Source organism: Nomascus leucogenys, chromosome 6 (genome assembly GCF_006542625.1).
Source record: "Nomascus leucogenys isolate Asia chromosome 6, Asia_NLE_v1, whole genome shotgun sequence".
Taxonomy (NCBI): domain Eukaryota; kingdom Metazoa; phylum Chordata; class Mammalia; order Primates; family Hylobatidae; genus Nomascus; species Nomascus leucogenys.
Window position 1 is genome coordinate 53,542,336 of NC_044386.1, and position 60,948 is coordinate 53,603,283.

The 60,948-nt window shown below is 41.0% G+C and overlaps 1 long non-coding RNA gene across 1 annotated transcript; it reads left to right on the forward strand.

Annotated features, from left to right (window-relative positions):
* The first annotated feature begins 2,940 nt into the window (after positions 1 to 2,940).
* On the forward strand, positions 2,941 to 45,702 carry LOC105739910. Its single transcript, XR_001115892.2, has 5 exons — positions 2,941 to 3,048; positions 4,212 to 4,339; positions 21,532 to 21,577; positions 44,200 to 44,304; positions 45,651 to 45,702. It is a non-coding gene; the product is annotated as an uncharacterized LOC105739910 (long non-coding RNA).
* The last annotated feature ends 15,246 nt before the right edge of the window (positions 45,703 to 60,948 follow it).

Below are 60,948 nucleotides of genomic sequence, written 5' to 3' on the forward strand. Positions count from 1 at the left end.
TTAGAAGAGCCAAGTAGCAGCTGATGTCCACTTGGGCCAGGATTCGATAATTCAATGAAGATTTCTATCAGACAATCCCTGAAGTCCCTTTGAATCATGAGGTTCTATAATTTAATTAAACTTGAAACTTTCCTCCAACAAAACATACTATTTTTCTTCCTTTTCTTGACCTTCATTTAGAAAGCATTTTATTTCCAGAGCAAACAAGTTTTCATCTATAGCTACACATACATAGAGAACTGGAGAACCTAGGCAACTACTCTCATAATTTTAGAGAAAAAATAGAGAAAACATTTGAGGCAAGGGATATCCCTTTCACCACTTGTTTTCAGACTGCAGTTTGTTAGTATGAACTAGGCCTACATGAGTTTTTTCCCTCCATAGCATGTTAGACTCATTTGTAATCTGTATAATGTATGTTAGAGATGGCAGCTTATTTTTATTACTACTTTTTTTTTTTTTTTTTAAAGACATGGTCTCACTCTGTTGCCCAGGCTACAGTGCAGTGGCACAAACAGCTCACTGCAGCCTCAAACTCCTGGGCTCAAGCAATCCTCCCACCTCAGCCTCCTGAGTAGTTAGGACTGCAGGCCCTCGCCACCACACCCAGCTAAGCAGCTTGTTTTTAAAATGAAATTACAATTACATAATTGTATATGAAATTACACAATATTCACAAATAGACCAATTTTCTATACTGCATAACGCAGTCAACCTGGTAAATACTGACTTACTATACCAACTTCTCATATTGTTAAATCTGTGCATTTTACTTCCTGTTTGTTGCTAGGAATGGCTTTGTGAGGTCTAAGCCTGTTTGATGCTAAGCTCTTGCCTTCCTAATTCTGAGAAGATAGAACTCAGTCCAGCTAGACAAATAGGAATTCTCCTGCTTTTAACCCGGGAGACAAAATATTAACTTTTTTTTGAAAATAGAAGAATACAAAGAAGTTGATGATATGAAGAAGAGTGAATTTTGCAGTCATAAGCAGTCCATATTTTTATTTGCTTTTTTAAAGGACTAAGGGTCAAAGTTGTTTCTAGAAATCTGCAAATTTTCTTTTTTCTTTTCTTTTTTTTGAGATAGAGTTTTGCTCTGTCGCCCAGGCTGGAGTGCAGTGGTGCAATCTCAGCTCACTGCAAGCTTCACCTCCCGTGTTCACGCCATTCTCCTGCCTCAGCCTCCCGAGTAGCTGGGACTATAGGCACCCGCCACCACGCCTGGCTAATTTTTTGTATTTTTTAGTAGAGACAGGGTTTCACTGTGTTAGCCAGGATGGTCTTGATCTCCTGACCTCGTGATCCACCTGCCTTGGCCTCCCAAAGTGCTGGGATTATAGGCCTTAGCCACCGCGCCCGGCCAAATTTTCTATATTTTTGTGATTATTTTCAGTGTGCAAGTGTTTCCTGTAATTGTATAGAGTCTGTTATTAACTCCATCAACTCAGATACATTCTCCATGTGTTCCTCAATCCTTATGCCCTGACTCCTGCCCCATATACACACACTGCCCCCCCCACACATACAGGTGTGTCCTCCCGTGTGCACACATATTCACATATACAAAAATATGCAGCAATAGGAGTGTACTCTGTTAAGTCAGAAAATTTGCTCTCTCTGTTCTCAGGTGAGGTAACGGAATGCCTTTGGTTCTTTTTATATCTTCCTAGGTTCTTTGTATCATATCAGTTACCAGAGTCCTCTAAGACTAAGTTCAAAACCTTTAGCTCTATGCCCAAAGAGTAGTTTACAGCCATGGAAGAATCTATCCTTGTCTTATTTAGAAAGGATTTCTCTCAGATGAAAATGGAGGGCTCTTTCTTTCTTTAACTTTATTGTTTAATACACTCACTCATGCATGCAAGCATTGATTCATCCAGTAAATGTTATTTCTGCATACCTACTTTATGCCAGCCTATGAGAGTAAACCCCATTCTGTGTCCTTACTTAGCTCACAAAGAAGCAAGGGATACATTCATCAAAACACAAACTTCATGACAACATGACAAATTAGGTAGTGGACAAGTGTGCTCGGTGTCAGGGGTGGGCGTGCTGAGGAGGGAGTGACGAGCTCTGCCTGACTCCCAGAAGAGATGGTATTTGAGCCAGGCCTTCAGGAATGCTGTGCACTTCTAGAACTTGGCAGAGGGTGAGGGGCTGCAGCCTAGGAGAGGGAACAAAGCAGGAAAGCACAGAGCATGTGTGGGGAGCGACAGGTGGCATGAAGTGACAGGAGTTGAACTCAAGGTTGCAAAAGCCAAGAGTGGGCAGGTTGTGAGGAGCATAAGGGCTGGGTCTGTCCTGAGAATTTGCCTACTTCTTTCTTGACCTTCAGAATATTTTTAAATTCTAATGATAAATATGGAGATTAGAAAGTCTTCTGCAATGTTGGATTAGAAAATATGAGAAACAATCAGGATACATTTTGGTGGTGGTGGCCACAATAATGACGACCTCCTCCTCTTCCTCTTCCTCCTCCTCTTCCTCTTCCTCCTCCTCTTCCTCCTCCTCCTCTTCCTCCTCCTCTTCCTCCTCTTCCTCCTTCTCTTTCCTCCTCTTCTTCTTCCCCTACTCCTTCTTCTTCTCCTCAATTATCTTCCTCCTCCTTGTCCTCCTTCTCCTGTTATAAAATAGTAGGAATGCATGATTTTGTTATAATTTTGCAAACAATAGTGCATAGAATTCTTGGACATGGGGAAATTTGGGTGCCACTCTGTACTAGTTTTCCATTCAGAAACAAGATGCGGTTATCTCATACACATAAAATGTTAATGAGCTGAGGCTCTGTGCCCACTGTGAACTACCCATGGCCTGGATCTGCTGTGGAGAACTCTGGAGATTGCTGGGTAGAATGTCAGAATTCAAGTGAACTCAAAGCCCTATTGTGACCAAATGACTCTTGGTATGAATAGAGATGTTCACACTCAGGCCTGTGACCACAGACAAAGTAGCCAGCCCACCATCCCTAGATGATTTTCCAGTCTTTGCACACCAGTGTGGCCATAGGCTTGTTTTCTCCTGGACTGAGCCTGAAGATCCTACGAGCAAGTAGGAAAACCTAATGTGAAAATATGTGCCTTGCATAGGTTGTGATATTCAAAAAGTTACCACAATGGAAAATGACTAATTAACGTTGCTGATTCTGGAGAGCCAGTACTTCGATCCTATGAGCCAAGACCATGTTAGTTTGCCAGGCAGGTTAGGCTAATCAGAGTTGGTCAGGATATTTTGTGCATGCAGACACAGCCTGGATCCCCACAACAAACAGTTTCTTGGCCTGATTTTTGATAAGCACTCCTTGTACATAGGGTTACTTCTGAACCTCCATTGCTGACCTAAGGAGCCCACTACTCTAGCCTCTAAAGGACCAGTGCAGCAGGCATCCAGCCTTGCAAGCTCACAGCCATAAACATTTTTCTGAGCTCACATAAGCCCATCCCAGAAACACCTTCATGCATTTCATAAAAGGACATAAAGAATCAATGAGTTGAATTTTGGCAAACCTAAGCTTCTTATACGTTAACTATTTTCTCTAAACTCTGTCTCAGCTTTCTTCATTCATCTATGACAATTCTTCATCTATCATCAGATTTCTCATTATTGATCCCCACTCCACCCCTACCACTCAAACAAGTTGGTTACTTTCTCTGTATTTGCTCAGTCAACTTCTTTTTTCTTACCTAAATTTGTCTCCATTTAGCTCTTGTGGCTCTGGCTTATTTTTTATATTCTCCATAACTCTTTCCCCAGTAACGTCTAGAAAACACAAATATCTTCCCTTTTTTAATTTGCATTTTAGTAAATATTTATTGAATGTATATTTTGTGTCATTGTTGTGTGCTGTGAAGAATATAAGGGCAAGTTAGGATATTTATCCTCAAAGAGCTTATGTTTTAAAGAAAAAACTAGTTAGGTAGACAAGCATACCCTGAGGAAAAGGTGACTAACAGCGACTAGAGGGACGAGACCACAAAAGAAATTGCATTTGAACAGAGCTTTAGTGAATGTGAGTTATCTTTGATTTCTGATTGTGTTTATCACTTGCTGTATCTTGTACTATGGCATGTAATCACACCTAATGTGACCATCCTTTAAAACATACAATTTATTTCATGCCCAATTTTGTCAACTGTCGGTGGGATTGGTCTCCCTGGAAGAGAGTAAACTCCTTTAGTGCAAGCTCTGTCATCTTTTTTTCTTGTATTCCTCAGGCATACGTCCTGTGCTCCATTAGTCCTAGCTGGATCGTGGACATATTACCATCATTACAAATATCAACAGTTTGTGATTACTTCAAACAATCTGAAGTTGAAGGACCCCAGATATCCTTTAAAACAGGGTATGTTGTACAGAATTATAATAGTCAATGTGAATGCATTTCAAAATACTGCTGTCCTTCTTAAAGCTACTGTACCACTTGAGTCTGGCTAATGCCTCCAAAGGATCCTTTATAGAGGCCTCATTAGAAACATTGAGATCTTGGAACCTAAATTTAGAACTAAAGTAATCTGATGTTGATGGCCACATATCAACCTCTTCTAGAGCACAGTTAACTCTGCCATATGGTCTAGCGTCATCAAAGGGGAGGAGCCTTCACACCAAGCCGATAGGGCCCACATGGGAAATGTTGGCCTTTCATTTCTTTTTCCCCATGAACTTGGTATTTATATAATACTTGTACTGTTACCTGGTGGAGGTTCATGGCCTCAGGAAACTTTGGCTCTTGAGTGATGATTTTCCCCAGGAGTTTTTACAGCCAATCTTATTCCTTGTTGGAATTGCTGGGAAGTAGGGATCACCATTTGTGAGCAACCCAAAACATGAGGCAGTGACTTCACATTTGGGGTGTCAGAGTTGCCCATTAGTTTCCTGCTGGAAGCAGCATTCTTCTCAGGTGATTCCGTTCCTGTGTCACCTCCCTCAAACTTTAGAAGTCAGCAAAGCCAGAATATTGGTTTATCAGACATCAACATATGCTTATTCCTCCTGCCTCTCCCCCTTACCCAAGAAGACAGAATCGAGGGCTAGCCACTTGAATGTCTCTGTGTGGCATTGCTTTCAAGATTTCAGCTATCAATGTCATGCAGCAATACCTTTTGGATCAGGAAAGCCTCGCTGTCTAAGGACCTGATTTTCTGGACTGCTAGCTTGTGTTCAAGGACGTTAGTTTCCCAAGCATGGCACTTAGCAGTTTTAGGAAACGCTGATACAACTGTAGCAATTTTCCCCAATTTGTTCCTGACAAAGAAGTCTCTTCAAAATTGAGTTGGCTTCTTTTCTTTTATTCGAAAATGCTGGTAAACACAATTAGCTTCATTAACCTCAGTTTCTGTTTCATAACCGAAAATTAGCCTACAATCACTGGTTTGCTGGAAAGCACAGATGTAATTAGTCTTTAACTGACTGATATGAAAAATCTGTCTCTTCTTTAATTTCTCTGACATCTCAGTGAATATGAAAACATGTCTGAACTCTCCCACATTGGCACTGGGGACACGAGTAAAAATAAATCAGGGATTTAAATCAAGGATCTCAAGCTGAGACATGAAAACCGATATTCTTGTACGTAGAAATTGGAGACAAGGGGGCATTTGTTGGGGAGGTGATAAGCAGAAGGTAGAAACTATGAAGTCTATTCTCAGCACCATTTCTAACATGTCCAAAGGAGGTTACTGGGACACTGACATCTACAGGCAAAGTTAAATGATTGTCTGTAAAAATGGACTGGGAAAAAAGTACTTGCTCTGTTGGCACAGGTGAAAAATCACTATCTCAGCCCTTGAAATCAATTTTGTTGACCAGCTTTAACAACAATGCCTTTTTTGTGAGCAAGATAAGAAAGTCACATTTCCTGAGCAATCTTGACACTTGCGTTGTTCTCAGGCTAGCACTTAAAGATGGGACTTTTAGTTCTTGTGACCAGAAAAGCTGAGATCATGAGTTTAATCAAGAAAGTCTATGGTCATCATTCCTCCAGTGGCTGGTACCCTGAGAGAACGTGTCCAGTGCAGGAAAGATGAGGATGTTCAGTTTCTTTAGCTCAGCTGATAATCTGCTAAGACAAAGGGAAGGTAACGTGAAGTAGTTCAACTAGGTGTTTGGGTCTGAGTTTAACAGAATGTGGCCTGGGGAGCCAGGCTGTGACTGGCATCCATTTGGTGAAGTTCATAAATCTGGGTTAGTCATGAGTAGTCTTAGTCCATTCAGGCTGCTATAATAGAATATCATAGACTGGGGAGCTTATAAACAACATACATTCATTTCTCACAGTATTGGAGGCTGGGAAGTCTAAGATCAAGGCAGATTTGGTGTCTAGGGAGGGCCTACTTCTTAGTTCCTAGACGGCAGTCTCCTTGCTCAGTCCTTGCTCAAATGTGGTGGAAGGGGTGAGGGAGCTCTCTGGGATCCCTTTTATAAGAGCACTAACCCCAGTCATGAGGGCCCTGCCTTCTTGCTCCAACCACCTTTACAAAGGCCCCACCTCCTACTACTGTCACCTTGGGCTTAGGATTTCAACCCGTGAATTTTGGGGAGATGCAAGCATTCAACTTATAGCACTGAGGTGGCTAATTAAGCATATACACTGAAGTGTGCCCTTTCATACCATTTGCTCTTAGAATGGCATAATAGAGATGAATATCTCAAGTATTAGAGTCCTTAACACAGACATAATTCCTTTCTTTGCCACTTCACTGCCTCCCACACTGCTTTGTTCTAACTCTCACTAAAAGATTTTAATTTCCAAGTTGTTTATCTATAGACTTGGATGGTGCCCCCCGGCATGCACCCCCTCAAGGCCTCTGAACTGCCTCCCTGCCAGTGTGGACTCTGGTTCGAGGGCTGTGAAATTGAGTCAAGTTGTTCTGTCTCGGTGCCCAAACTGCAAATGAGAAATCTTATAATTCAAATTGAAGTTCTCCTCTGTCACTCCCTGCGCCTCTTATCAAGCCTCATAATAGTGAAATAAAATAGTCACTAAATCAGAAAATAATCCACGGCAGTAAAGTAGCTTTTATTAGGCACCAAAGGCATTGGGTACAAATAAAATAATGAGAGAAGAAATTAATATTATTTCCTCTGAGCTTGTTGGAGAGAGTGGTGTGTGACACTTGACTGACTGTCACATCTTTCTTATTCTCTTCAGCATTGTTTATATCAGAGGCTCTGTCTATGCAATAGCTAGGTTGGGAATAGCCATGCAGTGGGGCAAGATAACTGGATCTAATTATTCAGAGTCCCCTGATAGAAGTGTCTGATTTCTATTTTAAGAGAATTCTGTTTTAAGAATTCCCAGGAATATGCCATTTAGAAACCACTGTATTCCAAAGAATGACACTGAGCCTCTTGGAGAAACATGTTTGTGCTTAGTTGTCCCCACTGTACTCCACTTTCTCTGGCCTTACAGCCATATGCTTTCTCCATTTTATTTTCTGATCATTTCAAACAAGCATTGCCTATCCTACACAGAGAAGAAAGAGTTTGGGGGTGGTTATTCTGACAAGACATTCAGGGATAGAGAAGCTCTTTTCCCCTGGCATTCATTTCTTGTGTGTTTCTTTTGAGTAATTAAACACAGAAAGGTCACCTAGCATCCTGGCAATAACAGGAAATGGAAGGGGGGAACATAAAGTAAAAGCAAGCAATCAATATGAGGAAGTCAACACTGTGTTTTTGTTTTTCTTCCAGTTTCTTTTAAAAGGGATTAGCTATTTATCGATTATTCATATGCCACCTACTTCCCCAAAGATTTTTGAGGCAGTCCAACTTGATAGCACCTCAGTAACACCTGCAAGTTCCTAGATTTAATTTCTTGGCAGAACAACAACAAGCTGATACAAAAATCTGATTTGAGTGCTTCTAAATTTCAGTGAAATAAAAAATTTGTCTCAGCTAAAAAACCTGTATTCACTCGTTCCAGTTCTCTGTTCCACCATCCAATCATGTTATTTTCATTTCAAGAAAGTATTTCCTTTCTTGCCGTGCTCAGATGCATGTGTTAAAGCAGCAGCAATTATAAGATTTGACTCTTTCAATTTCTTGCACCTTATTGGCCCAGCCCAGTGAGGAGTGCAATCTGTATCTCCACAGCCCTGGCATTTAGGGGGCCCAGTGTCAGAACGAACCCTCTTTCAATAGAGCAGCTTATCTAGAGAATGACCACTCTCTGGATCAGTTCTTCTCCTTGATATCATGATAGGAGTCATTTTGAAATTCTGAACTCTTTTCATTAAACTGGGTTGTTGCCATTCTGTGAAAATACCTTCAGCTTTCTCACTCCATGGTATTATTAATGCTATTCCTTTGGCCTGGACCTCTATTTAAACTCCCTGATACAATCCTCCTCATTCTTCATGGCTTTGCTGAAAGATGCTTGTCTCATCAAGCCTTGGGTATCGGTTATCAATTGTCACAATAAAGCTGCATAACAAATAACCGAGTTTTAATAACATACAGCAATGAACATTTTTTTTTTTTGCCTACAAGGTAACTGCATGGTTCTTATGGTCTCAGTTGTTTTCACGTGTGGATCTGAAGACAACTGTGTGATGGCAGGAAGGTCTCCTGATCTTGGCTTGGCTCTCTCACATGCAAGGGGTTGGTTGGCTGTGAGGTGGCCTAGGATGGCCTTAGCTGGGACCACTATGCTTTCTTTTACATGATCTCTCATCCTCTAGCAGGTTAAGTTAGGATTGGTCTCATGGTGGAGACAGGTTTGTGAAAGAAGGGGGAAATGGCAAGGCCATTTCCTTGAGGCTTAGGCTGACAGCTGGCACACCACCACTTCTGCTGCATTCTGTGGCCCAAAGCAAGTCACAAGGCCAACTCAAGGCTTAGGGAACTTGACTCTATCCCCCTATGGGAGAAACTGTAAAGTTACGTCACAAAGGGTGTGGAGAAAAGAATAAAAACTTGGAAAAATTTTTGCAATCATTCTACCACAACTTTCATGATTACCTGTCTGGAGTAGTTTCCCATTGTGCTTTATTTTTACTTTTTTGAAAGAAATTTAAAAATAGGATATCATTTGGGCACTTGTTTTATCTCCATCTATGACTCCTTTAAAATCAGAGGCTGTGATTCATTTATTGTTTGGTCCTCAAGTTGCTTAATGCAGTAAAACAGGCATATGTCAGATTCGAAACATTCTAAAAATAAGGCAAAATGAAAACATAAGCACATAGAATTTTAAATCTGGAGTAACTTCAAAAGTTTATCTAGCGCATTACCCTGTGTTGCAGTAAGTAAGCCACCCAAAATGAAAGGACAACAAAAAAAAATTACCTCAAAATGCAAAGAAGGTCCTTCCCTAATCAATGCTGATTGCAAAGCAAACACTATTCATGCACCCTAACACTCAAACTTTAATTTTTAAATTTCGTAGCAGACAGAGAAAAGCCACTTTCCTCCCTTCATCTTAGCCTTCACTGTCTGCCTTCCTCTTCTCACTGTGATTCAGCTACACACTTCATCGGTGACAATGACATCTGCTCAGCGTTCAAAGATTGGAACAGTGCCTGAGCACCAAGAATAGTGCTTTGCTCAGTAACTGCTTGTTGAGAACAGAGATACAGGAGGGAATTCCTTCCACCTTAGTGACTCGTGATCCTGTCTAATAAAGGATTTTCCTGGAGGGCCACCACGTGATCCTGCAGAGTATTTTGGCTTCTCTGATGTCTTTTCTCATCTCCCTTCCATCCATGGCTCCCCAAGGAGTCAGTGCACCTCAGAACTTCAGAGCAGGCTGAGGCCCCATCTGCTCAGCAGCTTCCATCCAGCCTTTTGGCCAGAGCTATATTTTAAGACAACAAAGCCAGTCCAGTCTAAGGAGCGAATTCTGCTCTGAAACAGGAAGGGAAGATTGGGTTCTGTATTGATTTATTCATGTTGAGAGCTCTCCACTTGACTGAATGAAATTCAATTAATATTTTAGGTTTTTAATGAAACTTGTTCTCACAGTGGCTTTTCTTGTCACCATTTATTTGAGTCCTGCATTTCTAGAACCTTTGTAATCAGTATATGCCCACATGGTTCTCCAGATTTGGTTTAATTCCCCTGTCAAATCACCGAGAAAGAAGAAGCTGATTTTTTTTTTCACTTGGAAAACAGTTTTTAAGGAAAGACATATTTAGCCTATAATCCTGTGCCTTTTATTGTTAGTTATAGTCTAGTATGTTCTTAACCTCAGATTATAATACAATGTGTCTTTCAGATTCATCCTGATTCATTTTCTTTGAACCATTCATTTATCATGCTACGACGATGGCTTTGTGACTTTAGGACAATCTGATCTCTAGTTCCTTGTAGTCATTTAACCTCAATTTCCAGTGTTTCCCTATCAACAGAGGTAGTCTAACTGATAGCCCTGCCAGCCTTCTTGCTTCTCAGGATGGTCAACTCTTCTTTATGACTGTCAAGATTCTGTCTTTCCTGAATTTGAGCCTTCCTTGAAAGTCTTTTTTATCAGAAGGGCATAGCTTTCTATTTTGCCTTTACAAAAAGGAAAAAAAAATCTCTGTCTACAAAATCATTTATTTTCTACTCCGTAGTCAGAGTCTATTTGAAAATTCATGAAGTACTCTCTGAAGAGTGGCTAGAAATGGGTACAAGACCTACAGATTTATAGCCTGCTTCAGCAAGACAGATTGGGTTTCACATAATCCTTTTGAATAAAAGAGATCAAACCCCAACTCTACTTCAGGCAAAACGGAGAGGGACAGTTGAATGCAGGGACCTGATCATCATCAGGTATCTGCCCCTCCCAGATAAATGTAAATACATAGAATAGGCTGAACTCAGTACAGATGAAGCAGGAAGAAGCTTTGTTCTTCTTCATCACTCTCTTGCAAACCCACTCCATTGACAGTTATCCCCTCTGGTCAAATCTTCTGCAGGATCCAGAGCTTTCGCAATTCCTTTCAGGTAATAAAATGTCCAGCTCAACCTAATAACAAAACTCTAAACTTTCATCCAAATTAAAATGTTTCCCCATCTCCAGCTGAAACGTGTAGAAAGGCAGGGAGGGCATGCAGTTCTTTTTGTCTTCCTCTTCCCCCTCCTCCCCCTTGATAGGACTGAGCCCAAGGCATAAAGAGTGTAACAGGAAAAAGTGCACCATGCCCTTGTTACCTGGGGTTTGTATTTTCTGAGTGTGGCCAATGCGAACGTACTGGTTCTTTTGCTTGTAGGACATGTCTGTGGTTTCCTCAGGTACTTTTCCCATCAGGCCTCTGACTGCAACTCCCCGAAGTGCTGTCTCCCACTGGACATTGACAGCACCCCATCAACACAAGGCTTTCAGGAGTCCAGGCCGCACAGTCCACTCCTGAGCAGAGACAGGAAGTGGGGTAAGGAGTTGATGGAGCCAGGGGCACATGGCATGTGGTCTAACCCTTTCCTCGCTTTCAGACCATGCTCCTGGAACCCAACCTCCTGCCCAGTGTCCCCGAACCTGCTTCTAAGGCTTGAGCAAGCCTCTCCCTTTGTCCCTCCTCCCAAAGGCAGATTGCTTCTGGTGTTCATTCTCCTGATCCAGCGGGTGGCTGTTTGTGGGCATGGAATGGAGCTTGGACATGCAGTGGTGGTAGCTACAAGTGTGCCTACAAGGCTATCATAATGAGGGATGGAATCGGGTCAGGGAGGAGAGGAGAAGAACTACATGACCCTTCTTCATGGCCAAGAGACCAAAAATGAAGAGCTTGGGCTCTCTGCACATCACTTTCTAGTATAGGATTCAGTGATGACTGAAGATTCTAAATGCAAACCTAGACTTCAAGATACTGATGAAGGCATGTTTGTCAAGATAAGGGGATGGAACCCATTTTACTTATGTTAATTAGCTTGATGTATAAATTTTTTTTTATTTTTTATTTTTATAGAGATGAGATCTCACCATATTGCCCAGGCTGGTCTTGAACTCCTGGGCTCAGGCAATCTTCCTGCCTTGGCCTCCCAAAGTGCTGGGATTACAGGCATGAGCCACTGTGTCAGGCCCAATTTTTAATGTTTAGAGTTATGTACTGTGGGCCTCAAGGCCTCAAAATTGTTAGGGGCAGGTAGCATACAGAGCCTGTCTGTTGGGTTATGCCGCCCTACAGTATTTATCTGTGTAGTTCCTGCAAGATGACCTAGTCTGGCTCCTTTCTCTAGAGTCCTTATCTGGCCCACAAGAAATATTCATTTGCCCACCTTTGGTGGAGACACATCCATCTCCTATGCAGGCCTCTTCTCTCTTTCTTCTGCCCCCTTAGGCTGATGGAGCCACAGTTTCTTGCATTCAGATTTTTTTTAGGTGTAGATTAGGTGCTATCCTCTTCATCTCTCAAATTCCAGAGGACATATATCAAACTTTCTGAGTGGGTCCTTTCAAGTCCTTCTCACTTGGCTGGAAAAGAGGGGGATGCACCTCTGTCCTCAGAGGGGAGGTTATGAAGGAATATATGGCACATAAACTGTCTCTCAAAATATCTGCACTAGCACTTTTATAGCTTCATTGAAGCATAATTAATGTACAAAACAACTGCACATACTTAAGATGTATAATTTGATGGATTTATCATATACAAACACGCATGACTAAAACTACAATCACGATAATGACATATCCATGACCCCAAAGGTCTTCTCATGCCACTCTGTGCTCCATGCCTCCCTGACCCCTGTCCTCAGGCAACCACTGATCTGCTTCCTCACTTTATGTTTCCTAGATTTTTGTGTAAATGGAATCAGTCTGGTTTGGTTTTCTGTTTTTGGGGGGTGGGAGGGTTGGCTTGTCTTCTTTCATTTAAAATAATTATTTTGAGATTCATCCAGGTTATTGTGTGTTTGGAAAGTTTGTCCCTTTCTACTGCTGAGTAGTATTCCATTGTATGGGTGTACCATACTTACATTTAGGTTGCTTCCAGGTTGGGGTTATTACATCAAAAGCTGCTATCAGAATTCACATACAAGTCTTTGTGTGAACATATGCTTTCATTTCTTCTGGATAAATACCTACAGATGGAATGGTTGGGTTGTATGATGCCTATATAGTTAACATCTTAAGAAATTGCTGAACTGTTTTCCAAAGTGGTCGCGCTGTTTCACATCCCTTCCAGTGTTTAGGAGTCCCAGATGCTGCACATCCTCACCAGCACTTTAACTTGAGCTGCTCTAGTGGGTGTGTAGTCATGGCTCATTGAGGCACTACAACTTTTGGAACCCTCAATGCATTATTCGCCTTCTTCCCTATACAACTTATATTTAGCAAAGCGTTTTTTAAATCTCCTGAGCTTAGGAGCTCAATAAAATGGGGTTGGAGGAGGGTCTCTGACATCTGTTTTATTAAAATTGAGCCTTGGGGTCTCCAGTGAAACTTAGAGAAATAGGGCAAGTAAGCCCTCACATCCTACTGACCTTGCTGAGAATGTACAATGTAATACACTGGGGTGGGCATATGGACTCATTTACCCATACTAGCTGATAAGGTTTGGCTCTGTGTCCCCACCCAAACCTCATCTCGAATTGTAATCCCCATAATTCCCATGTGTCAAGGGAGGGACGTGATGGGAGCTAATTGGATTATGGGGGTGGTTTCCCTCATGCTGTTCTTGTGATAGTGAGTTCTCACGAGATCTGATGGTTTTATGTGTTTGACAGTTCCTCCTTTACATGTTCTCTTTCTCTTGCTTGCTGCCATGTAAGACATGCCTGCTTCCCCTTCTGCCATGATTGTAAGCCTCCTGGGGCCTCCCCAGCCATATGGAACTCTAAGTCAATTAAACCTCTTTCCTTTTTAAATTACCCAGTCTCAGGTAGTTCCTTATAGCAGTGTGAAAATGAACTAATACACCAGCTTTCTCTGCCAACCTGGAACCCTGATTATCACCAGCAACTATTCTCATTTTCCCAGATTCTCCAACAAGAAGAGGCTTTATTCCCTTAGCTCTAATCTGAAAACATTCAAGGCAGGACTGTGATTGCCCTTGTTTAGGTCACATTCCCATCCTTGATGTCTTAGCTTGGTTCTCCCCGAAAGCAGATTACGATATAAGGGTTTGAATGCAGGTCGTTAATTTGGGAGCATTGTCCCAGGAAGCACTGTGAAGCAGTGGAGCAGTGAGGCAGGAAGAGGATCAGTACAGAATTTGGTAACGACATTGGCATCCACAGCTCAACCATGCTGAGGACCCTCTGAGTTTGTGAGAAGCACATCTCAGAATTGCCCCCAGTGGAGGGTGTGGACACTGGGCTATTAAGCCATCATCTTCCGTTCTCGCTGGTTGGACGTTCCTTCCAGGGACACTACCTCTCAAGCATTCTGCTGCCTGAGCACTCTGGCTGGACTTGTTCTCCAGCCAGACTCTTGCTTAGGCAGGGCTACAGTGGGCAGTCAGCATGAAGGGCAACTGTCTGCAGGAGTCTTTGGGGTAGACTGAGCAGTTGCAGGTGGGCTACCATTAGCGCTGCTACATCTGGATATCCCAGTAATGTGACTTCCAACCTAAGCTAGGACCGGGAGGGGGAAAGAGACCAGGGAAATGCATTTCACAGAAGAATGTGTAGGAGTTGTTCTGGGTACGTTCATTGGCATGTGCCAGGAGTTTTACAGGAACAACTTATGGTGGTAAATTGCTGACTAAAATCTTTGCAAGTTTGTTTCAAAATGTTTTAAAATGAAATCTTAAAAAGTAGCCTTAATGTAACTTTTTACTCCATAATTATTTATTCCTGGTACTCTCCCAGAGATCTCACCGCATAATAGAGACTCTTCCATTTTTTCATTGTTTGCCTTTATCCTTTGGGGAAAACTTTCACCATTCAGATAGTGAAAAAACTTATTGAGCAACTGCTGTGTGACTGGCTCTTGTATCAGGTACTAAGAATGCTAAGACGAATGCCCTCAGGCTGTGGAGGTAAATTCTGTGTGTCTTCCCACCAGTAGGATCAGAAGACCGAGGTTCCGGAATAAGAATGTCAGATGAGGCTTTCCCTCTTTCTTCTTACTTCCTCTGATTCCAGAGTGTTTTGAGCACAGCATGTTCATCTCTTTACAGAGTAAGAACAGCTTCTTGTGTTTAGGGTGCAATTTTAAAGAGAAATGTCGCTACTTTTTCCCTGCCAATTTTGAACACTAGACTATGGTTTCTCCAAATTTGATGCTTTATCACATTCCAGGTAGTATAATCTTTATATTATCAACATGTGCACTCCCTTGCTTTTTCTAGCGGTGCCTTTTCTTTCTTCCTGGAATTTATATTTCTGTCCCCCATCTGCCAGCCTTTCCCATAAACTCTCAGGCACAGAATTTATTTCAATTTTCTGTAATCTCACTTTCTAACACCAGTAAATAATCCACCTATCTCTGTGAGGCCCTGCTGACCTTTTGCTTCTTATCAACTTGATATATTTTTACTTTTTGTCTTTCGTTTTTACATATTTTCACTTTGGTTCTCTGATCTGGCCTCCTTTCCCCCAGTTTTGCATCCTGGCTATCTGGTAGTGGCTTCTCAGCCCCTACCTTGTCCTTCTTTTCCTTTGCAGGGATCCCCAGCTGCAAGCTCTTTCACTACCCGCTGACGTGTCCTCTGTGCTCCTGCTTTTCTCATCAGGGCTGCTGTCTGCTTAGCGGCTTGGGTTGCAGCTTCTCTTGGACCCTTGTTCGTTGGCCTGCTGTGCCCTTCTCCTCTTGCTTCCCTGGCCTGTACTCACTGAATTCCTTCTTTTATCTGACTCTTCCAAATGGGGAATTTGCAGAAATTGGAAAGCATCTTTATCCAGCCAGCACCACCATTAGTGCCCATCACCCACTTATTGCAGTGGAACAGTGGAAGTTCACAAGAGAGTTGATTTTGTTGGGTGATACTGTGAGAAATGCTCATGATGCCTTAAGGCCTCTCTTCTGGCACAGCGTCCCCCTCTGCTCCACTGGACCCTCCCTCCTCTAGTGGCTGCTGTGAACCTATTGTGCTGTGCTAATAGATTTGTTTAATATTTTATTTTGACAGTTCCAAATTACAGAGAAGTTGCAAGAAGAGTACAAAAACCTCCCATATGCTCTTCTTCCTTAGTCTTCCCTGGCCTCCATGACCCTGACATTTTTGAAGATTGTAGTCTAGTCATTTTGCTGAATGTTCTTCAATTTAAGTTTTCCAAAGTTTCCTCATGATTAGACATCAATGATATATTTTATGGAGGGAATACCATGAACGCTGTGTTCTTTGCAATGCATTCTTTCAAGTGGCACACAATGTCTGTCAGGTTACTGATGGTGTTAACATTGATCACTTGTTTGAAATGGTGCCTGCCAGATTTCTTCACTGTGAAATTATTCTTTGTTATTAATAAATATAACATGGGTTGTACTTTGACACAATATAAAATTCCATTCCTCATTTAGCTTTTACCCATGATTCTTTGTTTTTTTTTCTCTATTTCCCAGCCAAGGTTTTCTATTGTTTTTTAAGTTCTGGGGTATGTGTGCAGGATGTGCGGGTTTGTTACAAGGGTAAACGTTTGCCATGGCGGCTTCTTGCACCTATCAACCCATCACCTAAGTATTAAGCCCAGCATGCATTAGCTATTTTTCCTGATGTTCTCCCTTTCCCCGCCCCTTCCCAACAGGCCCCAGTGTGTGTTGTTCCCCTCCCTATGTCCATGTGTTCTCATTGTTCAGGCCCCACTTATGAGTGAGAACATGAAGTGTTTGGTTTCCTTTCCTGCATTAGTTTGCTGAGGATAATGGCTTCCAGCTCCATCCATGTCCCTAAAAAGGGCATGATATTGTTTCTTTTTATGGCTGCTTAATATTCCATGGTGTGTATGCACCACATTTTCTTTATCCAGTCTATCATTGATGGGCATTTGGGTTGATTCTATGTCTTTGCTATTGTGAAGAGTGCTGCAATGAACATACATGCTCATGAATCTTTATAATAGAATAATTTATATTCCTTTGGGTATATGCCTAGTAATGTGATTGCTGGGTCAAATGGTATTTCTGCTCCTAGGTCTTTGAGGAATCACCAGACTGTCTTCCACAATGGTTGAACTAATTTACGTTCCCACCAATAGCGTAAAGGCATTTCTGTCTCTCCACAGCCTCGCCAGCATTTGTGATTTTTTGACTTTTTAATAATCACCATTCTGACTGGTGTGAGATGGTATCTCACTGTGGTTTTGATTTGCATTTCTCTAATGATCAGTGATGTTGAGTTTTTTCATATGTTTGTTGGCTGTACAAATGTCTCCCTTGGAGAAGTGTCTGCTGATGTCCTTTGCCCACTTTTTAATGGGGTTGTTTGTTTTCTTCTTGTAAATTTTTTAAGTGCTTTGTAAACTCTAAATATTAGACCTTTGTCAGATGGATATGTTGCAAAAATTTTCTCCCATTCTGTAGGTTGTCTGTTTGTTCTGATGATAGTTTCTTTTGCTCTGCAGAAGCTGTTTAGTTTAATTAGACCCCATTTGTCAATTTTTGCTTCTGTTGCCATTGTTTTTGATGCTGTTTTCATGGAATCTTTGCCTGTGCCTATGTCCTGAACAGTATTGCCTAGATTTTCTTCTAAGGTTTTTATAGTTCTGAGTTTTACGTTTAAGTCTTTAATCCATCTTGAGTTAATGTTTCTGTAAGGTATAAGGAATTGGTCCAGTTTCAATTTTCTGCATATTGTTAGACAGTTTTCTCAGCACCATTTGCTAAATAGGGAATGTTTTCCCCATTGCTTGTTTTTGTCAGGTTTGTCAAAGAGCAGATGGTTATAGATGTGAGGGCTTATTTCTGAGTTGTCCTGTTCCATTTGTCTATATGTCTGTTTCTGTACCAATACCATGCTGTTTTGGTTACTGTAGCCTTGTGGTGTAGTTTGAAGTCATTAACCACGTGTTTTTGCATCCATCAATATGTTTCTTGTCCAAATTAATGATTATTGTGATGGTTGCTAAATGATTGTTTTCCAATACTGTCATTCCTTCTACATTTATTAGCTGGCTTCCCGTCATAAGGAAGAATTTTCCCTTTTCACTGATGAATTTATTCTTTACTTTATTTATATCAGTCTAGACTCTTGGCTTTCTAGTTAATTCAATGGGTTATAAGCAATTCTTATTATTTATTTTGATGCTCAAGTTGCCCAAGTTCGGCCAATAAAAGACCCTATGTATGTGAACTCTGGGCATTTCCTCATCATTCTTTGACCATTTCCTTACTTTCTGTCCCAAAAAGGTGTTCCAGACTCACTTTCAGACACACCCTGTTCTTCCCCTGACACCAGAGGATCAGTTGTGTGTGTGTGTATGCATGTGTGTGTGTGTGTCTATGTAGATAATATTCATTCTATACTTTTCAACTACATTGAAAATCATGAATTTTCACTGCTACTTCCAATTCCAATCCAATACCATGGGGTCTATTTTAGCTTTTCTCCTTTTCATGTTTGTACTTCTCTTCCTTGACAGTGAGAAAGCTGTAACCCAGTGCTCCCAATACCCCAGTCTCCCGGTATGTAATCAATCTCTTGACCCCACCTGGCTGCCCCCCTCCTTGCTTACAAACCCAACCCCTACTTGAGCCTGCTTACTTCAGATCACCCACATAATTGGGTCTGCCTTAATGGCTTTTTGGTACAGGAAGGAAGGAAACCAATTTACATTTTTAAAGAAGAGAAGAGGAAGAGAAAGCAAAAAAGTAATGCTTAGGAGATTTTTTCCAAACCACATTTGTTATTTCCATCTCTTTTTGAGTTTACACAATTACTTCTGTATCATAAAGTTATTCTAGATAATTAAAACGTATATCTTTGACTATTCTGCTCTGATATTTTAATTTTTTGTACAGAATATGGACTGTTTATACAAGTAGTCACTATTCAATTATCTTTGGATGTGAATAGAAATATCAGATACACATTTTAGTGCTTTGAAGAAAATAAATTCTGTTTTGATCAAAATGGGTTAGGTTAGACTTTACAAACATCCCTGAAATCTCAGTGTCTTAACCCAGTGGAGCTTATTTTTTGTTCATGCTATATTATTGCCCAAAGCAGGTGATTAGATGGGGTTCTCAAAGGCCTGGGCTTATGGAGGCTTCATTCTAGATGTGTTCCCACGATGACCATAGTTGTAGAAAGAGACTGTCACTAATTGTATGCCAGCTTTTAAAGTTTCTACTAGAAAGTAAAAGACATTATTTGTGCTGATATTTCATTGGCCAAGGCAAGTCACATGACCACACTTCCCAGGAAGTGGAAAAGTATATTCCTACCATGTGTCTTGAGGAGGAAGCTCTGAAGTAGTTGGAGAAGAGTACTGACTCTCAGAGTGCTTTGGCAAGGGACACCAAGGCTCTGAATTTGGCTCTCACTTTTAGTACTAGTCTTATCTTGTAACATTTCTATTTCTTTCCCTGCAAGACAGGAAAAGCTAGCTCATGAGATTATAAAGAAAAAATAGTACAAGTGTTTCATATAATGCAAAATACTATAGGAAGATGAGAGCATCATGACTCATTTCTAATAGTCATGTCACCAAATGGCAGATAAACTTCCTGGGAGCTGTGTTCATTTCCCCAGTGGATTCCATATTCCAAGTGGTGATAAAGATAACCTTTTCCAGTTATAATAGTAATAGATGCTCAATGTTGATAATTTTCCCAATACAAAAGTATATATATAAATAAGAAAATACAAAGATCCATTATCCTAAAATAGAACAATATTTACCTTTTGATATACATACTTGGCAGTCGTTTTCTAATTTAAGTAGCTGAAATTATATGTAATATTTTTCTAAATTTTTACTTAACCTTCAACTTTTAATGTTTTCTCATATAATTGCAAATTCTTTTTAATATTATTTTTAAAGGCCACATAATATTTTATAACCAATTAATCATTTACCTATCATTGGCCACTTAAGTTGTTTCCATATACATGATATTCATGATTGTTTTACTCTGCTTACAATGAGAGAAGAATGCCTTGCGTCTACACTGTACCAGTCCTGGACCTCAGATTCATTTCTTTCCTTCCTCCGCTCTTCTCCACATTATAGTACTCAGGGTCAGTTGGCTTCTGGCTGAATTCACCTAGTGGAAGACACTAACAGGAAAATTGCAGAATGGGGAAAGGAGGAAGTCCAAAAGTCCGTTTCTCCCCTCCCACTCTGCCGTGGATGGCTTCTTTGGCAGTAGCTATGCCTCCCTCTTGGTTACATCCCTCACCAGACAGGCCCTTCATGGTTCCAGAACCCCACCTCCCAATAAAATCCAAACCTTTGGTTCCGGTAACACCCCCTGCTACTTTGTCCCTTTAGCCTAGGCATGATAGTGGCTTCCTGCTGTTGCTAATCTCTGGGTTTCTCATCATCTTCTGGTTGGTGCTCAGCTCCTTTATCACTTGGGTTATCACCTCCCTGCATTAAATTCTGTCTGTTGGAAATGCTTGAAGAAGTTGATGTTTTCCTGGCTAGACTCTCATTTATTCTCACATTGGGCCACTGTAGCTTCTATCAGCATTTCCTTTCTCCTCAAGCCAACATGAGCTTGCCTTTATCAGAGAAACTTAGTTCAAGAAACAGAACCCCATTAAAACTTTTCAAACAGAAATGTAAAAAAGATGCAGTCATTAAAAAGATAAAAGAGCAGCACGCATTACCAATAGGCAAGAAGTACGACTAGGAAGCATGAGAGTTAGACTAGAAAGTTCCTCCCCTTCATCTTTTCTCTCTGCAGAAGAGAGTAAATATGACAGAAAGCAGTACCCTCAGCCCCAGTCCTACATAACTTCTCAAACCCTGTGGCCAAGATGAGCTACCTAGATCTCCATTTTCCTGTTATCAAGCTCTGTTTGTTTCAGGTGTCTAAGCTCCACGTAATCAGCTGTAAACAGGAGTGGGGTGTGGATGAGGTCCAGACTCTGCAGCTTGCTGAGCTGGAGAGGGTGGGGCAGCTTCTCTGAGAAAGAGCACGTGGTGGGTGGGGGCACCTTGATGAGCAGGTCCCCTACAAGCCTATTATTTAGGGATCCTAAAAATATATGGACTCCTCGTTTCTAAAAATTTGACACACTAGTGTGAAAGAAATGTCTTAATACAGGACACATAAAACTGTGGGATACATTCTAAAACAACAACAACAGCTTTTTAGTTCATGGCTGAGCAGATAGTAGACTTAGCAAAACCACTGGGGCCTGAAATGAAGAAAAGTTTCCTCTATGAACGGAGGGAAGTGGGGACACGGGATCAAGGGATGAATATCAAGTATTGGCACTGGGGAAGTTTTATTATACAGTTGTTCCTTGGTATTCCATGAAGGATTCATTCCTTGTGGATACCAAAATGCCCCATGCTCAAGTCCCTTATATAAAATGGCACAGTATTTGTGTAACCTATGCACATCCTCCCATACACTTTAAATCATCTCTAGATTACCTATAATACCTAATACAATGTAAATGCTATGAAAATAGTTCTTGTACTATTTTTAAATTTGCGTTATTTTAAATTTTGTATCGTTAATTTTAATTGTTTTTTAAAATATTTGTAATCTGTGGATTGCAGAATCTGCAGGCAGATGCTGAACCCATGAATACAGAGGGACAACTATGTAAGCTCGTTAGTGAGTATAAGTGGATTCATTTTATTATGATGATTTAAACTAAGTTAAATATAAATATATGTATATATATATGTGCACATATAGTATATTTCATGAAATAACTTTAATATATTTAAACTGGAAATGCTTCTAAATCTGTCTATAATTGGTCAAAGCTTAGTTTTGAAAGAATACACGTTTTTCAAAATGTGTTCCCTGCTCCCTATTTCTGTTATTGCTGCTACAGAGAACCATATGCAGCTGTAAATCTCCAGGCCTTCTCCCCTCTAACATGAAAATTCGTTGCAGAATGATTGCTATGAAATGCCTCTTTTTCTTTACTACCATGGTAGGAGATTACTATAAATTATCTTTTTGATGAAAAGAAAGTAATGTATGAGACTCTTCCTTATTACTCAAAGGTGTTTAAGCCCATGGTCCTTTCTTGTGGCTTAACATCAGCATGTACATTGCCACAGCAGGGGTGGATGATACATATCCACTTACCTTCTCACTGGCGTTTGTGGTTTAATGTTCAATTCCTACTCCAGGGGAACTTACTAGTAGAAGATACATCCATGGGTCCCAAGGCTTCCCGAGTCGTTCCCTGTCGGTCCCTACTCTGCTCCCTTTGTCTGTACTGTCAGTGTCTATCCTCTTGCCCCAGCCTATGAGGTCCTCCAGTTTCCCAAACAGTTTCCTTTTAGCATTTTCAGGTGATAGTTGCCTCTTCATCATATCAATAATTGGAATATCAGCAGACCCTCTACTCTTAAACTAATTTACCAGGACAGTGGGTTCATCATTTTCAGCGTTGAATTTTTTGGCTTTCACATCACTCTGATCTGCACTTCTGTGTATATGAACCATAGTTGGAAGTCAGATCTGGCTCTGAGGTCAGTCATGGTCACTGTTGCTCCAATTTGGGTGGCCAAGTGTCTCTCAAAACATGGCATCTTTCTAGTGTTCCTGGGAACAACCGTTCCCTAAGGGTTGATCTTTGGCCACATGTTTTCATGTGGCATTTGCAATGGTGTTCTGGAGGGGCTCATAATAGCTAATGAGAGCCCATTGTCAAATATTCAGGAATTTTGTGACCCAGTTTTTAAATCACAGTTTAAAATCAGTCATTGTGGGAGTAGGCACACCATGGAAATTAACAAATACTATAAATCAGGGCTTCCCCTGCCCAATCTGGAATCAGTTTACCAGCACACCACTGCATTTGGATAACTAAAATAAAAATAATACAAATAAAGAGATATTTTTAAAAACCTAGGTAATCTGGCAATTTTTATTATTGAGAACACTTTTTAAATGTTTTTATTTTAAGATTGAGCCGAAAAACCACTCAAACAGGTAAGTGAAGATTGCCTAGAGGAAATGAAAAAATGCTACATATAAAATAAAAAGGTTGATAAACTAGCCTTTGTCAAAACTAAAAACTTCTCATTAAAAAGTACTGTTAAGAAAATAAACAGGTAAGCCACAGACTGGAGAGCATAGTAGTACTTTATCTAGAATGTGTAAAGATATCTATAAATAACCAAAGAATAAAAAGATAACAGCTCAATAATGAAATGGAAAAAATATTTGCATAGAGATTTCTCAAAACAAAATATGCAAATGGCCAATAATCACATGGAAATAGGATCAACATCATCATAAGGGAAATAAAATTAAGCCTGTCATTGTGTTAGTCCATTTTGTGTTGCTGTAAAAGAATATCTGAGGCTAGCCAGGTAATTTATAAAGAAAAGGGGTTTATTTTGGCTCACAGTTCTGCAGACTGTACAAGAAGCATGGTGCCGGCCTCTCCTTCTAGTGAGGTCTCAGGAAGCTTACAATCATGGTGGATGGTGAAGGTGGTGCAGGCGTATCACATGGTGAGAGAGAGAGCAAGAAAGAGAGGGAGGAGGAGATGCCAAACTCTTTTAACCAGCCAGCTCTCACGTTAGCTAATAGAGTTAGAACTCATTCTTTACTGCAAGTAGGGCACCAAGCCATTCATGAGGGATCTGCCCCCGTGACCAAGACACCTCCACTAAGCCTCACCTGCAACACCAGGGATCATATTTCAACATGAAATTTGGAGGGGACCAACATCCAAACTACATCAACAACAAAATGTCATTTCACATCTACTAGAATGGCTAACAACAAAGAAGGCATCAAGGATGTGGAACAACCAGAGCTCTCATATTGTGCTGGTAGAAATGAAAAACGTTGTGAGTACTTTGGAAAACTGTTTGGTAGTTCCTTTTAATGTCAAACATACATCTACTCTTTGATCTTGCAATTCTACTCCTACCCAAGGCAAATGAAAACATACCTACAAAAAGACTTGCGTAAAAATATTTATAGCAGCTTTTAATCACAATAGTTCCAAACTGGAAACTCCCCAAATGTCCATCAACAGTAGGATGAATATACACATTGTGTTACATGTATATAATGGACTACGACTCAGCAATAAAAATGAACAAATCACTGAGGCATACACCAACATGAATGAATATTAAAAACCTGTTAGGCAAAGGAATCAGACACCAAAGACTACATACAGCATGCTCCTGTTTATATGAAGTTCAGCAACAGACCAAACTAATCTTTGAAATGAGAACAGTGGTGACTTTGCAGGGGATGGATTTGGTTAGGAGTAACTGGAAAGGAACATAAGGCCACTTTCTGGGATGATGGAGATATTCTATGTCTTGATTAGGGTAATGGTTTCACGGGTGAATACATTTTTCTAAGCTCATTATCTATATGTAAATTTAATTCAGTAATAATAAATTTTAAAAATAGAAATAAGTGCCGCCCCCCCGCAAAAAAATAGCAACTTAAAGAAGCAAAATGAAGTATTTAATCAAGTCTCAGGACAATGAGGAAGTAACATTTTATGTGGTTTAATGATAATATCATACAGAGTGTTAGACTGTAAGACAAAAAGAACAGATAGCAGAAAGCAACAACCTTGTACTATTATACATTTAGCATGATATTATGTTCAAGCTCTCCACCAATCATTTTATTTTATATTAATGATTCCCCAGGAGAAGTAGTTTCACTTCTGGCTTTTTAAAAGTAGTTTGGCCTGTTTACTCATATTAGTAGAAACAATAAATTCGATAAATCATCACAGCCTCCCACGCTTCTTGGCTGGCATAAAGCTGCTGACTGACGGTGTAGCCGCCAGGCTCTGTAGGACCTGCACCTCCAGGCTTGCTAATTGCTACACAGCCAGGCAGATTTGAAGAGAAGATTATAGGAGAGGAGGCAGGGAGATGAGGATGTGTGCCAGGAATTACGGAAGACAGTAGGGGCAGCCGAATCAGCATTTCTGAAACTAGGTGTGGTTTGTCTACCCTGGTGTGCACATGGGCACCACTGTACTCACAGAACATGGTTTCTGTGTTTCTCATGAATATGAGCAGTGTCCGTGGCCATTTGACACAGTTTTCCCAAGTCCCAGACTCCTGGGTTAGCTTTGGCTTAACTATTAAAGTAGGATAGCTTCAGCTCATTCCTCATTTTGATGACCACACTTTAACTGTTTTTGGGGGATATTTCTGAGAATTCCTAGATGGTCCCCATGTGTCCAGGTGTCACCTGACAGCATTCTCCCAACCTGGCTCCCTTTCTCGGTCCTCTGTGGCCTCTGGGTCCCTGTGACCTGCAGTGTGAGCACAGTGTACCCAAAGCAGCCTCGTCACCAGGTGGATCCTAAACTTAATGGCTCTTCAAGCTCTTTTAAAGGCATGAGGAAAGCTGGAGAGTGATTGTAGCATTTGTTGTCTTAGTCTGTTCTGGCTGCTGTAAGAAAAATACCATAAACTGAGGGGCTTATAAGCAACAGATGTTTACCTTTCACAATCCTGGAGGCTGGAACATTCAAGATCAAGGCGGATTTGGTGTCTGGGGAGGACCCACTTCCTAGTTCATAGACGGCCATCTTCTTGCTGAGACCTCACATGGTGGAAGGGGTAAGGGAGCTTTCTGGGGTCTGTTTTATAAGGGCACTAACTCTATTCATCAGGGCTCTGCCCCGTGATTTAATCACCTCCCCAAAGGTACCACCTCCCAATACCATCCCAGCAGGGTTGGGATTTCAACACATGAATTTGGGGGAACACACATTCAAACCACAGCAGTTGTGCAACGTCACAGTTGCTGAGCTCTCAGTATTATTGGCAGATCCCCATCATCCTGTCCTGAGAGCTCCTTCCTTGGGCCCTGGCTTCCTCATCTTATTGCTGGGCCCTGTGCTTTCCTTACTGAATCTCCTTTCCACTCTTCTCTTCCCCACCCTGTTACTGAGACTGGAACAGAGGAAATGAAAACCTCATTTCACATGACAGCAAGCTCTTGTCATTATTATTCCCTTACTGTGCACAGTAATTTAGGTTCTCTTGTCTTGAGAACCCCATTCCTGGCCACGCCCTTGCCTCTGTAACCGGGAATCCTTTAAATAAAAGTGTCCTGCCCTCACTCTTAATCTTTGCACACATAGATACCCTACTCATTATACTCAAAAAGCCGCCTTCAGTTTCATAAAATAGTATTTTTGGCTTCCTTTAATTCATTTTTTATGAACTTTGACTTTGTTTTCCTGTTACAGGGGATTAACATTAAGTTAGATGTTTGTGGGAGTTCAGCATTCTATAGAACATAGCTTAACCTACAATAAGAAAAAAAGGAGAGTACACAGTTCAGAGCCATCCTGTCTTCATTTCCTTCTTGCCTGGCTGTGTAGCCACTTTTTATTTTATTTTTTTTACTTTTCAGATGTTACTTTAATTTTTCTCTATTATGGGCATTGAGGTTGGGTAAGCATGGGTCTGCCTCTGTCACTGCTTCCTCTAGGCCAGCAAGGACCATGCAATCGAACTGAGCTAACAGACAGCAGTTCTGGCCACAAAGATGACCCCACTCAGCAGCCAGCCCATGATGAGCCCACACATTCATATTCAACACTTTACCGCTGGCTGCTTGCTTTTACACCAGCTCTCCTATCTGATCCCACGTGAGAAGGCTGGTGGAGGAGTCAAAGTTCTCTGTACCGCTAAGTTTAGCCTTATCCAGTGTTTCCTGACCACCGTTTTTTGAACCCTGATCTCCCCCAAAAATAGGCTTTGCCAATTTTTTCATATCAAATAAGAAAACTCCAAGGCCACTTGCTCTTAGCTCTGGCCTCCACTGCCTTGGTTTTATAATGCAGCAAACACTTCGAAGACACCTGACCCCTGGGCGAAGCTGTTTTCAAGGAACAGGGTCACACATGGCTGCCCGGCCTGGCAGGCCTGCAGGCTTGCTGGCTAAGGCCAACTATAAACAAACCTGGATTAGCATTTTAAAACAGGTTTTACCAAAAGGATAATTATTTGTCATAGAAGAAAACACTACTGATGGGAGCACACTCAGACTGCCTTTACACATTCTCCCATGCCTGTCCTACTTTCCTGGGGCAGTATTACAATATTTACCATAAAGCCGAGCATGAGCGTGGGGCCTGTGAAGTTCTGAGTTTACTGGCCTACCGTCTTTCTTCCACTGCAAGGAATTAAGAAACTGGAGCTGAAAATGAAAATGTTCACTCACATTTTCTACACCAGCACACCAGAGGAGACAGCAACAGCTTCTTCCTTTTTTTTTTTTTTTTTTTTTTTTTTAATAAATAGCACAAAGAATTGCAGCTAGCCAGCTCAGGTTGGGCCAACTTTAAAAGCTCACCACCAGATCCCTACCAAGATAAGCAGCCCCCACACGGAGGTGATCCACCATCATCTCCGAGAGATAACTAGGCAAAAAAGGAGAGATGCTTTTACAAAAATAACATAATTTGGCTCCTGGAGAAAAGGAAGTGCAAAATGCAGGTGGTGTTCCTTCTTCTCCCCTTGGTGGCTTCCCCAGGTAGAAGCATTAATAGGCTTAGGGCTTATTAAGGTGAAATCAAAAGGAGAGACAGACAGAGAAACTGTATTAACAATGGTGCTAGAGACTCTGAGGGTTTCCAGCAGGCTCATTTGTTTCAAGGAAGAAGATTTAGGGAGGGGTGGATCCCCCCCTGTCTTCATTCAGCTTCAAATGGAAGAAGAAAAGCAGGAAGTATACAGCTAATGTAGAAGGTATGATCCAAAATGATGAAAACAATTCCACCTTTTCTTGCATAAACATTTATTGAATGCGTATTACGTGGCCAGCACTGTGATTGATATGAGTGATATTAATGAGATTCAATCATTAAGCTTATCTTTGTGAAAGAAGCCCTTCCACTTGCTGAACTGCTGAGACAGCCCCTGATGATTCGAATGGATCAGATGCTAGCCACAGTTCAAATGTTCTGTTGTGGACCATTTCTGAGCCTCTGTAATGGAGTTCTGCAGTGATTTCAGAATCAAGCTAACCCACTCTAATTTTGGAAGCATTTATCTTAGCCTTTCCGCTCCCCCCAACTTTCTACATCGAATTGTTTGCAACACACTGATATCACTTATGTGAAACACTAACCAAATTTCTTTCCCACATTCGACCTCAGTTTCTCCATATGTGTTGTTATAAAATCATCTGGTTTTGAGTCATTCAGTCTCTTGGCAGATGCTCAGTGCACTTGAAGCTAGTACGTGCTTGTTTGAAGTCCTTATGGTTCAGTCCTCCCTGTCTGTCAGTCAAGTGTATCTGCTTAGTATCGCTCTATGTTATGTCTATAAACACGCCTGTTGAAAAAAGAATCTCCCGAAATACCAAGCTGATAGTATCTTTTCCAGCTATTGGGCATTGTTTTCTGTTTAATGAATAAAAAGTTTTCAGAAATGTGCATTTTAAGTCCAGGACAGACTGCTGTCAGAAAGATCTGCTGGAATGCTTTCCTTTGAAAAAGAAGCTGGCAATGTAATACAACAAGCACCTGTAGGTGGCCACATTATCTGCATTGTCTTTTTCAAGTCTAGCCATGGGGTGTGTGTGTGTGTGTGTGTGTGTGTGTGTGTGTGTGTGTGTGTATGTGTTTGGGTTGAAAAGTCGGAATGGAAATGAAATGAGGTATTTTTGCAGAAATTACGCAATTACTATTTGCTGATGTAATGTCAATTCATAAGTGACCTCTGAACAACAACAAAGCACATCACTCGAAAATTAAAAAATAATCACTTCACTGAGCAAGCAGATGTATTTGTTTAGGTGAAGCATCCAAGAGTTACCTGACCCCTCCAGCTCACCCATACTGCAAAAGATGGGGCCCCTTGTACCCATCAGCCCGAGGAAGGACTCTGAAACCTCTATTGCCTATAGCCCGTGGGTTCTGACAGCAAAGTGAATCACTTCCGGGGAAGACAATGACTTGTTTACTTTTCACTGAATTGAGAAAATTGAAGATATTTCATAATAGGATCTGGGAAAATTTACCAGATGTTTCATTGCACTATGTTCTTCTGTCAGGTCCACAAGATATAATGCTGAGAAAGGCTAATAAATCAAGGTGGGTATGAAAAGCTTACGGATAAAATTCATAAAAACTCGAACTGCGGGAGGACACTTTTTCTCTAGCTGCTAAAATATGAAATTTTTTGACTTTTTTGGTGCTTCACAGACAAACTAATATAAACTATACTTCTCATTTTTACTCATTTCTCCCTGCTTTCCTTCTCTTCCTTTCTGCTCCAATTTAGTCAATAAAACGTCCAAATACAGAATAGAAAAATATGTCTTCCAATTTACTTTAAAATGATAACTAGATGAATACGTAACCACCGCTTTGAATGGAAGACTTCAACTGGAAGACTTTTTCATATGACCCAGGAAAAGGCACAAAGAAACAAACCTCGTGATGCTCTAAAATAACAAATTCATTTGGCCAATACCATGCACAGAATGGAAAGCTTTTGCCTCATTTTTCTTCTCACCACCTTCAGATTTTCAAAGTGTTTTATAAAAGCAAGTGCTAATAAACTGTGGCATTAACTAGAGATCACTGGTGCAGACTTTATTCTGGTCATCTGTTACTTACTTCGGGCCACTGTCTGTGCCATAGGAACTACAATCCCAGTTGTCTTAGTTATCTATTGTTGCATAACAAATCATCCCCAAACAAGAAATACATATTTTCTTACACTTGCTTTCTGTGGGTCAGGAATTTGGAAGCAGCATAACTGGGAGGTCTGGCTCAGGATCTCTTGTGAGGCTGCAGTCAGATGCTGACAAGGGCTATAGCAAATGACGCTTGACTGGGGCTGGAGGATCTGACTCCAAGATGGTGCACTCACATGGCTGTTGGCAGGAGGCCTCAATTCCTTACAGAGTGGTCCATAGGCTGCCCAAGAGTCCTCATGCCATGGCAGCTGGCGTCTCCCAAAATGAGTGCTTCAAGTGAGAGAGTGAAAGAGAACTAGCAGGAATCCACAACGAGCTTTATTACCTAGTCTTTAAAGTCATACACTGTCATGTCTGCTTTGTTCTGTTTGTTAGAAACATGTCATGAGGTCAGCCCACATTCAAGCAGAGGAGAATTAGTCTCCAACTCTTAAAGGGAAGAATATCAAAGAATTTGTGGACATATCTTAAAATTATTCCACGGGTTGAATAGAATTTTTAATTGGTGCAGTTGACAGTGAGATCTCAATCAATAACAGACATTGAAGAAAAAGAAGAAGAAGAAAAGAAAGAAAAAGAAAAAGGAAAGCACAGCTTTGTTCAGACCACTCCTTATCCTGCCTCATGAACTTCCATCTCGAGTCCCATCTGCAGACCTTACTTCATTCTGACACTGCTCATGGCTTTCACTAACTTCTCCCTAACTCCAGCTGTTGATCTGTCATTAGTAAATCTCAACAACCTTCCAACCTGTTAGAAAAAAAAAAAAACAATAAGGCAGAGGCTCAGGTACCCCAGAAGTCTGGAGTCATAAGAAAACTAAAAATCTGTGAGTTCAGAGGACAGGGGCAAAGCGTACATGGAAAGAGGAGGGAAATTCTCCACAGATGGGACTCTTCCATCTGATGCATCCCGGAGTTCTGAGAGGTGTTGCTAAGGCCTCCCAGAGGTTTCTCTTGGCTCCTCCTAATGCCAGGGTAGGCAGCTCAGCTCTCCTATGTGTGTCCAGCCTAGCGGATTTCTCCCTGGTCACTCCTCCGCAGCTCCACTGGGCTTCCTGGGCCCAATGCTTGCAGCCTCTATTCAGAAGTAATCATGGTACTAAATCACTCTCTGCCCATTATCATCCAGAGTCTGTCCATAGACAGCTTTATCTCCCACCAGGAAGTCTGTTCTGATCAGCCTTTCACCGACTTCCTTTCATGCTTACAAAGGGCAAGAAAAGTGGCTTCAGGGACTACCAGCTCACAGGGCACAGTCAGTGGTAATGGTCTTATCACTCGGCTACCTGCTCCTCCTTCCTAAAGGGAGCACCAGTTAGTGTATCCGAGTCAGAGAGTCTGGCTGAACCATCCTATTACTGTTTTATATAAAGCACTTACAGAATTCCTCGAGGGGAGAGGAGTCTCCAAGGGGAACTTGTCTCATTAAACTGCTGCCTGCTTTCCAAGCAGCCAGAGAGGCTCTGAGCGGGGAGATGAGACCTTTGGGGTCATGCTAATGCAGTAACCTCTGGTCACAGGGACAGCATAATGGGAGAATCATTTCAGAGAAGAAAATGGGAAATGAGCTTTTCTCCTTTGCCCCATTTAATGGGGTTAAAGAAGAAACAATGACATTTTTATAGTTGTAAAAATGTGTCCAGTATAGATGCTTCTAGGTTCCTGTACCTAAAAGCTCTTTATGATTTGTTCTATTCTTTCTTTTTTTTTTTTTCTGGAAAATTCTCCTCTATCTCTGCTGTATATTATTCTTTACTTAGCCCTAGATAGATTTTTAAAAAATGGCTTCTGAAGATGTGGTCTTTTAAAAGCTTGGAGAAGAAAGACCAAAAATTTCTTTAAAAGGCCTCTGGCCACAATGTCTTTCATCTTTGATTTATAGGAACCATTAAAAGGAACTCTCTGGAAAATAGCTTTTGGTTTTTGCTAAGAAAGCACCACAGAAAACAAGCCAACTCCCAGGTTGACAGGATGCTCTCTGCAGAGGACTTGGGGATTGCATTTGCAAAGGCTTCTAGAGCAGGCTGGTGAATCTGGAGATGATGGATTCTGGATGCCAAATCATTAGGGAGTTCACTCTACTGGCAGGGTTCACTTCCAGAAACAGGAGATGTAAACCTTCAGCACAGTGGGTGGTATGTCGGGGTATGACTTCTGAATACCATCCTGCCCCACAATGGGGCTGGCAGTTTCTACTTCTCACCTATCCAAGCTGCTTAGCCCAGAGAGGAAGAGCTCAGTTTGCCTCCTTCTTAGATGGGGATTTTAAACAAGTGTTTACACATTTACACTAGGTGGCCTGAGTCAGGGGCAGAGCGAGCTGGTAAAGGTAGTGTGTCACGCACCTGTGGCACACCACCTTTCCATATTAGAGAACATGTGGATATCTACAGTTAACCTCAGACAGGGCAAGCTGCACTTGGCAAAACTGCTCTACTGACCGTCCTTTCCCAGGATAGATTCTTCCTTTGGTGACAGTGCATGCAGCCCCAGTCATTAGAGCTGTAAGCAAATATTCTGATCCTCCTTCTTTAGGGCTTTTGGTAGAACTATTTTTTTCCCCACCTTCTTTGAAATAAGGTGTGGCCATCTGACTATCTGACTTGCTTTGCTCACTAAAATGTGGGAAGAAATGATTATGTCACTTCTGTGTTGAAGCTTTAAGAGTTATTACAAAATTCACACTTCTTTTACCTGCCAAGGTGACTGGCGATGGTTTCGGTGATTGCTGCTGCCAAAGGGAGGATGCCTTGGATTAGAGGCCCTGCCAACCTTTGATGGACATGTAGGAGAGTGAGAAATAAGCTCCTACTGTTATAAGCCACTAAAATAATTGGCTTGTTTGTTACTGCAGCACAGCTTGTTCTGTTTTTCCTGATTCCCACAATCCCCTCCGGGAAGACAGGGACTTTTAGTTGCCAGTGGAAGTGCATTTCATGGAGATAATCTATGTTTGTAGGGACATCTCTCCAGATGAGGGTTTGAAAAGGTCTCATCTCCTGTCCAGGGAACTGTGGATTATCTAGGCCACAGGAAAGAACCAGGTTTTATACAAATTTAGCTTTATATTGATTGTGCCAGGGAGGGTAGGGAATTAACCACTTTTTTCAATTGCTTTATTAAAATATATGATTAAATGAATCTGTCTTTCTTCCTAGGTTTTTATGCAATATGTAACCTCTACAATATAGTATATATGCTATTCCCCCTCTTTATCTGAATACATTTTATCCCTTGAATAGGATTGGGGTAGAAAATCATGAGCTAGTCATACTTCAACAGTAAGAAATCTGGAAGCATTCTTGTCTAGAGCATAATTATTTTATTAATGAACACTTACATCTATCATCTGCAGAAAAGACTTTGAAATAGATCTACTTTAGGACCAATAAAAATAAACGATGTGTTATAGACAGTGGCTTATCACAATTTTGTTTTGATGGGCAGTGGGAAGTATTGTGTGTGAACAGTCTGTATAGTAAGGTTCGGTATACATGAACTATGATTATGATAACTTTACAAGCAGAGAAAACTCTTGGATATGTATGGAACTGTTAGCCTGAGTTCCCCAGAACAGAGCTTAAGGAAGAGTTTGAATGCTAATGCTTCCTTGGGAGATACAAGTCCAGGGCATAAAGAGTTAGTCAAGGGAAGTTGACACAGTAAGTCAAAGGTGGTAGTTTCTGAGCCAGCCATAGCTACACACACACACACACACACACACAGCCACTTTTTTGGAGGTCCCTGGAGGTAGCAGGAGGAGCCACTGTACCTCAGAACTACCTGTCAGCAGGAGGATAGGAGCAGAGTTTTCCTGTTGGCTTCTTTCTGCCTCCCACCTCTTACTGGTCAGGAGTCTCACTGAGGTAATTCCACCCTCCTCCCCTCTATTGGCAGCCTGTGTTACTCAGCCTGCCTGGGAGAAAGCTAATCCCCAACTCCATGGCTGGTTTCATTTACTTCCCCAAAATAAAGAGGTCCCAGGCTTTCATGGATCGAGTAAGGTCTGTATAGGATGCTTGAGCTGCTGCCAGTGGTGATAGGAAATGGGAAGACAACAGCCACGGATCTCCACTGAGCAAAATCCAAGACCCAGGGACAAGTAGGGCACAGTGATCTGGGGAAGTATTAATACATAATCTGAATCCAACAAAGGTATTTGGTTTCGAATTGTGAGAGGTATATGTCTATGTGGAGGAGATAATTGCAGTCTTTGAAATTTTGTTATATATGGGCAATTAAGTGCTTGTAATTATAGATGGATGTCAATCTGTTTTGGAGAGCTATAGAGCTTTTCAGAAAAAAAGAGCTTGAATAGATCTTAAGTTTAAGACCAAGAGATTACAGGCTGTGTCAAAACTGCTATACCTTGAATATCTAGATTGTTGGAAGTCATGAGGCCCCGTTAGCCTGCTGAAAACTTTGAGAGGGTTTGAGATTTGCATTAATTCTACAAGAGAGTGATCAGTAAGTTCTTTATGGCAACCTTTTCAAAGCCAAAAAGATGACACTCCTTACATTGCAACAAGTAGGATTGTCAGCATTCATGCACACACAAACACGCAAACAAAACCAAGCTATTAGGTTACTGATTACTGAAATAGCTGCAATAGTAGACTATGCATACTTGGTCCCAGAAATCATCCAAATATCCAAGCTGTGGGTATCATATACACCAATAAGTCTGACTTATTGGAATGCTTTCCAAGATGTGAGATGATCTGGGAATAAAGGGAGGTATGGTCCAGTATGTTTGGCAATCCTACCTGCAGTGCCTAATCTTGGAACACTTCAGCAGCATCCAAGGCTCCAAGATGTCTCACTGTAAAGAAGCCTGCTTACTGCAGCATTTCCCAAACCTAGGTCATGGGAAACCATTCCTTTTTCTATAACAATTATCCCCCTTCCTTTGAAAACTTCCTGTGCACAATTCTTAAGAAACACTGAGGCAAACTCTAGACCGTGTTGAAAGGCAGTGTGATGTGGTAGGAATTCAGGCAGCTGAGAGCCTAAACAGGGTACTCTGGGCCTGCTTTGATGTTAACTCTTGGTCACTTAAAAATCAAGTCATACAACCACACTCTGCCTCAGTTTCCTTCCAAATACAAATAGTATGTTATGACGCTGCCAGAAGGACCAGATGAAGAAGTAAATGCGAAAGCATTTCGAAAAGTTAAAAGGAAAGGAAGAGCAAGTGAAGTCTCCACTCTTCAAATGAACAATGTGGTCTATGATTGATTCAGTGAGCACTTTCGTTTTTACAAATGAGTCCTGCACTGATCTGAGCAGGTTTTGTCTTTTTGAACAGATGCTGACATAGTTTTATGAATGCAAACAGCCAAGGAGAGCAGATGTTGAGTGGTTGCCAGAGTGAAATGAGGAAGCCCTGCTGCCAGCTTCCCACCAAAAAGCAGGTGCTTAGACCATTTTATTTAAAACCAGTTCTTTGAATGCACTATGTGCTGAATAAATATCACTAAAATATGTGTGTGGCTTTTCTGCTTTGGTGACAGGAAATGGATAATTGAGTTTAGGGTCCACTCTGTCCACATGTGTCCTTCCTGCATATGCGCATCTCTTTCTGCATGTTCCCTCTGGGTAAAAATGGAGAGAACAATATGAATCTTACAGTCCTAGAACACCCAACAGAACATATAGAAACTTTAGGGTTCATCTCTGCCCTCTCTCCACTTGACAGAGAAGTCAACTGTGACCTAAGAGCTACGTCAACTGACCCCTGGTCAAAATGACCCTTGAGAGTAGAGCTAGACTCAGTTCCCTTCAGTGCCAAGGCACACTCTTTCTACTAGTCTATGCTGCCTCTGGTTCCTCCTCCCCAGTGATCTACAGATGTTACTACTAGAAACCCACTAGCCCTTTAAATACAAATTAACCACAGACAAATATTAATAGGATTACACAAAACCTCCAAAGGGCAGCTGTGGAGGAAAGCAGTCTGCTTGCCAGTTAAAATAGCTTTTCTACAAGGGGGTTCTATGGAATCACAGACTGAAGAAAGACGAGCTAAATTAGGTTGGGTTCCTTAAAAGCAGAGCCTGACACAGCAGAGGGCAGTGGGAGAAGCATAGCAAGGATCTGGTCTTGGGTGAGGCCTTGTCTTAATTTGATCCATGGGAGGAAAGTTCTGGAGCCCACACCACACAGAACAGCTATCCCCTTACAGGAGATTGGCCTTTATAGCCCATGTCCCTTAGGCATTGGCTGTGGGCCTTGAGGGAATAATGCTGGCAAGATGCTCCTGTCCTCTGAGGGCAGTTATCTGGAGAAGGGGGAAGCTGAGCCATTAGCACATACCCCTCACAGCAGGTAAAGTCAACTCACCAGCCAGTTAAAGGGATTTTAACAGACCCCAAGCACCCAAGTGTCTACCCCAGGCACAGAGTATGGGTGCAAAAGAAGAAAAAGCTTTAGCAGTAGAGACAGCAAATGTCAGGCCTCTTATTCTCTTAAAAATGGGTGTTTGCTCAGACCCATCAGGGCTGGACAGAATGGGCAACGACGTGAAACCATCAGAGGAACATGTTTTCACTTATCACTTTCTGTGGTCATGGTCAGAGAGCTGTGTCCTTCTCAGCTTCACATTTCTTTTAGGGTTTCTCTTGCATTTCAACTGTAATGATAAGCAAAGACATCCAGAGAAAGGCAGGTGTGATGACATCTGATGACTTGGCAGTCATCCTTGACCCCAAGCTGTTCAGAGAAGTCATCCAGAACTCTCCCATTCTGCAGAGGGGGAGGCTGATGTTGCCTAAAACTCATGGAGTGAAAATAGGAGTGGTGCTCTTACCTAGATAAATTGCAGAGTATTTCCCCCATCCCCCTTCTCAGTTCTCTTTGGTATGTGAACATGCGTTCCAGGCCATGTGAGTCAGTAGAGATGGGAATGTTAATTGATTTGTACAAACATGTGTAAACAGTACTCTTAAAAACAAACTCACTCTTCTTATACTGTGAAGAAAATATGAATTCTTCACATTGGAGAGACTGGGACATGAAGCCCAACCTCTCACATTGAGTTTTATCGTTTGGAAAGGGCTTAGGAATATCCTTGTCCAATTTCCTCATATTAAAATGGAGGACCCTGAGGCCCAGAGAAATGGGAATGATTTGACTAAATGCACAGAGCTAATTAGTGGCAGAAACTATAAGTATTGATTAAAAAAATAAAAACAAAGAAAAACACCTATGAGGCTTCTATTAGGTGCCTAGATGGAGTGCAATTTCTGAAGCAAAGTCATAAAACACAGTGTGGTTTCTAGCTTATGTGCTTGGATCACTGGCACTGGGGACAGTGTTAAAGCTCATACTGGGAGTCAAGTATACCAAGGTGAGCAGGAGCAACAGTGCATGGTGACCTCCCCCTCCCGAAGCATGTCTTCAGAGGGTATGGTGTGGGGGCAGGGGGTATTAGGAGGAGATACTGGGAGGCAGATGTCATGAGATTGGCCTGGGAGAATTTGGGGAAGTCTTTATAGACGAGGATGTTTATGTTGGAAGTTAGAAGATGGATCAAATTTTGAAATTCAGGGAAGGGAGGAAGAAAGATGAGGAAGGCACTGCTGGAATGAAGGTAGAGAGATAGGAAAGAGAGGCATTTCTCAGGGCAAGGCACAAATGGATGTGAGTAGCTGTCCAGGAGAGCTGGAACAGACTCTGGAAGAGAAATGGTGTGTGAGCCCTGGGTCTGGAAACCAAGCTGTGAATGAGGACATAGGAGACAAAGGGATGAAGATTAAGCTCCCAAAGCAAATTATATCAGTGGCCAGTGACTGGAAAAGCAATGATTATAGCCTTTTAACTACGAAATCTCTCTCTGGTCCTATCTAGTACCCTTTTCAGTCCCGATGCTTAAAATTCACTGTTTAGGATGTATTCCTTTGGGTATTGAAGATGATTTTGACTTAAATATGCCCTATTAAAATGTAATGCCTCTGAGTGAGTTAAGTATGTATAATCCATCAGGTAATGCCTTCAGGAAATTTGTTGACAACTAAATGACAACTAGGTGAAAACAAGATCTGTGGAAAAAGAAAACAGAAAAGGCAGCTGGGAGGGCAGGGAGTTGGGTGCTGAGGAGGCGGAAGGTGCTGAGAGGGGAGGCTTCTACAGGGGGCTTGTGGCTGGCCCTCCCTGTGGATGGTATGTGCAGGCCAGATATGGGGTCAAAAGGAACTTTATCTGGAAGCTGATAGGTGGTGTTCAAGCCCCCAGTTTCGAAGGGAATCACAACATGTGTTTAGACAGGGAATTGTCCCTTCAGCCAGCAGCCTCCAGCAGCTAGGATCACACATTTGAATTTGGTTTGAAAGGGAGAAAGAGGGAGTGCTGGCTCAAGTGAGACTCTAGTTTCTCTTCTGCTTATGGGGAAATATAATGGATGTGACTCCAAACTGGGATACTCTTAGTCTCTGCTAGGGACCTGCTTCTGCATGTGGCATGCCTACAGACTGGTGCAGGTTTAATATGAAACTTGTTTTAGTCATCTCCAGGATATGCACTGCATTTATCTCCAAATTTTGATATATTGTCTGCCCATTCTATAATAACAAAAAGAGCTACTAAGTGACAGAGAAAAGCCTTGAAGCTGTTTCTGTTATTAAACCTTGAGGACTATCTGCCTGTCGTGGGCAGCCTCTGAGCTGACCCAGGATTCATACCCTTGTTAGCATCCTCTCCCACATGGAATAGGGCTGACTTCTGTAACCAAAAGGATACTGCAGAAAGGATGGAGTGCAATTTCTGAAGCAAAGTCATAAAATACAGTGTGTTTCCTAGCTTGTGTGCTTGGATCACTGGCCCTGGGGACAGCCAGTTGCCATGGCATGAGGACTGAGGCAGCCTATGGGTAAGCCAGTGTGGTGAAGGCCTAAGATCTCCTACCAACAGCCTTGTGAGTGAATCGTATTGGAAGTGGATGCTTCAGCTCCATCGGGCCTTCAAATGACAGCCCTCCCAGCAGGTATCTTGACACGAGATAAAGACCCTTTGCCACTTCCAAACTTCTGACTCCCCAACACTATGCATAAGAAATATTTATTGTTTTTTGCCTCTAAGTTTTGGGGCAATTTTTTACATGGGACAGACACCTAGTACACTATACAATGAAGTCTGGGATAAAATGTGAGACAGCACTAAAAACAAATATATGGTACTCTAAACTATAGGAAGGATATGCATTTCTGTTTGTTTTTTTGAGACAGAGTCTCACTTAATTGTCCAGGCTGGAGTGCAGTGGTGCAATCACATCTCACTGCAACCTCTACCTCCTGGGTTCAAGCAATTCTCATGCCTCAGCCTCCTGAGTAGCTGGGATTACAGGTGTGCACCACCACACCCAGCTAATTTTTGTGTTGTTTTGTAGAGACGGGTTTCATCATGTTGTCCAGGCTGGTCTTGAATTCTTGGCCTCAAGTGATCTGCCCGCCTCGGCCTCCCAAAGCGCTGGGATTACAGGTGTGAGCCATGACGCCTGGCTGGACACGCATTTCTCTAAACATGTCACGATCCTAAAAGGTTTGTTCAATAATCTAGGGGCCTGGATGGGCCATTAGAATAGTGAGGAAATGTATCAATACGGATTAATTCCTCATCAACATGATAGGTAGATACAAAGGAAAAAGCGCTCAGACCTACGCAAGGGTCTATTATGAAAGGGAGACTACAAGAAATACGCTCAGATGAGAGAGAAAGGAAAGCAATAATCACACAGAGGGTCTTTGAGATTTGGGTGGCATTACTGTGAACTTCACTGACTTCTTGCATTCTCAGAAGGTGGAATTACTGAAAACAGAAAGATGACCTACTCCTGGGGAGGTGTAGCAAATTCAGTGAGAGAATCATCAAGATAGCACATTCCGACTAAAGCCATGAACTTGGCCAATTCACTCGTCCTCCCTTTCTAGGTGATATTCCAGCTGGCTTCAGTGGAGACAGCTTCATTCAAAGATTGTCATTAAACAGAAAAGAACCCATGTAGAACGCATGCATTGATTCTTGTGGTGGAAATTCAGGGAAGAAACATATGCAGAGGCACATAGTCAACATGTTCCTTCTCCTAAATGTACTGATAGCAGCCACTTTTTCAGCTGGGAACGAACCCCTCCCATTTCATGTGGCTCCAGTGTGATTACCAATCTCTTTCTCCTGCTTTTCCAGCCAGAAGTACGTAAGCCAAATCCCACCAATCAAAACAACCATTTGCCTAGTCAGACGATACCTTCAGGAATGGGCATGTGGCAAAATCTGGGCCAAGCAGAGTCTTCCTTGGCATTTCTCTATCAGTGCTCTGAGAAAAGATGCTTTTTTCTTAACTGCATTGCTAAGCAGTAGAATATGAGTCTTGGTGAAGAGCAGCCATCATGGCTATCACTTGTAAAGAGCTGAAGAAACAGTGGAGATCTCAGATGTGTCTAAAGCTACATTGCCTTAGGACTTTTCAGTCCTATGAGCAAATGCATGCCCCTTTACACTTAGTTAGTTTGAGTAGAGTATCTAACATAGGTACAAATCAATTTATTATCATAGAAAGCAGAAGCGTTCACAAAATAGAGCCTTAGAAAAATGAAAGATGGCATGGACTTTCTGAAGTTCAAAAAGCTCAAACAGAAAAGAAATAGGAATATCAAAGAAAAGACGGGGTAAGACCACTTAAAAAGTTGAAAACTGAGCTGGAAGAGCATAGAAAAGAAATGGAAGAGAGAATAGAACTATTGCAAAGAGGAAGGCCACATAAACAGAAACTAGAAAAAAAATTGGATATAAGCATTGTCAGAGGCATTGCTTACACACTTGATGAAATTATCTTAAATAACAATAAAAATTTAATTTTAATTTTGAATTTAAAAAATAAACTAATAGCAACAAAATGATAAATATGGAAGGCAGACACATATATGTGATATATATGACTTATCTTATATATGCTACTCCTTATAAAAACCCTATGAAAGGTCTCCATCTCATAGGTGAGGAAAACAAGGCACAAGGAGGTTCAGTAACTTATCCAAGATCACACTGAGGTAAGCGGCAGAGCTGAGATTTGAAAACAATGGTCTGGCTTCGGGGTCCATATTCTAAACTTCTATGTTATACTGCCTCTCCTATGTGATACAAAACAAATGGAGTCTTAAAATATTCAAATATAGAGCCGGGCGCGGTGGCTCACGCCTGTAATCCCAGCACTTTGGGAGGCCGAGGTGGGCGGATCACGAGGTCAGGAGATTGAGACCATGCTGGCCAACATGGTGAAACCCCGTCTCTACTAAAAATACAAAAATTAGCTGGGTGTGGTGGTGGGCGCCTGTAATTCCAGCTACTCCAGAGGCTGAGGCAGGAGAATTGCTTGAACCTGGGAGGCAGATGTTGCAGTGAGCCAAGATTGTGCCACTGCACTCCAGCCTGGGCGACAGAGAGAGACTCCGTCTCAAAAAAAAAAAAAAAAAAAAATTCAAATACACAATCAAAGAAATGCTTATGGAGATATTAGTAGTAATAATCAGATATTATGTGGCACTTATTGTCAGGCAATGCAAAACACTGTGTCAGCAAAAAACAGATATGACATTTTCTATATCCAAATAACTCACGCTATAAGGCAAGACTCTTATGGCATTTAAGCAAATCATAACTATAAGACAAAAAATCTAAGTGACAGCATTCAATGATAAACTACAACTGACAACTCAGGGGAAGATCCATATGAAAAATAATTTGGATTTTTAATTTCTATGTCTACTTTAATTTACACTTTGGCTTTAAACATATGCATGTATTATATGAAAATTACATTTTATTTTGAATGCTTTGGTTCATTACTGCCAGTAGAAAACAAATTATGTTAAAATCTCAATTATAAAAACATAATATGTGATTTTTCTAAAGTACAAAAAATAAATACATAATACTTGGTAAATTATGTATGTCTTCATTTTATTACTTAAACATTGAAATACATCAGTAGGATTAAAAATAATTATATTCGCTTCTCTACAATATTTCTCAACTTTTAACCATATTAAAAAAACTATCATTTTACACATATACGTGTTTTTCAATTTTGTAATTATAAAGGTATATTTGTCAAGGTAGGAGGATAAAGCGTATTTCATTTAACAGTTAGCATTTATAACATTTAAGTGTTTAGGCATAGGGAAAGTGAGTTTTCATTTTACGGTTGCTACAACCTCACAAATATTAAAGCCAGACCGCATAGCATAGAACCAATAATAATCATGAGATGGAGAGAGAGCTGTGTTAATTTCCTTATAATTTATTGCAAGGATCAATAGTCACTGTCTAAAGTCAAAATAGGGATTTATTTTATTTTATTTATTTATTTATTTTTTGCAAGACATAGTCTTTCTGTGTCATTTGAGATCAAGTGATTCTCCTGCCTCATCCCTGCAGGTAGCTGGGATTACAGGCATGTGCCACCATGCACGGCTAATTTTTGTATTTTTAGTAGAGACAGGTTTCATCATGTTGTTCAGGCTGGTCTTGAACTCCTGACCTCAGGTGATCCACCCACCTCCGCCTCCCAAAGTGCTGGGATTACAGGCATGAGCCACAGCACTCATCCAGAATAGAGAACTTAAAAAAAAATTATTCTCAGTCTCTTAATGCTGTCCATAATCTTCTCTTTCAAACTGTAGGCATCTTTTAGAAACTTAAAACTCTTTTATGTGAAGACCAATGTACTTTATCTTACTTTATTTGCTTATAAATTATTAACATTTAGATAAATGAAGCTTAATATATTTTAATAAAAATAGTTTGCACAGTAACTTCATTTTTTGTGAAATTTGCTTCCCGACCTCCTTCCTTCTATCTGTGTATAGATAGCCAGAATCATGGTCCCTAAAGTTTCCTAAAGCCTCTGTGAGAGGCTCCTTAGCTGGGGTGCCTCCCCATGATTTCCTTACTTTGCTCTTTGTACTCTTTATTGCGTGATTTTTTTTTTCCATCAGCAGCTATCATTTTTACAAATATATAAAAGTGAATGTGTCTATCTGAGAAAACAAAGAAAATCATATTAGCTTCACTTACCGGGGGCTAGTGATTATTTGGCAGTTTGTTTAATTGAGGTTTCTTGGCTTGATGGTATCAGCCAATGTCATCCCATTTAGGTTCCACTTGAGGTGATTTGCAGCGTCCTTACTCATTTGCATAGCACCATATGCTGCCCTGACGGAATCTTTGCACAGTAAGAAATAATTCCTCTTGACAGGATAACCACTATTACAGCAGGTAGGCCAAACTGGGGGAAGATAGTAATCAAATTAAGGAAACAGTAAGTAGGCAATTACATGTACCCACCACCAAATGCTGGCACTAATCTGTTCAGGATGTCTGTAGAGCATTTGGCTGGGAACGGCTGGAGGGCCACTTAGAATGTTACTGCAGTGTGAATGTGGGACCTCCTGAATGAACTGATTCATAAACTGAAGTCCTGGGTTTTGCCATATTTTGAAAAATGCACATTTCAGTCCATGCCTCAAAACCCAAAGGTATAGCCCCAGGATCAAGAATGCAACTACAAATAGGCTTTCCTATTTAGCCTGATGGCCTCATGCATTAGTTTAATAGCCAAATTTTTAAATTGTAGTGTCAAAAGTTAATGTTTAATTATCTGACGGAAAATACAGCTGCAGAGTCTGGAATGTAGTGCTCAGATGACCCTCCCTACCCTCTGACCTGCCACCTCCTCTGTCTCCCTTCTTTGCTGTCAATGAGCAACCGATTTCAATAAGTTGCAAAGGAAGGATGTGATTTTACAAAGTGTCTCATAGAGAGATCTGCTGAAGTGAGCTGGCCACCAGGCACCAAGAATCTCTTCACATTCTGAAACCTCACCCTTTCCTTGATCGGCATGAAGCAGTTGACTTCTAGATGCCCTAGAAAATTACTGCTTTTTTTCTCCTCCCTAATGTGTGATCTTGAACAGAGCAAAGATACCCGGCTCTTACCCTCCACAAGTCAAGCTGAAATGTCTGAGATGAAAAAGTAACTCTGGAAATGACGGGATGTGAGAGGGCAGAGTTCTATTGGACAGCTCCTCTGGGAATGAGCACAGCTTTGTTCTTAAGGAGGTCAAAGGATTCCAAAGGATGCCACTGAGGCAGGAATGCTTTTTAACATCTCCTAAAGTCCAAAGAAAAAACACTCAAAGTGTAATTGTGGAGTCTGATAGCTTTTTTATAACCTGGGTCTTTAGGAACAGTCAAAGTTTACCTGCTGGAGCATTTTGCAAAACAAATCAATTATCTCATTTATTAAAAATTAAGAACCCATAAGCTTCTAATACAGGACTGAAAAAGCAGGGAAACAGTGTGGCAGGGAAGGCTTGCAAGATTGGGGGGAAAAAAACACAACATACATTTCTGATTTTAAATCTACCACAAAGTTTAGGTGTTGTCACGCTGTTCTGCATGGCATTAGCATAATCAAGTTTGCTTACTTTTAGTTTATGAGCTGAAGACTGCAATTAAGCTTGATTTGCACTCTGTTTCTTCTAAACCACAGGCTCCAGCCCTGAATGCAGGAGAGTTGCTAAAGAAGTTGCTCACAAAGGCTAGAGAGAGCAGGCTACTGATTTCCTTCAAAATGGAATAGGAAACAGAAAACGTGGTGAAGTAGAGCTTTTTCTTACTGAACTTCCCATTCCTAGATTCTGAGTGGGTTTCTCCACCCAAGAAGGCTCCCCAGATAAAACAGTCTTGCTCCTCCTCCCTGTACTATAACTTTAAGAACAACCATCTATCAATATTTCACAGATGTTCAGCTAAATCCACTGATGGGATCATCATGTCCATACATCAGTCACAGGTTTTCAAACTTGTCTGTGCATTGGAATCACCTGAGGAGTTTTTTTGTTTCTTTTTAGAGATAGAGTCTCACTCTGTCACCCACACTGAAGTGTAGCGGTGCAGTCACAGCTCACTGTAACCTTGAACTGCTGGACTTAAGCAATTCTCTTGCCTCATCCTCCCAAGTAGCTAGGACTGCAGGCATGCACCATCATGCCTGATTAATTTTCTTTTTTTTTTTTGGTAGATAAGTGGTATCACTATGATGCCCAAGCTGGTTTTCAATTCCTGGCCTCAAGTGGTCCTCCTACCTGGGCCTCCCAAAGTGCTGGGATTATTTTTACAGGCATGAGCCACCACTCCTGGCTCACCTGAGGAGTTTTAGAAATCACTGATGTCTTGGTCCCACCCCAAAAAAATTCTGATGTAATTGATGTGGGTTGCATCGTAGACATTGACATTTTTAAATTCCCAAAGTGATTCTCATGTGCAGTCAAATTTGAAACCACTTCTAAAGCCACTGGTTCTTAAAGTGTGGTCCTTGGACTACAGCACCAGCATCAACTGGGAGCTTGTTAGAAAGGCAGACTTTCTGGCCCCACCCCAAGCAGACTGATTCAGAAACCCTGGGGATGAGCCCAGTAATCTGTGTTGTAACAAGCCCTCCGGGTGATTCTGATGCATGCTAATATTTGAGAGCAATTGCCTTCCATAAAGCTTTGAGAACCCAAGTGTATTGACACCATTTGTGTAGCTGCTGTTCATGTCTCAAAATGGTGTCTTTCTCAGGAAGCAGCAAGATATGATGGAAAGACTATGGGCTTTGGAGTCAGGCCAGACCTGAGTTTGAATCCCAGCCCCATCATTTACGAGCTGTGTGAGCTTAAACAAACACGTAATTTAACCTGTATGAGCTTCAGTCTCCTCAATTCTGAAACCGTGGAAATTTTATCTAGCCCATAATGTTGTTGTGAAAATTAAACGGGATAATAGCATCTAAAATGGACTTGTAAAGTACTGTAAATTAGATCTTACTTCCCTGTCCTTCCTCCCTTCTATTCCAAATTTTAACAAGCAATAGAAAGAAGTAATGGGATATTGACATGAGTTGGGCATATTCACTTTCTTGTCAGTTCCTAAATATTCTTTTCTATCCTCTTCTGATAGCATCATTTCTTCGCACTTGAATCAGCAACATGACATAGGACTTTGGCATCAGGTGAGTCCCATGAGCCAGGCACAGGACCAGGCTCTGACTACTGGGCCACTGAAAGAGAGTCCAGTTGTGGTCTCATCACTGACAAGGACAAAAAGTAAGGTCAGGATACTCAAACCTGGCAAATTCTTCTCCAGAGTCCACTGAGTGAATGTCCTTTCTCTTGTTGCTTCCTTGACCCTGGAACCAAAAAGGCAATGCAGTTAGAGGCACTTGAAGGTCTTGTGTCCTGAGAAGGATTTAATTCATTCAAACCAGAACTGTTAATCATTCTACTGGGACAGAATCTTTTTCTCCCTCATGGAGCTTTCCCAATTCAGGATAAAGCATCATCACCCATGTAGTTGCTCATGTTGAAATCCCAGGCAGAAGTCATTCCCGAATGCCGCCTTCCATCACAGCCACATCCAGTCCATCAGCAAAGCCTGTCAGCTCTTTTTCCAGAATATGTCTTAACGTGTGCACACTGCACTTCCTGTTTATCAACACTGCTCTGATCCACCATCTCTAGGTTATAGCTGTCCCCAACTGGCCTCCCTACTACCAGTCTTGCCCTTCACAAAGAAGCCACAGTGATCTTCTCAAAATCACTTCTCAGATTATCACTGTAATCTCTCCTCTTCCCCATTTAAAAACACTCAAAATCCAAACAGAACATCATGAACTTTGACCTTTGTCTCCTTCTCTACCTCTATGTCTTCCTATGCATTCATTAAATGAATGAAAACTTCTCAACTCACTCACTCTACTCCAGCCCCACGGGCTCCTCCCATCCATGGGCCTCATTGTGGCCTCTTCTCTCCGTCTGAAACTCTCTTTCCAGGATCACATGGCTAACTTTCTCTGCTGAAGCCTAATCTTTGAACAGACCTCAAAGATTTTGTCCAAAGAGAGGACCTCCTCTGACCACACTATCTGAAGCAAGTTGTCATACCAACCTCATATTATGTTCTTTACGCCTATTGCTACTGGAATCATCTTGTTAATGTTTCTTTTTCTTTGCTCCTGTATATATCACCGCCGGAATATGAGCTTTAGAGAGCAATTACCTTACCTTATCTATTTTGTTCATACATTATAGATCCTCCACAAATTGAAGAAAATGATGGCAGGAGATATGACTAGTGCCATCTTCATTTCTGTGTTAATTCCTTTATTTTTATTTATATTTATTTATTTATTTTGAGATGGAGTCTTGCTCTGTAGTCCAGGCTGGAGTGCACCAGCGTGATCTCTTCACACTGCAACCTCCACCTCCTGGGTTCAAGCAATTCTCCTGCCCCAGCCTCCCGAGTAGCTGGGACTACAGGCATGCACCACCACACCTGGCTAATTTTTGTATTTTTAGTAGAGATGGGGTTTCACCATGTTGGCCAGGCTGGTTTCAAACTCCTGACCTCAGGTGATCCACCTACTTTAGCCTCCCAAAGTGCTGGGATTACAGGCATGAGCCACCATGCCCAGACAATTGCTTTATTTTTATAATATTTATAATGCCAAAGAGAATGTTAAAAACTATGCAGCTGGGAGCAGTGGCTCGCGCCTGTAATCCTAGCACTTTGGGAGGCTGAGGCGGGTGGATTACCTGAGGTCAGGAGTTTGAGACCAGCCTGGCCAACATGGCAAAACCCCGTCTCTACTAAAAAAATACAAAAATTAGCTGGGCATGGTGGCACACGCCTGTAATCCCAGCTACTTGGGAGGCTGAGGCTGGAGGATCACTTGAACCTGGGAGGCGGAGGTTGCAGTGAGCTGAGATTGTGCCACTGTACTGCAGCCTGGGTGGCAGAGCGAGACTCCATCTCAAAAAACAAAACAAAACAAAACAAAAACCTAACTATGCTGGTTGGAAAATGCCATATAAATGGACTCATGCTTAGACCGTGCTTGGGTCAACCATAACTCCAGCATGCTGGGGCAGCAGGTGATGCTGTGGGGAGGAATCAGGGCTATCTGCTTCTACTCTTGCCATCGTAGTTCAAGGTGGAGAACCCAAACTGCCCACCTTACAGGTAATGAATGAGTCTGTGGTGTCATGTGAGAAAGAAATGAGGTTTAATCAATAAAATCACTGATTTGCCCAAGAAAAGGAAAAATTCTTCTCCTGGTTTCCTTTTTCATTTGGGGACAGTTCACTCAAGATCAGAGCCAGTGTCCCATGTAGACAGAGTGACCCATCTGGGAAGTCTACGTTTCTAACTTGAGAGCAAAAGCATTGGCAAATAGATTTCAAAACTATGCTATGGGTTGTCCAACTATGAAAGGATGACAAAAACAAACAAGACCACAACCTAAGAAATAAAGAGATGTTTCTTGCAGTGCCTTCCCTGCCTTCATCGTGAGTCCTCTTGCTCTGCCAGTCCCCTGTCGGCATTCCCATAGGGTTCTGTTTTCCTTTCCCTCATCTACACTCATCTACATCCAAAGTTTTTAAGGACTATTCACGTATCGATTGCTGTCTTCAATTAAGATGGTTTTCCTGTGCTGCAAACTTTTATCTCCACTTGCCAGGTAGTTCTTTGTTTTGTTTTGTTTTGTTTTAATTAGTAGCCTTATTGAGGCAACACTGACCTGCAATAAACATCATATATTTGAGGGATACTATTGGATACATGTGATATGTGTTTACAGCTGGAAAAGAATGACCATAATTGAGATAACGAACATAATCATTACGTCCGAGTTTCCTTGTGCTTCTTTGTCATTCCTTCTACTCCTCCTTCACATCCCCAGGGAAACACTGATCTGTTTTCACTGTAGATTATTTTAATATTCTCAAATTATATAAAGGAAATGATTCAGTATGTACTCTTTGTTGTCTGGCTTCTTCCATTCAGCTTAATTATTTTGAGATTCATTCAATTTGTGGGTATCAATAACTCATTTTGTTTAATTTCTTAGTAGCATTTCACTTTGTGGATATACCACAGTATGTTTATCCAATCACCTGATGATGGACATTTAAGTCGTTTCCAGTTTATGGCTTTTACAAGCAAAGCTGCTATGAAGATTTGTGTACAAATATTTGATGATCCTATCCCTCTTAGATAAATACCTAGGTGTGAAATATTTAACTTTTAAATAAACTCTAAAATTGCCTTTCAAAATGGTTGTACCTAAATTACATTTCCACCAGTAGCATCTAAGAGTTCCAGTTGCTTCCACATCCTTTCCAAAACTTGGTTAGACCAGTCTTCTTATTTTTAGCAATTCTAGTAGGCATACTTCCTTAATTCAGAGCATCATGACATCTTCCCTGAATCATTACAGCCTCTTGCCCTCTGCCCTCTTCCATACCTTGTCTGTATGCTATACTTTAAGATACTACTCAGGTCTGTGATATCTTTCCACATTTCTTGCTACCTAAAAAATTATCACCTTCCACAGAATTTGCCACTCCCGCTTCAGCACCACATCCATATTCCATAACAGACATACCTTGAAGGTGCTCCTATTCCTGTGCTTATCAGTTTAACTATCTCACTGCACAGTAATGGTTTTCTGCCTGTTTCCTACTGTAGATTGTTAGCTTGAGGTCAAGGGCTAGGTTTTATTCATCTTTTCACGCCCAATTCGTTTTACACTCAGCACAGAGCCTGACACATAAAAAGTACTTATTGTTTCTGAAGGATGGAGTGAAAGAAACCCCTGAGTTTCCACTTAAGGTGAACTTGATATTTCTAATTATTACAAGACTCTTCAAGAAAATTGTAATGAGTTGAGGATATGCTGTATGTCCAATTTTATCTACATAACGAATAATTATCTTTTCTTTTCCTGTTTTCATTTACTTTTCAAAAGATGAATTAACTATTCATCATGTTATCTGAGAAATTTACTTTCATAAAAGGGGTGGCTAAACTGGTTATTAATATTTTCTTATATGTATGTATATATGTGTGTATACATACACACAAATACACACACACATACCCCACACACATTTACAGTTTTTCAATGTGTCCTCCTGTACATTGGAACATTTAGTCAGTAAGACAGTCAATAAGATCTTTTATTTCTTTTACTAAAGAGACAGGGTCTCGCTCTGTCACTGAGACTCGAGTACAGTGGCACGATCAGAGCTCACTGCAGTCTTGACCACCTGGGCTCAAGCGATCCTCCCACCTCAATCCTCCCACCTCAACCTCTTCCCACCCACCTCAAGTAGCTAGGACTACAGACACACACCACCACACCTGTCTAATTTAATAAGATCGTTTTGACTTAATTTATTCTTTTCTCAGTGCTACAGTTGTTGTCTTTAAATAATACCTGTAACTATTATAGATATTTTTTGTCTGAAAAATTCATCTTAAAAATGGGAAAGAAAAGAAAAAATTAAACACAGCATTGCCTTAAGTGCATTTTAATTCACAACAACCGTTATTAAAAGTTTTCACTTTATTAAGGGACAGTGAGTTATACCACAATTCAAAGTGAAGTTTAAAATAAGATGATCAAATAGCTTCTCTAATAATTTTTCCCCTTTATGAAACTACCATTTATAGTGAAATACGGTATTCGTATTTCTGAGAAATAAACCAGAAAAGGCCACTAGCAAGAGATGATTACACATGATGTTTCCATTAAGAATTTCCATTCCTTTCAAGTTTCAGATCTACAATTTAAGCACTTACAACCCAAGGGAAAAAAGAATTCTAGGTTTGCTCAGCCCTAGTTTACAGCATGAAGCAGGACTCTTGCGTGGATGCCCCAGGGACCTCTACAAAAGCCTCGTAACTGGAGCTCACGAATACTTACTACCACTCCCTACTGGGACTGAAACACAAACTGTTTAAGTGAAGTAAGGTAGATGGAACAGAATAAAAGGGATTATTTTGCATCACTCTCTCTTAATGTTCATCTTTCCTTTTGGTAAGTCAAGTATCAATAGCTAGCTGATGTTTTACTTTAATGTTTTTTTCACTATGTGTCTGTGTGTGTGTGTGTGTGTGTGTGTGTATGTAGATACAGATATATATCATGCCCATCTCAGGCTTTACCAGCCAGTAAGCACAAATTTTTAACACCTAAATCCATGAGCTTATATTTAACTGCATGCCCCATCCCACTCCAGGGTAATTGGACTTGTTATGCCTTATCTTTTTTTTTTTTTTTTTAAACAGACAGGTTCTTGCTTTGTTGCCCAGACACGAGTGCAGTGGTACAATAATAGCTCACTGCAGCCTCAGCTCCTGGGCTCAAGTGATCTTCCCACTTTGGCCTTCCAAAGCTCTGGGATAATAGACAAGAGCCACTGTGACTGGCCTGCTTTTCAATTTTGTACTCAGTATTTCCTGGAGACTCTGAAGCCTTGCCCTGATGTTTCTAGAGAGAGACTGTTAGGATTCTAGAATATGGCTCCAGTCTCTACTACTGTTCCCCGAATCCTGCAGGAATTGAACATTAGCCGTTCTCCATGTCAATCAAACTGGAAGCCTACCTCAAGCCCTGATGCCAGAAATCCTAATCACCACTCTTGCAAAGTCAGAAGAAGAGGGAGGAAGGCAGGATTTCCTGCAGAAACTCAGCTTGAGCCTCAAAATGTCACAGCAATTAGCGATCCAGCTCTTTCTTTCTCTCTAGGTGGTGGATCTAAGCCTGTATCAGTAGCCCATAGACAAGCAGTTTCTTAGAGTTCTGAGGGCGGAAATCTGCTTGCATCACTATAACAGTGACTTATCTCTTCATTACCTGAGGTTTAAAGTGGTGTGCCAGACATGCCTAGGGCAATACTTTTGAAGTAAAAGGGGAAAAATGGCTTCACTTTTAGTTTGGAAAGGAAGGTAGGCTCCCAGAGCAAGGTTGCATGACTAGCTCTCAAGTATTTAGAGATATGTAATCCTTTCAAGGTACGTAAACATGCATGCGCACATGCATACACACTGCCACTCTAGCTGGATGCAGCAGATTAGAGATGGTGGCAAGTTCTTTCACAGGCTTCTTATGGAGAGGTGGGGGCTATTTGCCCTCCCCATGAATCTAGGCTGGCCTGTGAGTGTTTCATCAATACAGTATAGTGCAAGTGAATCTATGTTAGATGTAAGCCTAGCCTTTAAGAGGACCGGTAGCCACTGCCTTGGCTTCTTTGAGCACTGTGCCTGACTAGTACCCTGTTTGAGAAACTTTGTGGAGAGGCTCTGAGCCTATATGGAGAGGAAGAGGACTGAGGCATGTGGAGTGAAGCCCGTAGACCCTCCAGCCCAGCCCAGTCACCACTTGAATACCAGGGACCCCAGTCAACTCCACATGATGCAAAGAAATCAGCCAATTCTTGACCCATATAAAATGATCCTTATTTTAACTTATCAAGTTTTGGAATACCCTATTATGCAACGTAGATTCCTGGAGCCCTAGTTAAGGACAAATATTATAGGGTCCTCCAGGCTGTGTTCAGAACTCCCATCCCCCTTTTAAGAGCAGTTCCGCTTCTCATCCTCCTGTCTAGACTATTTCCACTGAGTGCAGATCTCTGGGGACCTTGAGACCAACCAGCCTCATTAGATGAGTTTCAAGTTTTCCCCTACTAGATTCACTTACTACATGCAAGGGGGTACACTCAAAATAATGGAGCTCCATTCTCTGCCCAGGCAGGACACCCTGTTACATCTACTTTATTAGTTGCCATGATCGCTATTTTAAAGTTTTATAAAAGGTTAGGAGATGAGGTTTGATCAGGAGAAAAAAGTACATCTTTTCAAAGCTTTTCTTAGAATTTGAGAGGAAGGAACTATTCAAGGATGGGAAATGTATGAGTAATTATGTTACTTTAGTCTTCCTTATTTTTTCTTTGTAATCATGAAGTTTTCTCTTCCCCAAAGCTCACATCCTAAACCCTGTGCTGCACTTCAGAATAAATTCCAAAGTTCTCAATTATTAGTCTCTGTTAGAACTATTTTCTCCTCATTTTCTCTTTCTCTTTCCCTGCTAAAATTAGCATTCCTACTAGAGCTCTGTAGTTAACTTAGTACACCGTTCCAGCTCTGAGTCAGATGCCAAGAACACCTTTTCTGTCTGGCTCCCAGCGTGCCTGCATTGATGTACTACGCTGAGGTGCTGAGGACATCAATATGATGTTCAGTGATGCATAGTTGTTTCTATTCTAAGGGATATATTTGACTGTTTATAGAGCAGCAAGAAACAGCCTAATGTTCACCTGCTGACAAAATGAATGTGGATAAGATGCTTCTAGATTTCTGGTATAGATGCTTGTGAGCAGTGATCAGCTAAGTTTAGGTGTGGCTTATAGGAGGCAGGAACTCACTGAATCTCAGATTCTCAGATGACCTTTTCACCTGGGCAGGAAGGCAACTTTTCTTAGCTGGGCAAAAGTAAGAAGGGTTCAGGAATTTGATGTGTCAAATTCACCATGACTCATTTATCAGAGTGAGGGGGGGATAATTTTTTTTTATCTTTTCATATCAAGTTGGAGGATATTAGCCAAAAGCCCAAAAAAGAAATCAAACTGGATGAAGAAGAATTGAATGCATTCATTAGAACTTGTTCCTAGTTACACAAAAACTAGGGTGGCTGTAGGATTTATTATACAGACAAGGACACTTTGAGAGTGCAAGGAAGCACTACTAACAATTACACCACGACAGCAGGTGTGTAGGCTTGGACGGCCCTAGGCAAACAGGGATGCATTTCCACCCTTGAAATAGCCCAACTCAAGTTGTCTTAAGGCAATAAAGGAGATTCACTGGGCTGCTTTAGAAGAAATGCAACGGTTAGGTGGGCTTTGAAACAACTCGACCAGTTTCTCTTAATGTCTCTATTCTGCCTTCTGGATGGTAGCTTTTTTATATATATAAATAAATATTTCCCTAGCAATCAGACTGAGAATATAGTAGTTTTAGTTCAAGACTGGTTCTTCTTGTGGTCATAGGTGGATGCCAGTAGCAGTTGGCATGTTTCCTTTTTCGCATTCAGCAACAGAAAGAACACCTCAATCCCAGCATTCTGAGCAAGAATTGCAAGGCTCAGACACGTCAATGCCCACTGCTATAACTGACAAGGAAGTGGAATGTCGTGTATGGCTTCAACCAACAAGGGTTGGTTGGAGCTTTGAGTAAGTTCTGTTTCTTAACAAGTACTCAGGACAGTTTGGAGATGAGAGATTTTTTTTTTTCCATGAAAATTATGGGGAATGTTTTTTAAAAAAAGAGTGGGAATGAATACTGGATAGGTAAGCAGCAAACATCTGCTCTATTGGAAACAAACCTGAAATTTAATAAAGTAGCTTTCTTGGTGCCCTGAAAGTTAAAAGAGAGGGACTCTGATATCAGACTTTCTACGTGTAAACCCAGATTTTACCTTTAATAACCACGTAAACTTTTACCAGTTTTTTACTCTAAGTCTCATTTCCTCAAACTGGAAAATGGGGATAATGCTAATAACTGCCTTACACGGTTGCTGTGAGATTAAACGAGACAATGTATACAAAATGCTTATGACACTTATGACAGAGCCTGTCATATTGTGAGAGCTTAATACACGTTAGCCTCTATTACAATAGTCATTGAAGTGATTGTTTAGCAGGATGTTCATGAGAATGTGTAAGGAAATTCTAAGGTATCAGCAGTAAAGAAATTAATGTACTTAGTTGAGGGAGAAATAATGAAGGCAGGAATAAGAGCTGAAGGAACTGGGGTGTGAGGGCGGCATCTGGGAGAGAAGAATGATCCCAAGTAAATAGATGAGTAGAGTCAGGGTTCAGCAAATTTAAAATGATTCCCATCCAAGGTGAGTCTCTCACTTTTAAACATCACAGCAGACACTCTCAGGAGCCTTTTCTAATGTTTCATGGTCAAGAAATTCTCCCTTATATTCAAGATAAATCCCTGGTTGTCACATAAGCCCGTTTTATGTCTTCACACAGGATAAAGCATAGGTAAAGATTTTAGAGACATAGAGAGCTGAGATGGAGCTTTAGAGATGTTGCAGGGGAAAAGTGACAAGGCTTAGTGACATCCATTTCTTAGTGACAGGGAGAAAAGGGTAGAGTCAGATGCAGGCCCATGATAGTGGGCATGAAAGACGAGGGAGACAATGGTATCTGTGACAAAGAGGGAGTGGGGAGAGGTTGGTCTGCTAGATAAGGAGTTGGATTTATAAATATAAGGTGGTGGTATTACGAGGACTCTGATAATAAAATCAAAATGGTGCCAGAATAGCAAAGAAGACATTTTCTCTTTTTCTCTTTCCTCTCCTAGATAAGTAGGAAGCTAAAAAAGAAAGGGCAGGGGGACAGAAAAAGATGTTGCAATGACAACTTTTAGCAACATGTACACATCAAAAATTGATCTAATCCAGTCCTACTTGCTGGTGTGAGTGTAGCAGTGGGCGTGGTAGTTAACGGTTGGCTTTTCTTTGCCTTACAGGGGCTTTTATAACAAAAGTGGCACTTTGCCCCAGTCATCTATCGAGTGAGTCTTCTGTCTTACAAATGCAGAGTCTGAATCACTTACAACAACCACAGATGTGCAGCAATTTTTGCTTTCCTGTGTTTTCCTATAAATTTTCTGTGGGATTGCATTTGGGTAGACTCTTGTATTTAAAATGAAATTACATTTTTTTCATGATTGGTTTCAATAAAAGATAAACTAGATTATCTACATTTTGGTTGTTTATTAATGTAACTGAATTAAAGATAAGTTCTCCAACAACTAAATACATTTTAATTACAAAAAGTTATATGAGGTTTTATAAGTACTTAATTTAACTTGCTATATACACTTAGCACCAGGTAATCATTTTGCATTGAAAATAATGAGGAATAAGGATCCATTGTTGAAGTTTGTACTTTGATTTGGGAGGTGCAAATATCTAGTTGTATCACTGATGGGAAATTGAAGTTCTAGAGAGAATAGTGTCCCACTTAAAAGAGATAATATGAAAATAATTTGTTTGTTTCTTGTGATTTTGCTCTTCAAGTACACTTTGCTTGTGAAACCAATTATAGATTTTTCATACAGAACCATTATCTCCATCATCAAATTGATGGCAAATAACATGCTTTTTTTTTCAAATAGTAGTTTCTCAAAGGATAATTGCAACTGAATGAATGAATGAGTAAATAACTAAATGTACCTATTATACTGGAGAAAATCAATTCAGAGTCCTGAATTTGTTCATGAGAAGCATCAAAACAGTATGTGTATTGATGCAAAGTTATGGACATAATAAAGTTGCATTTTGTATTTTAAGCTATATCTGACCCTGATTTATTAATATGTTTAAGAATTTAATTCTTGCTTAACTACTTGACCTACTACTGTCCACTAGTCTCAATTATTTAACAGCTTAAACTGACACTTAATAAGTATGTAAATGGAAGGCACCCTAACATAATACAGGTATCTTCCTAAGTGCCAATTATATGCCTCAACATTCCCTTCAATTTGAATGTGTTAGTAAGAATCTAATTACACTGGTTTATAGCTGATGGAATTACAGAAGGAGAAGATTTCTCTCCTACATACTTATTAGACCTCAATAAGTGTTCCTTTGCAATCTGTTGCTATTCAATTACCAAGTAATAACTGTCTTAATGAATCTAATTGAAATGCTTATTTCAGACTCCTATCACACCAAAAAAAGAGGCTTCACTTGGAGTGCTGCCCCTGGATGGGGCCTGACTTGTTTATCCAGAAAGAAGTGACTTCTCTGGGAAGAAGGTTGCATTTGTGAAAGCCTGTGCAGCATTTCAAGGACATTCATGTCCTCATCATTCAGGTGTCAGAAAACTGAAGCCCCTACTCAAAAATCTTACTAGTCAAGCCCATGCCTGTGTGCGCACTTATACAGTCATTCTGCCTGAATTTTTCCCTCACCATGAGAAGCTTTTGTTCAGTTTTCCTCAATGAAGACAAAATAATAATAATTAAAATATCAGTAGCTAATATCTGTAGGGTACTTACTAGTGCCAGTGCTGCCTAAACACTAGTTTAACCTTCACAAGTCCCCTAAGAGAGATACATATGGTTATTGACTCCATTTAACAGATTTGGAAACTGAGTATAGTTTAGTCTTTGGCAGAGGGCAAATTCATACAGTGTATAGGTTAATAAGTGGCAGAGATCATGATACAACTGCAGGCCCACTGGCTTTGGAGCCTCCCACCCACCTGCAAAAACTATCACAAAAGCAAAGACATGAAATAAATGTTATTTTAGTTGATGCAACCTCTTGTTTCTTGGGAAACTGAAACTTTAAACTCACACGGCAAATATGAAACTAGCTCCAAGACTCCTGAGCCCCAGTCCTGTGCACATCAACCTACACCATGCTGCCATGCTGCATTAAAAAAAAACAAAAAAACAAAAAACAGCAAACAAACAAAAAAACACTCATTGAGCTTGGTATTCTATGTAATACTCTCCGCATCCCCATTCTTTGGTAACTTTTTTTTTGGATCCACAACTGGGACATAAAATGCATTCATCTCAAGGTCGTGATTGGAATTTGTTTGGAAGATATGTTAGAGGACAGTTCAAAACATACCACTGTGTTTATTTCATTTAAAGAAAAAGTTTAAAGTTTTATTGGCCCAAACAAAAAAGTGATATTAATTCAAGATAATGGCAAATCACTTTGACAGGCACAATTTTTATGCAGATTCTGTGAAGCTCCCTCTTTTAAAACCACCCCTGGAGATCTGGGCATGGCCATGAACCTGCTCACACAGATGGGCTCAGCCCAGAGACTCCCTGAAAAGTGAAGTTCTCCTCAGCAGTATGTGACCCTTCTTGAGTTGCTTCCTCACTGTCAGGGTGAGGGATAGATGCCATGGTACATCGTTGGGACGTCTGCAGCGTGAAGTTTCTTCCTCTCCAAAAATGATGATAATGTGGTCATTTCAGGGGTTTCAAGGATTTCTGATGAACAATGTCTCTACGGAATATACAAGGATTTTAGGTGCAGTACAAATAAAGGATTTGACAAGAATAAAAACAACACTTTATATAAATTACCTCAGTTTGCTAAAGAGTCACCTTCTCACTTACACAGGTGTGGTGTTCATCTTTAACCATTGGTCCTTTTTCAGTAGCGATTGGTTTCATTGCCCTAGGTATGAATAGACAGAGTTGCTCAGGTCTGTTCCCGTCCCATTTTTCCCATTTGAAACTATGATGTTTCCCTCCAAACACCTGTTGTGGTCAGTGCTAATTCCAGGGGCTTAATTCCCCCTTTGCATTCATCCAGAAACAGTTTGTTGTTGTTTCCCCAGAAAGGGTCTCACTCTGTCACCAGGCTAGAGTGCAGTAACACGATGATACCTCACTGATAATCTCGAACTCCTGGGTTCAAGTGATTCTCTTGCCTCAGCCTCCCAACCAAGTAGCTGAGACTACAAGTGTGAACCACTACACCAGCTAATTAAAAAAAAATTTTTTTTTTTTTTTGAGACAGAGACTAGCGCAGTGGTGCGATCTCAGCTCACTGCAAGCTCCGCCTCCCGGGTTCACGCCATTCTCCTGCCTCAGCCTCCCGAGTAGCTGGGACTACAGGTGCCCACCACCACGCCAGCTCATTTTTTTGTATTTTTAGTAGAGACGGGGTTTCATCATGTTAACGAGGATGGTCTCGATCTCGTAACCTCTTGATCTGCCCGTCTTGGCCTCCCAAAGTGCTGGGATTACAGGCATGAGCCACTGTGCCCGGCATTTTTGAAAATTTTTTTGTAGAAACAGGGTCTTGACGTGCTGCCCAGGCTGGTCATGAACTCCTGGCCTCAAGTGATCCTCCTGCCTTAGCCTCCCAAAGTGTTGGGATTACAGGCATGAGTCACGGTGCCAGTCTTCTAAGAAGCAGTTTTTAAAGAGCAACAGGTCCTTGTAGTTATCCAGTTAACACAGTACCAAAATTATGAGCCTGCCAACAGGCCATAATTTCTTTTATATGGAAAGAAAACAATATGATAGAAGGGAGTTATTTAGCCTCTTGAGGAAGCCCTGAGTTCACCCAGCCAGACGACCTGATAGTTTTGAGTGCCATTAATTTGCTGAGCGCTGGGCAAGGTTCCTTCCCTCCCCTTAGGACTTGCAGCCTGGAGAACTACAGCTTATTATTGTTGGAAAACTCCCGGGAATGCCCTTACAATGATGTACATGGGAAATTTGAAGTGGGGAAGAGAGAATACACAATGGTGAAATGACAGTTTAACTTAATCCTGTCTTTTCTAAACAGAGAAAGCTCAGAACAAGGGTTTATACAAACAACCAGCAGGCAGGGACCAGCTCTATGCAGAAAGAGTAGTTTACGGAACAAAAAATGGACAATAATTTTTATGTCCAAAATTGATAGTTTTGAAAATGACTAAGGATTATAAGAACTTGAAATCTTTTATATTGAAATTTTAAAATATTTTAAATGTGAAATTGTGAAATGTGATATTTTAAAGGTGAAATCGTATACTTTCAAGCAGTAAATTTAATAGAAAATGTGAAACTTCTTCTGAAACAGAATAGATTGTAAAGTGTTTACGGAATATACACTACATATGGTATTCCTATTTAATTTTTTTTAAAATAGTGAGTTGTTTGGTTTTAAATTTTTACAGGGTTATTTATTAAATGTATTTTTTATTTATGTATTTATTATTAAATTATGACTAGTTTTACTTTGTTGTTTCTTTAAGGCACAGGTCTTTGAAGAGTTTGCATTGCTCTGTGAGTTACCAGAGGACTGCAATCTTTAATCCAATTCAGACAGCGATTCACCAGGCTTGCATGGGCTCAGGCCTGTTGCTCCTTATCAGAGGCCCACAAGGAGCTCTCAGTACAGCTGCAGCCTTGGAGAATTTCCCTGTCTTCTCCTGTTCTCTCTCTCTCCTCCTCCTCCCGCTTCTCTTCCCTGCCTCTCCCCCACCCCTATACAGACACACACATACACACACAGACCCCCACCCACCCACCGCCACACACACACACACACTACTCCTTGGCTCTTTAACTTTCCTTTTAAGGCATCAAAATCAATTTTGGGACTCTATTTGGTACAAAGAGTTGATATGGATTTGATATGGATAGAGTTGACTGATCTCTACTCTGGGTTTGAAGATGCTGATGCAAATGGAAAGGAAATAATCCCAGGCTATTGTGACAGATGACATGGTGTAGAAGGAAGAGCACAGGACTGAAGGTGGAGAATCACTTGTTTATGCAACACACATTTCCTGAACGTCAAATACGAGGATAAAGCCACGAAAGAAACAGAGCCCTGTTTCTGCAGAACACACGTTCTGGTTGGAGAAGACAAGTAGCGAATACACCAACAAATAAGAGAGTATTTGATGATGATGAGTGTTTTATGAAGGGGATAAAGAGTGACTGCAGGGCTCAGAAGGAAGCGATTATTTTAAGTAGGGAAGGTCTTTTCTAAGAAGGTCCTATTTAAATTGAGACTTTAAAGGTGTGCAACTTTGGATAAATTGGAAACAAGAAGGGAAGTGCATTCTATGGGATCTAGTAAGAGCAGAGAGTGACGACCAACTCCAGACCCCAAAGAGAAAGGAGAGTGAGGCTACTGGCACTTGGAGGCAGAGAAAGCCATGTGGAGAGGGCGGCCCGACTGAGCTAAAACCTTCAGTCTGTTGGTCCTGAGCTATTTGAGGGTCTGTTATGTGCAGGATTAGGCTCGGCACTATCGAGGATCACAAAAGTGTGTTAGTTATGGAGGCTTCCAGCAATAGGCTTACAGTCAAGAATGGGAAACAACACATATGCACGTAATTTGATTGAAATGCAGGAAGTCTTAAGGATCATAGGAGGAGTTCAGATAAAGACTGGAAAGTTCTGAGGTGCCAGATTGCTTCCAGCCAACAGATCAGAGGAACTGTCATAGAGGAGGTGGCTGTGTGTGCCCTGGACCTCAAAGGAGAGAGATGATATTCAGATGTGTAGCAGTGATGGGCAGAAGCACATTTTAAATGGAGGGAATGAAACAGGATAAGCAAATGGCTGGTGATTAAAAAACTCTGGTTGCATGTGCAGAAAAGAGAAATCTTAGTTTGACTGGAGCCTCTGCCACATGAAAGGGATTTAGAGTTTGCTGTTTCTGTGAATCTGTCCGTCTTCACCCTCATGCTGTTCTCCTTTCCTTTTTTAACCTATATCTTCTCTCTCTTTGTTTTGTTGACTTTCTCTTTTTTGTTTTCCGTTGTCCTTTTTTATGAGTGGAGCATTTCAGTGCAAGGGCAAATGGGAGTGGAGTGGGGTTCTGTGGAATGTCAGAAATGCATGCTTA